At 53.4% G+C, this 70,622-nt stretch overlaps 1 protein-coding gene and 2 non-coding genes across 3 annotated transcripts; all 3 read right to left on the bottom strand.

Moving 5' to 3' along the window:
• Positions 1-6,694: 6,694 nt before the first annotated feature.
• TRNAF-GAA (transfer RNA phenylalanine (anticodon GAA)) lies at positions 6,695-6,772 on the bottom strand. Its single transcript has one exon. It is a non-coding gene; the product is annotated as a tRNA-Phe (tRNA).
• Positions 6,773-37,396: 30,624 nt separating this feature from the next.
• Positions 37,397-69,864, bottom strand: IL34 (interleukin 34). Its single transcript, XM_074969060.1, has 7 exons — positions 69,792-69,864; positions 56,060-56,505; positions 55,251-55,354; positions 54,331-54,408; positions 53,223-53,396; positions 40,247-40,385; positions 37,397-39,577 (listed from the first exon to the last, which is right to left on the bottom strand). Exons 2-7 carry the CDS (start codon positions 56,085-56,087, stop codon positions 39,570-39,572), a joined length of 531 nt encoding a protein of 176 aa, XP_074825161.1. The 5' UTR covers positions 56,088-56,505; positions 69,792-69,864; the 3' UTR covers positions 37,397-39,569.
• Positions 47,386-47,456, bottom strand: TRNAG-GCC (transfer RNA glycine (anticodon GCC)). The gene has a single exon. It is a non-coding gene; the product is annotated as a tRNA-Gly (tRNA).
• Positions 69,865-70,622: the final 758 nt, after the last annotated feature.

The raw sequence follows: 70,622 nt of genomic DNA, 5'->3' as shown, positions 1-70,622 counted from the left end.
GGATCTGTCTGGAGACAAAGCAGCCCCTGAGATGTGAAAAGAAGAGGTTCAAATGTGTTAGGTATTAGTTTGGTATTTTCTTTAAATTTGCCAGACCAACCTATGCCCTTTGCAAGATGCAGACACTGGCTGTTTCTGACCTTTTACAAGGAGTTCATTGAGAAATATTTTCCTTAATTATGTTATGGAATATAGGGTGGGCTATGAAGACACCATTCTTCCTGCTTTCACCCTTCAAGACAATATGGCTACATGGCATGGGGCCTGTGATAAATGAAGGGGGGAGGGAGGAAGGTCCCTTTTATGGACACCCAGCCAGTCAATTAGCTACAAAATCCCTGTTAGTAGCTGTTCTCTACTTGCTTTACCTGTAAAGGGTTAAAAAAGCCCACAGGTAAAAGGAAGGGAGTGGGCACCGGACCAAAAGATCCAATGGGAAGGCTAGAACTTTTAAAATTGGGGGGAAAGTTTCCCTTTGTCTGTCTGTTGTTGTTCTCTGGAGAGAGGGGACAGGGCTGGAGCTATGCTGTAAAAAGCTTTAAACCAGGTATGAAAAATCATCAAATTATACCTAGAACTACTCGTTGAACCCCAGATATGTAAGTAGATCAGGAATGTCTAGGAAAAACGCGATTAGGTTTATTTATTTATGGCTTGTGGACTCCTCTGTGCTAACCCCAGATGCCTTTTACTTGTAACCATTAAGCTGGACCTCAAGAGAGCTATTCTTGATGCTTAATTCTTCTTTTTTTTTAATCTAGCAAAAAGTCTAAGTTCCAATTGTATTTTCTTCCTTGTTGTTTTTAATCAAATTTATTTTTTAGGAACAGGATTGGATTTTTGTGTCCTAAGAGGTTTGTGCACATGTGTTTAATTAGCTGGTGGCAACAGCGGATTTCCTTTGCTTTCTTTCTCAGCTCTTCCCCGGGGGGAGGGGGGTGGTGAAAGGGCTTGAGGGTACCCCACAGGGAGGAATTCCCAAGTGCCCCTTCCTGGGTCTAAAGGGGTTTTTTGCATTTGGGTGGTGGCAGCATCTACCCATCCAAGGTCAGAGAGAAGCTGTAACCTTGGGAGTTTAATACAAGCCTGGAGTGGCCAGTATTAATTTTTAGAATCCTTGCGGGCCCCCACCTTCCGCACTCGAAGTGCCAGAGTGGGGAATCAGCCTTGACAGGGCCTATGCGCACCTTCCAGTCAACTGCTGGAGAGTACAGCAGCCGCACCGCCGCGGATGGCAGCAGGACAGACTGGAACTCCAGCAAGATGATGGTACCAGATCTCACCAGCGGGGAGGTGGCCACCACAGCATGCCCAAGGCTGAGCCATCAAGTGTGGTGTGTGCTGCAGCGTGCCCCTACTCACTTCTGCAACTGTGTTGCCCTGTGGACACTCATATGTCTGGGTAGTATCAGATCCCTGGATTGGCTCACAGAGCAGCTCAGCTCAGCTCACTTAGCAGAGATTTGACAGAGCCCCAGGAAGGGGAGGGCATGCACTCAGGCCCTGTAATGGGGTTCACTCACCAGGATGGCGCCTCCTGCTGTTTGTCTCAGGGATTAGGTGGCTCAGCCAGTATGCCCTCTCCTGGTGGCGCCTCGTCCATCTTCATCACCGCTTGCAGACCCACCTCAGTTCAAGTACTGCAGCATCCTCTTTATGACTCGCCATCCGGCTGTGCCATGATCTATGCTCCTCCCTTCCAGGGCAACGGAAAGTGTGTGGGGGGAAGTATCCCCCAATCAGGGAGGTGGGGGAAGAGAAGAGCTGAGCCCAGGCTGGAAAAGGTGTCTGGCCTGTGAAAGAAATGCCTAAAACATTTAGGGTGACCACTTGTAATCAGTTTTTTTAATGTATTGAGCTTAATTTGCGTGTTTGTTTTATTTGCTCAGTAATCTGCTGCAATCAGTTTGTTAACCCTTATAATCACTTAAAAACCTATCCTTTGTAGTTAATAATCTTGTTTTGTTTATTAAAATCCAGTTTGTGGAATTCGTAACGGGGGAGCGGGCGCAAAAAGCTGTGTATATCTTCCTCCATATTGAAGGAGGGGGAAATTTTCATGAGCTTATGCTGTACAGATTTCTGTGCAGTGCAATACAATACAATTTTGGGTTTGCTCCCAAGAGGTGGTGTACACTTGAGTGCGGGTCAATCCGCAATCTGATTCTTCTCATGCAGGGCTGATATCAGTGTCTGTGTTTTTCTGCCACTGGGTGTGTTCCTACCTCTGTGTGTGTGTGTGCACGCACTGGAGGAGGCTTGAGGACCCGGCACAGCAGAACAGGGTGAGGGGCCCCAGGATGTTGGAACAAGCAGGCTCAGTAGGACCCCAGTACATCAGGTGGCACCCCAGAGCGGGGGGTAACCCGTCACAGGTGTTAACTCCTTGCGGCCCTGTAGGAACTCAATCCTCTCCCTGCAGACCCTTTTCTGCCCTGCAGCTCCCTTTTATATGATCCTGCTGGGCTATAATTGGCTGCTCCCTATGCAGCCTCCCTTGGCTGCTTTTAACCCCTTCTTTGCCAGTGTGGAGTGAACACCCCATCACAGGCCCTGTTCCTGGACAGTTCAGATATTATTGGTCTGTTGCCCTTGTAAAGTTAACTTAACAAACAGGACTTGTTTCGAGGTCAAATCCTTCCCACATGTTCCCAGCAACAAAGTTGACCATGTTTACAAGTCATGATCTGCCCCTAAAGTCAAAGGGCTGGTTCTTTTATCTTCTGAAGTGTGAGAGAGAGAGAACTAGAGAGCAAGGTGACCTGAGGTGTTTTTGCCCCTCTCTTTTATAGTCCCGTCACCCTTTGAAGTGGATTCATCTAATGATTACACCTCAAAGCAGCATTTATTCAAAGAGTAAAGAAGGTGACATGGAGCCTTGTGGTGAAGGAGGTTCCATGCAGTGCTTGCTAAAATGTAAATCGATCTGCACCTGCTTCCCTTCCTGGCCAAAAATGGTCACTTGACAGGTCATTGCCAGTCAACTTTGATGACACCTGGCTGAAGGCATCAGCTTGTGCTTTGTGTTTGGGAAAGCCCTTTTCCCCCTCCCCAAACTTGTCTGGTAAACGCATACTCCTTTGTTCAGGATAGGCCTGTTTAATCATTTATGCCTAGGCAGGGCTTGCGTGATTTTGAACACGTGCTAATAACATCACAGAGGGGGATTTCATAACTATATATAATGTTGATACATACATGTCACCATGATATTATTGACCAGAGAGCTATGGTTTTTAAATGATACTTCACAAGGCACATTGTGTACAAAGATTATTACAATAGTGTGTAGGGTGTGAATAGAGGGGTGTTTCGGTCACCATTATATGGCTGTGTTGGAGTGTATGCAGACTCCATCCCCTTTTGGGGGTGGATCGGGGTTGTGAGGGCACTGCGGTTGCAGTCTACCAGACTGTCCTTAAACTCAAGATTTAGGCACACTAAATCCAGAGTCAACCTGGCTGTCCTTGCGTTCAGGACTGCGTGGCCTAATGGCCCGAGTCATTATGGCCACCCTTTGGTTCAGGGCTGCAAGGCCTAATGGCCAGATCCAGGGGCCACTTCCAAAGGGGGGGTAGCGGCCGGAGTAAGGGGACCTGGGCCCACCTGACTCCACTCCTGTCCCAGCCCAAGGCCCTCTCAGGTTGAGTGCGTTCGCCACCCAGCCAGCTGGTATCCGACTGCAACATGCTGACCTTACACGGGTATGAGATATTGCTCACTCCGCCTGCCTGGGCCACTTCCCACGTTGTTTCCTGAAGCTGTAGCCCATATATCGTTGGGGTCGCCGAGTTCCCTGGCACTGGCAGCGCCATGGAACTTTGACTCCCACCAATTGACTGTAGGTAGCAGGTTTCCAGTCTGGTCCCTGGGATCTGTGGTTCCTACAGTCAGGGGCTGTAGCAGCTCCTGGCCTGGAGCCTCCACCAAGCATGCTTCTTCCTCAGTGGTCAGCCCAGACTGAGCCAAGCTGTTCTCCTTTATACTTACACAGCAGTTGGAGCGTGCCCAGCAGGGTCTGAGGGGTGGGATTGCCTGCAGCCACAGCGTGGAATTAACCCTTTCTCACCTAGTACTCGATATGCACACCCCACCATGGACTGTAATATTTGATGTTATTATTATACCCCTCCCATGCATCAGCTGAAGTATAGGCAGCACAGAGGCTTCTTCTGGGTCTCCTTTCTCCTGGCACTGAGCCTTTTATGGATCTTACGGTGGGCAAGAAGTAGGACTTTCTGCAAGGGTAATTAACAGCCAGAAGGGCCTGGCTTCGTAGGGTACTCGTCACACCAGCGCCTAAGGGTTACCTGATGAGTCTCTCAGGGAAACCTCTCCTGTTTTTCCTGATTCTACCACAGGCTTCCTTTCCTCCTTGGGAAAGGAATATGAATGAAGGGATGCTGGTAAAATACCGGTTGACACAGACAGGGTAGCCAGATCCATGAAGGATCCCAACAAGCTCCCACATAATGTAACCAGATGCCCCAAAGTCACTGGGTAAGGAACCACTGGATGTTTCTTCTCCCAAAATGTAACTGTTCTGCCAGGTGGAGCCAGCAGCTATAAGGGCCGGGTTCAGTCTCTAGAGGTTCCTTTTCAACAATACAACACAAAACCAGCTTAAGCCCCCACCCAGTGACCTGGGACAAGTACACACCACGCCCAGGACTCCTCTAAGAGGCAATACTTCCCCTCTCGCAAGCACAGAGTCTGAGTGTAGCAAAAACTTTTAATAAAAGGAGGGAATTAACTCAGCAATAATTTGGGAAAACACCTCAACTAGGGTTCATAAACACAACCCATGAGCAAAAGACCCACCCCCAAGTAAGCTGGGCAGTGTCCTTTTCCCATCAGGGCCTTAAATCCAGCAACCCAAAAGTTCCTTTAATGTGCCCGTCCCTTCTCTTTACTCCACTCACAGTTCCTGTCCTTGGCCAGTGCAGCCCCACAGTTCAGAGGTTCATCCAGAGTTTACCTCCCACCCTGTGTGGAAGGCGGGGGGTGGGGGTAAGGAGGCACCTTACACACTGGGCACTCGCTCATTACACCAACAGCCGATGGCCATGCCTCTGCAGGGCTCTGCTGGCCACTTTGCCATGCCTCTCCAGGGCAGCCACCCTGCTAGCCGCTGGTCCCACTTCTCCACCAGCCACCCACTCACCAAGATGTCTTCAGGGCCCCCACCCTTAACACAGCACTGAATAATTTCAGCTGTTAGTGGGGGGAGCCTCATGGCTGGTGCACACAGAGCAGTCTCTTGCAATAGAGACACTGTCCCAAAGTAGAGCTAATACTTAGACCTAGGTACTAGTGATTTCAGCTTTCCATTGAGTCTAAACTAGCTCTTTTATTATAGCATGGAGGGCCCCACACCCCCTCTCCCCCGCCAACTCACTGGGCTTTGGAACCCATGTCCCCTGCCTAGCGAGGGCCATTCAGTTGAGGTTTAGTCCCTCCATTGGGGTATGCCAGGTACAGTTCTGCTGCCCTCGGTTCACACAAGGATAACTTTTATTACTCCTGCCCCAATAACAAGGAATCCAACACCAGCCACAAGTGATCATTTGGGCAAGCAATCCCACCATGCTGAGCACCTAGGCAGGGTGGGTCTGTCCATCGGAAGTCTTTTTCCAGAGCTCACCACTAGGTGTCAGGGGAGAGCTCATTCAGACTCCGCTCACACTGGTAAGACACAGGCAGGGCATAGAATCAGAGACTCTCAGGGTTGGAAGGGACCTCAGGACGTCATCTCATCCCACCCCCTGCTCAAAGCAGGGCCAATCCCCAATTTTTGCCCCAGATCCCTAAATGGCCCTCTCAAGGATTAAACTCACAACCCTGGGTTTAGCAGGCCAATGCTCAAACCACTGAGCTATCCCTCCCCCCTTAAGAAATCTGGTGCTCCAGATGAGGTAGTCATGAAGGGGCCCAACCACCTCCCACATAATGTTGCCAGATGCCCAAAGTCACTGGGTAAGGAACCGCTGGATGTTTCTTCTCTCTTCCCTCATACCTTGGCAAATCATGCAAAATTCCAAGGGCAGAGGAGGCCAAGGCACAAGCCCCTAAGCGGTGACTGGCCTAATGCCTCTAGGTTGCCCAGGCCGATGCAAAAGTGCATTCTGTCACCACCCTCTGTCATGCCGGAGGGGGAGGAGGAGAGGGCAGAGGGAAGCCTAGGCATAGGTCAGTGGTAGAAGGAAAACTGCCTTCCAGGACAGCAAGGGGAACTGCAAAAAATGAGACACTGTTTCTGCCCAGTTTCGATGGTGGCCCTTTTGCGTGCCAGGCAAATGAGGTAACCACTAAAACACAGAAATTCTACTGGGCTCTTCTGCCGCTCCCCTGAAATTCCATCCCCTGGGGTGGCTCTTGCCCTGACACGCACGGATGGGCTAACCTGGACAGAGTGGTGGCCGCAGCAGCCAACAGCTGCCCTTTGATAGCTCAGCTGGTAGAGCGGAGGACTGTAGTGGCAGGCGCTCAGCAAGATATCCTTAGGAGGCCGGTTTGACTGTGGCTCGAAGGTGAGCTTCTTTTTCTGCCCCTTCCTGAGGAAGAGCAAGCGAAGAGAGGATGGGCATCTTGGCACAGCAGAGAGTCAGGCAACATCCTTTCATGGAGCAACTCCCACCAGCTCAGAAGACATGGGGCACAGCTTTAACCCCAAGAAAAACCCGCAGTGACAAAGGGCCCTACTGAAGCCCAGGATTGAACCAGGGCCCTTGAGATCTTCAGTCTAATGCTCTCCCAACTGAGCTACTTTGGCAGCTGCTGAATGCCCGCTGGGCCGGCCGCATCTCTCTCGGGGATGTTTTTGACAGCCGTAGCATGCAAGAAGGAAGCTATTGCAAGCGGCCCAGCAAGACAAGATTAGTTTTGCCTGATTCCCTCAGCTTGACTTGCTTCTTTGCCCCATTCCTGCCTTAGTACCCGGGTTGACCTGGTGGCCAAATGGGACTGTGGCCCATTGGTGGCAGGGAAGAAGGTGGGTGGCAAGACCCTGGCAGCAAGAGGGTCTGGCACAATCCTTGCAGAGGTGACTGGCCTAACACCTCCAGCTTGCCCAGGCTCCTGGCAAGGCCATTCTGTCACCACCCCCTGTCGTGCGGGCGGCGGAGGGAATCCCAAGCATGGCCAGTGGCAGAAGGAGAAATGCCCTCCAGGACAGCGTGGGGAGCCGCAAAATCCGAGATGCTGTGTTTGTGCCTGGTGTCAGTCGGGGGCTGTTCTGCGTGCGAGGCAAACGTGGTAACCACAATGACACAGAAACTCTACTGGGCTCTTCTGCAGGGCCGGCCTTTGGGGTGGGCCGTACGTGCCCCTGCCCAGGTCAGCCCGTCGAAGGGGGCGCTGTGCATTGGATTCCCACCAGACCTGCTGCCCAGAGCCAGCTGGGCTGACGGAGACAGCGCACTCGCTAAGGCACACACACACACACTCTCCTCAACACAACACACACTGTCACACACTCCAGTCAACACACACACACTCACACACACACCTTCACACAGTTCCCCCAATATACACACCAGGGCTCCCTGCATCCAGGTCACTTCCCCACCTGGGCTGGGCTGAGACATCAGGAACTGCTGCTCTCCTGCCCTCCCCTTACGCAGCCTGCAGGGAAAGTGACCTGGATGCAGGGAGCCCTGACAGCTCCTTGCTCCCCCCTCACAGGCTCAGTCCCCTAGGGCTGCGGGGGGCGGAGGAGCAGCAGTCCAGTGGGGGAGCGAGCAGCAGTGCCAGCTGCTTTGTGCATCCAGGTCAGTTTTCCCATGTGGGTGCAGGAGGGAGGTGCAGGGGTTAGGGGCAAAGGGGGCACAGGGCAGGGGTTAGGGGCTCAGGAGGGAGGGACAGGGAGTAGGAGTGAATGGGTGCAGGGATTGGGGCACAGGAGGGGGCAGGTGTTGGGGCTCAAGAGGGAGGGGCAGGGGTTGGGGCGAAGGGGGCACAGTGCAGGGGTTAGGGGCTCAGGAGGGAGGTGCAGGGGGCGAAGGGGTGCAGGGAGCGGGGCACAGGAGAGGAGACCATCAAACACTCCAACCTGTCAGCTTTCTAGGAGCACACCCAGCACCGATAATTTGTAATGAAAGCAAAACACGTTTAACAAAAGAGCTTGGATTCACTGATACCAAATGTAACCTTCTGCCAGCAGCAAGGGCCAGGTTCAAAAGCCAGGGGCTCCCCTTAATACAAAACAGGACTGGCTTGAGCCCCCACCCGGTAATCTGGGAAAAGTAAACACCCCCCGGGTGACAATAAGAGACAACATGTCCCCACTCGCAAGCCCCGAGTCTGTGTCTGTGTATAGAGCAGAAAACTTGTAATGAAAAGGAACCCGACGCGTCCTTTTCCTCCGTTTCTCACCTTCCGCTGTGAAAACCCAGCAAACCAATGTTCCTTTAACCACTCCCTCTCCCTCCACGGCATCCCGCGCACAGGCACGGTCCTTGCTCAGAAGTGCCTTCATGGGAGTTCACCTCCCACCCGAGGGCAGGGCAGGGGGAGGCGTCCAGCAATGCCTCCGCTGCGGCCGTTCACTCTGCGGCCAGGCCTTTGCTCCTCGGCCACTGCTAGTTCTCTCCCAGGGCTGGCCGTACCATGAGCAAAGAAACCCAGGTGCCAGACTGGGGGGGCACAAGAACCCAGAGTGTAGAAAACGGTGTCTGCTGCTGGTGCATCTGTATCCTCTCTGCTCTGGATGTACAGAGATGGGGGAGTGCTGGGCTGGAGGGAGGAAGGCACAAGAGACAGAACAGGCAGGCAGGAGAAAAGGGGAGCGGGAATAACAGAAAGCAGCAGGAGCTGCAGGGAGAGAGAGGAGGAGGAGCCTCTTATGTACCTCTCTAGCCCCCCAGGAGCCTGGACTGTTAACCCCAGCTTCTCAGGGAGCTTCCTGTGTCCTGCTACTTCCCTGAACCCACTTGAGGAGAACAGGCCCTCAACTGGAGTAGTAGGAGCCAGTTAGGCCCTAAGATGCTGATATCTTCCCTCACTCAGGCCCTGCTACCAGCCTGCTTATTTCTCCCCTTCAGTTGAGTGTTGAGAGCCACTCTAGCTGGCACAGAACAGCAGCCATGAGTGAAAGAAGAAAACGCCCCTCTGGGGCAGCATTCAGAAAAAGAAAGAAAGCAAAGGAAGCTTTTCTACCTAAGCAGGAAGGAGCTCTCCTGAGATACATTGACACAAATGTTCACGGTGAGCCTTCCGGCCCCAGTGAGGATGTGAGTGGTGAGGAGATGCCTGATCTTCCAGTCAGTCAGAGGGCAGGTGACCTGGCAGCTCCTGCAGCATCCATATCTCCATCTCAAGTAGATGTAACCATGCACAGTCCTGAAGAAAAGTGTAGATCAGAGAAGAGTGTGGTGGAGGCGCAAGAAACAGCTGCTGCTGTCCTTGAGTCTAGAGGATCCAGGACTGTGGACCCACTTGAGCAGTAGCCTGAGGGACTTCCTTGTACTGCAAGGGCCACAGCAAGTGAAAAACTTCATGTTCCCCAAAGACAATGAAAATAGAAGTTTCCATCCAACACATTACTGGCGTGAAATCCCCAATGGTGACAAAGTGGAGAGGCCATGGCTTATGTACTCAGAAACCCAGAATGCTGCATACTGGTTTTGTTGCAAACTCTGCCAGTCTAATGTTCCAGCCACATTGGGTTCCACAGGAACAAAGGACTGGACAAATCTGGCTAGAAATCTGGCATGCCATGAGAAGGCAGCAAATCACCAGAGAGCATTCCACAGGTGGAAAGAGCTGGAGATGAGACTACGGTTAAAGGCCACCATGGATGATCAGCATCAAGAGAAGATTGCGTCAGTCTCTTTACTGGCAAAATGTTCTGAAAAGGCTCATTGCCATTGTGACAATGCTTGCAGCCCAAAACCTAGCCCTGCGTGGCCCTGCAGATCAGCTGTATGTGCCAAACCATGGAAAATTCCTTAAAATTGTGGAGCTGGTGGCGGAGTTTGATGCTGTACTCCAGGAGCATCTAAGAAGAGTCACCACCCAAGAAGATAGATGATGCCATAATTGCCGTTATGGAGGATAATGCTATGACAGAAACTGTTCATGGGAGAACAGTGGCAGAGGGAAATGGAATCGCCAGAAACATACATCACTTCACATTTCTGCGTGGCTTAGTGCTGTGGCGTGACAGACTGTTTGAAATAAATGTTGTAAGCAAGAGACTCCAAGGTGTTGACCTTGATCTATCTGGAGCAATGGAACAACTGGACAAAGCAAAGTCAGACCTACCGTCTTACCGGTCAGATGGGGGATTTCAAAACGCTCTGAAGAGTGCCCAGAAGTTGGCAGAGGAACTTCGCACTGAAGCTATTTTCCCACCCATTCAAGAATACAAGAGTCACCGAAGAAGAAGACATTTTGATTACGAGGCACGGGATAATCCCAGAAGAGACCCCAAACAACTATTCAAAGTTGAATTCTTTAACCAGGTGCTAGATTGTGCAATACAGTCAGCTGAAGACCGTTTCATGCAGCTCAAGGAACACAGCAGTGTATTTGGGATGTTGTAGGATATTCCAAAACCCCTCACTATACCTGAAGAAGACCTACAGCAGCAATGCAGGGCACTAGAGACACATGATGACATGCGTGATATTGATGCGAGTGATTTAGGTGATGAACTGAAAGCCCTTTCAAGATACATTTCAGCAGGATCAACTCCAAAGGCTGTTCTGGAATATATGCGCACAAATAAGATGACCACCCTCTTTCCAAATCCTTTTGTTGCTCTGCGCGTACTTCTAACACTTCCTGTAACAGTTGCCAGTAGAGAACACAACTTCTCCAAGCTGAAGTTAATAAAAACACATCTACGCTCCACAATGACACAGGAGAGGCTGGTTGGCCTTGCAACAATCTCAATAGAGCATGAGCTGGCCCAGACTGTGGACCTTCAGCAGGAAGCAGTTCAAATCTTTGCAACCAAGAAGGCAGGGAAAGCACCACTTTGATTATCCAAACAGATACAAATGCCAGTGTTTACTGTGCAGACAAGAAACGTGACATTTGCTGTTTAGGCGTTTGAAAGTGAAGAGTTTTGAACAAGGCATTTTAAGTTGTTAGTTCTGCTTTATTGGGATAGGTAGCAGAGCCATACCATGAGAGGAGTAGAACGGGAAGAAGGCAGAATGGCGACTTCAAAGTTTTGGCTCAAGCGAGGGGGCATGGGGGGCGTCATTTGAACTCCCTGCCTCAGGTGCCAAAATGTTGTGGGCCAGCCCTGCTGCTTGCTACTCCCACAACATCATGTTCTGAGGCTCTGCCACTTAACGCAACTCCTAGTGATTTTAGCAGATAGTGGGGAACCTCACAGCCAATGCAGCCTCTGTGTTATCTTTCACTGTCCCCACACAAGACCTGACTCTTGGTGCCTAGACCGGCTCAGCAGTGATGCCATAGCTAGGAATCACCAACCAGAAACAAGGACTCTCATAGAATCATAGAATATCAGGGTTGGAAGGGACCTCAGGAGGTCATCTAGTCCAACCCCCTGCTCAAAGCAGGACCGATCCCCGACTAAATCATCCCAGCCAGGGCTTTGTCAAGCCTGACCTTAAAAACTTCTAGGGAAGGAGATTCCACCACCTCCCTAGGTAACGCATTCCAGTGTTTCACCACCCTCCTAGTGAAAAAGTTTTTCCTAATATCCAACCTAAACCTCCCCCACTGCAACCTGAGACCATTACTCCTTGTTCTGTCATCTGCTACCACTGAGAACAGTCTAGATCCATCTGCTTTGGAACCCCCTTTCAGGTAGTTGAAAGCAGCTATCAAATCCCCCCTCATTCTTCTCTTCCGCAGACTAAACAATCCCAGTTCCCTCAGCCTCTCCTCATAAGTCATGTGTTCCAGTCCCCTAATCATTTTTGTTGCCCTCCGCTGGACGTTTTCTCATTTTTCCACATCCTCTTTGTCGTGTGGGGCCCAAAACTGGACACAGTACTCCAGATGTGGCCTCACCAATGTAGAATAGAGGGGAATGATCACGTCCCTGGATGTGCTGGCAATGCCCCTACTTATACATCCCAAAATGCCATTGGCCTTCTTGGCAACAAGGACACACTGTTGACTCATATCCAGCTTCTCATCCACTGTAACCCCTAGGTCCTTTTCTGCAGAACTGCTGCTGAGCCATTCGGTCCCTAGTCTGTAGCAGTGCATGGGATTCTTCCGTCCTAAGTGCAGGACTCTGCACTTGTCCTTGTTGAACCTCATCAGATTTCTTTTGGCCCAATCCTCTAATTTGTCTAGGGCCCTCTGTATCCTATCCCTACCCTCCAATTGAATCTACTCTCAATTGAATCTAATCAGCTCTGTGATTAAATGCTAGAGAGGAGACGGTCAAAGGATGTTTAGGACTCTTGGGGAGCATCCACACCCCCACGTAGGGACACCTGTCCCCACGCACTCTCATCTTCCCCGGGGGAGCCAGAGGCACCCAGTCCAGAACAAGGCAGAACCCAGTTGTTTGGACAGTTTCCTGGTCCTGCTGATGGCTTAAGGAGGGCCAGCAGGCCAATCAGCTGCTCTTGGACTCTGACAGTAGGACTCCAGGGTGGAGTCTCAAACTGGGGCTGGGCTTCATGTGTCCCAGGTAAGCAAACATCAGCTGGTTGCCAGAGGAAGGACTGGAGCCTAGCTATTTCTATTAACCATACGGATCCAGGTTTGAGACCCATGGGTTATTGTGACATCCCCACATCCACCTGGGCTGTGGAATTACTGTGTCCCCTTAACTCTCCAGCCAAGGCTGTCTCCTTCACTGCTACGCTAGTGACAAGTAGCCCCTCCAGGCTTTGTTCTCGCACAGCCATCAGCATGTAGAGGCATACCCAGCTAAGTTGCATGAACGCTCTCCCAAGCCACTCATGAACTGTATATAGGGAGACACCAGCAATTGCCCCCAACCTTGAACCCCAGAATGTGCATCGTACACTGCTCAAGACCCCCTGATCAGAGTAAGCTCATTAATTACTTCATCATACCACCAAAGGGTACAAATATGCAGCAGCCTTTTAAACCTGAGTAGATTCGCCAAACTTCAATCAAAAACACACCGGCTTCGCTGAAACATTAAAATGAGTTTATTACCTATCAAAGCTCGATTTTAAGTGATTTATACATGGTGTTGGCACAGGAGTTCAGAATTGGTTACAGAAAGAAATAAAAGATGGAATCACAGTCTAATTCCTAAATGTTATCAAGCTAGGTCAAATTGGAAGTAATAAGGTTTCTCTTACCCAGCAACCTACAGCAGTCTGTGCTTACTGGAAAGCTTTTCCAGTTCAGACCACTTCCCCCAGTTCAAAGGTTTCTTTGTCTTTCAAACAACCTTGTTGCCTTCAGCGCAGGTGTAGGAGGAGAGGTGAGGTAGTGATGTCATTGCCCCTTATTTTATCCTCTCCTCCAGGTGCTGGAAGGATCCTTGCTGCGTCATGGGGCTTGGCAGCCTCATGGTGTACATGCTCGAGCGACTGTCTTTTGTGTGAATTGTAAGCCTCTTGTTTACAACTCCCCTGCTGGTGAACGGCTGGTGATGGTGGCATAACCCCTGGCTGGATGTTGGTCACCCCTTTGTTGTCACTACAGAGCTAGTCTGTGGGCATTTCTCAGACTCACAACACGGTTCAGTAACAAAATAAGAGCAAAACTTCATGTGCAATGATGTTACGAACATTTTAGCAGGACAGTGATGCTCAACAGACTGCCTTTCCCAGTGATACCTCACAAGGCACACTTTGTACAGAACAGATCATAATCCTATACCAGTGGTGAATATGGGGCTGCTATGTTGAGATACAGTGGGTCACAGATATGACATCATTCCCTCCCCTATGGGTGCACCCTGCTTTCATAGATGACATAGATTCTGCTTTCTGAGATGCTCCTGTGGAAGCCCTGAATGAGCATGGAAGCATAAATATTTTCCTTTGGCTCCCAAGTGCATTCCTTTGGGCCACAACCTTCCCAATTGATCAGGTACCATAAATTGCCCCCTTTGATCTTAGAGTCGAGGATTTCATGTACAATGTATTCCTCTTGACCCTGTACCAGTGGGGGTGGTGACTGGACTCTAAGGGGAAATGCATTGTCAGTAGAGCTGTCGATTAATCTCAGTTAACTCACGAGATTCACTCAAAAAATTAATTGCGATTAAAAAAATTAATTGTGATTAATCACACTGTTAAACAATAGAATACCAATTGAAATTTATTAAATATTTTGGATGTTTTTCTACATTTTCATATATATCTTGTATTCTGTTTTGTAATTGAAATCAAACTGTATATTTTGATTACAAATATTTGCACTGTAAAAATGATAAACAGAAGAAATAATATTTTTCAATTCACCTCATACAAGTACTGTAGTGCGATCTTTGCCCTGAAAGTGCAACTTACAAATGTAGATTTTTTTTTTTTTTGGTTACATAACTACAGTCAGAAACAAAACAATGTAAAACTTCAGAGGCTACAAGTCCACTCAGTCCTGCTTCTTGTGCAGCCATTCGCTCAGACAAACAAGTTTGTTTACGTTTACAGGAGATAATGCTGCCCTCTTCTCATTTACAGTGTCCCCCGAAAGTGAGAACAGGCATTTGCTTGGCATTTTTGTAGCCAGCATTGCCAAGGTATTTACATGCCAGACATGCTAAACATTTGTATGCCCCTTCATGCTTCGGCCACCATTCCAGAGGACATGCTTCCATGCTGATGACACTCATTGAAAAAATAATGCATTAATTAAATTTGTGACTGAACTCCTTGGGGGAGAATGGTATGTCCCCTGCTCTGTTTTACTCACATTCTGCCATATATTTCGTGTTCTAGCAGTCTTGGATGATGACCCAGCACATGTTCATTTTAAGAACACTTTCTCTGCAAATTTCACAAAACGCAAAGAAGGTACCAACGTGAAATTTCTAAAGATCACTACAGCACTCGACCCAAGGTTTAAGAATCTGAAGTGCCTTCCAAAATCTGAGATAGGGACGAGATAGGGAGCACGCTTTCAGAAGTCTTAAAAGAGCAACACTCTGATGCGGAAACTACAGAACCCGAGCCACCAAAAAAGAAAATCAACCTTCTGATGGTGGCATCTGATTCAGATAATGAAAATAAATATGCGTCAGTCCTCACTGCTTTGGATGGTTTTTGAGCAAAACCTGTCATCAACATTGGACGCGTGTCCCCTGGAATGGTGATTGAAGCATGCGCATCTGGCACGTAAATATCTTGCGATGCCAGCTACAACAATGCCATGAGAACACCTGTTCTCACTTTCAGGTGACATTGTAAATAAGAAGCGGGCAAGTCCAGGGCTTGTGTGTTCCATCACAGAGTCCAAAGAAATGGCTTCCCATGGCTGATACGAGTGTGACAGGTTGGACCCCCGTTTTGGGATGCCACCTGATGTACTGGGGTTTCACTGAGCCCCCCCATGCTCCATCAGCCTGGATTCCCTCTCCCTGATTTGCTGAATTAGGCTCTCCGGCCTCTTGCAGTCCACACACACAGGTAGGGCCACGACCAGCTGCAGACACAGACTGAAGTCAGCTCTGTGTGAGAGGATTCACCCAGCACTCACGTGCCCACCCCCTTTGGGGAATAAACCCAAAACAATACTGTCTTTTGCAGTATAGAAAGATCTACACAGCGCAAGCTCATAAAAATTTGCCCATTCCCTCAATGTGAAGAGAGATATGAACAACTTCTTGTCCCCACCCCCAGTTAGAAATTGCACAAACTGGGTTTAGTAATAAACCAAACAAATTTATTAACTATAAAAGGCAGATTTTAAGTGATTATAAGGGATAACAAACAAAATAAAGCAGATTACTGAGCAAATAAAACAAAACACGCATATTAAGCTTAAGATCTTAAAGAGACTAGTTTCAAGAAGTAATTTCTCCCCCTAAATGTTATTTTAGGCAAGTTGTAGAGTTTCTGTGGCTTAGAGTTCCAGTTATTTCTTCTTACAGAGTGGACCCCTGTCTCAGTCTGGACTCACCCCTGCCTTTCCCCTCAGGTTAGTTCCTTTGTCCCTTCAGGTACTTTCACCAGTCCTTCTTCTTGGGTAGGCAATGGAGGAGAGTCCAGATCAATCCCCTCCCCAGCCTTAAAAAGGATTTACCTAAGGCAGGAAACCTTTGTTTGATCCCCATCCCACTAAAGAGGAAATGTACCAGTAGTGTCCAAGGTAGTATATTCCATCAGTGACATTACCACCTGACCTTGTAGTGTCGCAGCTATGTCCCAGGACACCTCTCAGGAAGGAGAGAGATTAGTATCTTCACAGTCTTGTTGTTTCTTCCTAATGGCCCATCAAGGCTGTGATGGCTGCTTGTCTGGTGGGTGTCTCCCAAATACACACACACTTGTAATTGTTACATAGTCAATATTCCTAATGTTAGATACAGAAATGATACATGCATACAAATTGGATAATCACATTCAGTAAATCATAACCTTTCCAATGATATCTTATATGAGCCAACTTGCATAAAGTATATCTTAGTTATGCCAAATTCATAACATAACCATATTTCTATGAAGAATATGAAGTGTAACGTCACAATAAGGTGTCCAGAGGTTGGAGGAGACAGTAGGGTTTCTGGTGAGGGATCTTGGTGTAGGAACACACCTGGTAGGAAGGTCTTTATCATGGAGCACAGTCAGGGCCACCAAAATAAATGGGATGTTCATTGTTGGGTTTTATATCACCCTGTGTGTCCTGCCAAGGTGGTCTCATGCGCAGTCAGAGAACCACCACACTTGCAAGTCCAGAGGGGACCATAGAGGTGATCCTTCACAAACGTGATTCTTCCTCCCCCCCCCACCCCCCACCCCCCGGTATCGTGAAGTTCTTGGTTGACAATGGCCAACTTGTCAGATGGAATTCTGGAGACAGAGGCACAGCAGATGAGTTTGAGCAGGCCGTGGCGGTGAGTTGCATTAAGGAAGTTATGTGATTTGAGAATGTCCCTTCAGGTTCCAGACTGGGGCCTCATGGATCAGGGCCATAGCTTTGGGACAAGGCATCAGCCTTGCCAAGGGCACCATTTAGGGAGGGTAGGGGAAGCAGGAACCCCACCCTGAGTTTCATACAGGAAGTATGCAAACTCCTAGCTGGAGCTCTTAACTACAGCACAGCATTAGTGTAAAATGTCAGTTCTGCAGAGGGGAGGTGCCCCGGGGGCAGGGAGTCAGGATTTTGTTTACAAACTGAAGCAGGGTGATTAAATTAAGAAAGGGCTGGTGATTAAATTAAGGATCTGGAAGTCTAGCCTGTAAAACAGGAATTCCCCGGGGAAGGGGTGGGGCAGGAAGGGTTGTTTTAGAGGGAACACAGGGGACTCAGAAAAATACAGTCACGTCCTCTGAGTCAAGGACACAAACGAAAAAGGGGGAGAGTTGGAGGCATAAGTGAAAAGAAGAGGCCAAAGCCCCGGGAAGGGCAAGAAGGGGTATGGAGAGATTCCCACTCTGCCTGTGGCACTTATGTGGCCCCATCTCCACAGTATCTGAGCACCTCACAGTGTCTAACCAACTTCTCTTCTCAGCCCCTTGGTGAGGTAGAGCAGGGCTGTTATCCCCATTGTACAGGTGGGGCACTGAGCCACAGAGAGACTAAAGGGCCAGATTTTCAAAGGTGTTTAGGCACCTAGTGGGTTTTTCAAAAGCGCCTAGCAGGTTAGGTGCTTTGTAAACCCCACTAGATACCTAGCTGCATCTTTGGGTGCCTAAAAGGCTTTGAAACACTGTCTTTAAGGCACTGGCCTGAAGTCATACAGGAAGTCTGGGGGGGGGAGGGTAGAACGCAGGTCTCTCAGGGCCAGCTCCTTATCCAGGGGACCAGCCTCTCTCTCTGCTGCATGCTGGGAAAAAAAAATGGTACAGAAGGCGGCCAGTTCTCGGAGACTCCAGCAAACGGTCCCAGGAGGCTGGGATGGCTGTCACGATCGACGGCATGAAAAGCAGCACAGAGGTTGGGAAGGCTGGAGAATGAGAGGCAGATTAGAGGACATCACTTAACTCCCCGGGGGGGCGGGTTCTGCCCCAAGCTGGGTCATAGAGCAATGGCTGTTGGGCAATTTTACATTTTAACGGAAAACTATTTTGTTTTGTCATTTTTTGTTCTGTGTTTGAGAAAAGGAAGGAATGAGACAGTGTCATATAAGTATCCGATGTGTTTGTGACTCAGATTGTTAGGGTTTCAGCTGTGCCCAGGCCAATTCCAGAACAAAGAACAGACATTGCATCCAGATTCCATAAAGCCGACGATTATTGTCATGATTGGTGTTGATTTGTATTATTCACTGGGCACCATCTGTGTGCGCAGCACTGTTCAGAATATCTCAGAAACTGGAGTCCCTGAGCTAATGTGTATAAAACGTGTAGCCCTGGCTAAGACAGTTCTGATAGTTAAGCGTGAAGTTCAGCACATGTTCATATCTGTGAGCGGAGGTGCTGATGGCAATACAAGTTTTACTGAATTCAGGACTAGAAGACCAGCCAACTTTCTTTCAAGAGGAAGAGTTGCCCAGAGCTCCTGGGCCTGGTCGTTTTCCTTTCCTGCCTGCAGTGGCCCAGAGAGACCTCGGATGTCTCAATTTTTAACTCAACTTTCAGATGAGGAAGTTTCTTGGTGTTTGGTTTTAAATAGTCTCCTGTGAGAACTGCAACTCAATCACTGTCGTGTTGTGTTTTAAGAGCCTTCTGGAAAGTAACTAGCCCTTAAACAGAAGTAAAAGCAGTGTCGCCAACTCTCATGATTTTGTCATGAGTCTCATGATAATTATTGTTTTCCTTAAAGCCCCAGCTCCTGGAGTCAAGTGGAGATGTGACGATTTCAGCCTTCCTTCTTAAAGAAAAATGAAGTTTCTAGCTCTCGTGGCTGTGGAGAAAGCTTCCAAATGTGACCCCAGTGCACCCTAAAGGCCCAAAAAGCAGAAGGCAAATAAAAAGAACCCCCCCCATCTATTATTTTTACATAACCTCGTGATTTTTGGTGAGCCTGATTCATGATTTTTGAACATTTGCGGTTGGCAACCCTGTGAAAGTGACTTGAAAGTGTCAGTTTCACTCATGTCTAAGGCCAGTTTCTCCTCTATTATTTGTAGGGAAGAAACGCTCCTAGAGTCCCAGGCAGGTGCTGTATAAACTCATGGGGCATTGCCCTAGTAGGATGTTTCCAAAGTTAAATGGTCTATTCCAACCGTGGTGAACTGCAAAAAAGTTATAGAAAGTCATCTAGATTTTTCTACAATTGTTTCAATTGTTGTATTCAAGAGTTAGTAACAAAGTAAAAATATAAATTAAAATTTTAAACCTAACCAGTGTCCCTTAAGTGACTTGACACAAGATGTGAAAACATGTTAGTATTAGAGCTGAGTGGGTCTACTACTTATTTAATTCTCTTTTTTTTTTGTATAGGAATTAGATACAGTGCTCCTATCTGCTAATTTCTAAGTTATTATCTGCAAAGAAACCCTAGAGTTTTCAGGTGCCTAAGTAGCCCCTGGAATCATGGTTAAAGTTGACCCCTCCTCCCCCCCAAATCTGAAATGGTGCCCCTGGGCCTTGCCTTTCCTGGTTCCAGGGCTGTAGGTCAGGGTAAAGTAGAAGCAGGAGAAGAACAGGGCCCATTGGAGCCGTCATTATTTCAGGGCCTTAGCCTCGCCAGGTACTCCACGTTCTTGTGATCTGTAAACACTTGGACCAAATGACAGGCTCTTTCAAGTAGTGTTACTATTCTTCAAAGGCCATCTTAACTGCCAGGTGCTCCTTGTCCAGGATCTCAGAGTTTCACTCAGCAGGTGTGAGCTTCTTTGAGTAGTAGGCAATGGGATGCAGTATTCGCTTGGATCCATGCCTCTGGGAGAGGACTGCACCACTCACTGTACTAGAGGCATCAGCTTCCACAACGAAAGCTTGTGCCATGTCAGGGTGGGCCAATACTGGATCAGCGGTGAAGGCAAGTTTCAATTGCTCAAATATGTGCTGGGCCTCAGGCAACCAATGGAACCTGGCATTTTTTCAGAGTAGGGCAATGAGGGGCAGGCAAATTGCGGGGGGATACCCAGACACTGACAGCCTGGACCTTGTGCAGATCCATCTTGATGCCTTCTATGGACAGGATGAAACCCAGGAATTCTGTTGAGGTATAATCAAATGCTCACTTCTCTAGTTTAGTGTACAGACCGTGTTCTCGTAGTCTCTCCAGGACTGTGCTGCCATAAGTGGTGTGTTGGTCCAGGTCATCCAAGAACATCAATATGTCAGCTAAGTACACTACCGCAAACTGGTCCAGTAGTTCTCATAACACATCATTAATGAAATGCTGGAATGCTGCTGGAGCATTAGTCAGTCCTAATGGCATAACTAAATATTTGAAGTGGCTGTAGTGGGTCTGCAAGGTGGTCTTCCATTTGTCACCTTCTCAGGTACAGATGAGATTGTAAACTCCATGAAAATCTAGTTTTGGGCAAATGCAGGCAGCACCCATGTGGTTCAACAACTCAAGGATCAGGGGTAGCAGGTAGTGGTTCTGGATTGTGATCTGATTTAGGGTGTTCGATAATTGACACAGAGGTGGAGGCTTCCATCCTTTTTTTTTTTTTAATGGAAAGCACCCAGGTGCTGACTGGTGAAGTCAATTTGCGGATGAACCCCCAGACCAGTCTCTCTCGGAGATATTCTCACAATGCTGCCAATTTGGGCATGACATTTGTATTTGTCCAAATTGTATCTTTGCCCCTGGCTGAAGTTCTCTGGGACAGTCATAGTCCCGATGTGGGGGGTGGTTTTCTGCTTCGTTCTTCTCAAAGATGTCAGTGTAGTCACAGTGCTTGGGGGAAGTTCCGTAATTCCCCCAGTAGGTGTTTCAATGCAGGCAACTACCCCTACTCCAGCCTTTTTGTCTCTGAGTGAAATGTTCATTGGTCCCTGGCCATGCTGTTGGCAGAATTCTGATGGGAAGGTGAATTTCTGTTCTCTCCAGTGAATGAGGGTGTCATAAAGGATCAGCCAGGAGATGCCAAGAATGAGGGGAGCATGCGGGGAATGGATCACACCGAATTGGGCCATTTCTCTGTGTCCCTGAATAACGGCCTTCCAGGGGATAGTCTCCTTCACAACTGGACCTGAGGACAGTGGGGACCCCTCAATAGTTTTGACTGTGTCAGGCATGGCCTTGCGTAGCAGGGCTATCTGTAGGATCTGAGCTGCAGCTGCATCCATGAAATTCTCCACTGCTTCAGAATCAATAAGGGCCTGTTGGAGGGGAATCTGTCAGGAGTCCCCCAGGCTGTACAGCTGGATAGGCACCTGCAAATGAGAAGCTTGTGATGGGGTTCAGGGTGCAGCTCAATGAGAAGTAGGGTACAGCAAAGTTTCCTTCTCTCAAGTTCCAGTCATATTCCCCCACTGGACCTGGGTCATCTTGTTTCCCCATGCTCTTCAGAGTGGGCAGGTGAAAGATAGCATGGCCAGTTTCATCACCGTAGAAGAACAGATAGTGCTTTTCTTCAGATGTGAGTTGCTGGCGAGCCAGACTGGCCTGCATGGGTTTGGCAGGTGGTACTGAAGCTGGAGTTCTGGTACGTGGCCAGGGAGCCTGCAGGCCATCCCCTTTATTCTCCCTTCATTCTAGCCTCGTCGAACGCATCTCCTATCAGCAGGCTGATTACCAGGGCCACCTTGACCTGGTCAGAGGACACATCAGAACACATAGATTGGAGGACACATCAGAAATAGAAGATGGCATTGGTTCATAGACCCCCAGAACTGCCAGCATTTCCTGTCAAACCACTGGAGCAATGGTATTGCAGGTCCCTGCTTGGGGTAAGGCACTGCATGCTTGGTTCACAGCAGAGGATTCTCAACGTTAAACCACCTCACTTGCTCCTGCAGTCATTGGTTGTCTGAGGTCAGCTGCACAACTTGGGCCTGCAGTGCTTAATTAGCCACCTGAAAGAGGAGGGCCCATCTGGGTGAGTCTGGTGCTTCTAAGTTACCAAACTGTTAAATATTGACCCTTTATAAGGGCAATGGGCCTGTAATATCTGAACTGTCCAGGAGAGGGCTGGACAGTGCAGAACACAAGTTTTGGGGAAAATTTGGGACTGGGAGTGTGTTGAGGTCACCCTGCAATTAGTAACCCAGGCTGGTGGAAGCCAGAGAGTGACTGGAGTGTTGCTAGCAGGCTGCAGCTCTACACAGACACTCAGGGTGTTACCTGCATGCTTGTAGGTGGTTTATAAGCAGCTCAGGTTAGAAGCTACAACAGCAAACCATTATGAGGCACTCAAGGTTGCACAGCCCCTCGGTGGTCTGGATTGCACCCCAGAATGCGATAATAATGCAACCACAAGAACCCTGGCATGGCACAAGAAATTGCACTTCCATGTAATGCAGCAGACTGTGCACAATTCTTACGTTATCTTCCACCAGACATTAGGAGACTTTCACTGCACCTTTGTAAATTTCCAGTTCTCACTTGTATCCAGCCTGCTAGTAGTTCAAGCTGCGGTAGGTGGAAGCATGGTTCCCTTTGACTGACTCATCAATTCATCCAAAAATTACTGCAGTCCCAAGGCAAGTGGAGGCCACAGAAGAGATGCAGAACCAGCAGCAGGCAAGGGAAAAGGTGAGATACACATTACCACTGCCCAAATATGCAGGAAAGCCAGGTCTTTGCTTGGGTGCTTGTTTTCAACGTTACCAAACTTCTACTGGTCATTCTCTGTAAATAAACCCTTCTCGTGTACATCTAGCCCCTGTGATTCTTACAAGGGGACGAAGGTGCACTGTGGGAATTGATCCACCCCTCTCTGTTTGACCTGGGTGCACCCTGCTTAGCTTGGAGGGGTGCCACAGGTCGGTGGTGGGAAGGATGAGCCCAAAGACCTAGGTAAGTGCTCCCAAGTGCCAGGGATGCCTCAGGTGGTTTTGGAGGTCGGGGTCTCCTTTGGAGGAAATTGGTCGGGGGGGGTCAACACCTGCTCCCCTGCTCTAATTCCCTCTCAGGCTTGGCTAGGCATGGGTGGCTACTGGTAGCTTTGAAGTGGCTCTCTGTACCTCTGGTGGGGAAGATGGAGTCCCAGGGGTACCAGACCTTTCCCCTCAAGTGCCATGGATACCTCAAGTTGATTCTGTTTCAGGTGATCCAGAGAACAAATGCTACCTTATGCAGGCACTCCCTTCCTCCTTCATTCTGGCCAGTCTGGCTGGGACCTCTGACCTCACCCTGCCTGTGGAGCCAGGGGCTCAGGATGGAAGTTGAGTTATCCAGGGGTCCAGGCCTGCTTCCCCAGGTGGATCCCTGTGCTCCTGGTCATATTGGTGAGACACAGGTGTCAGCTGTGGTGGGCCGAGGGGAGACGGGGGGAAAGCAAAAAGAACAAATTGCAACAGGAAGAAAGAATTATAAAGAAACTCTGCCTATATCTCCTGGGATTCCCAGATGTTCTCCCAACCAAGTACTAGTCAGGCCCACAAGAGTTCAGCTTCCAACATCAGACAAGACTGGGCGCATTCAGCCCGTAGGAACCTGCCTCCCTGCCTTCTTGCCAGCTTCCCTGTACTGACACACAAGCCTGCAAAAACCAAAACCAAACCAAACCCCACACGCCCTGCCAGGCTGGGAGGGTGGGATTGGTGCCCCCTTCAGTTGTTCGAATTGGCTTCTCTCATTCTCCCCAGGAAGCCAGGTGCGGCGGCTGTGGGAGAAAATACAGACTTCCAGGGGCCCGATCCTGGCTGAGAAAGAGGCTCCCCGTTGCTACTGCTGGGGAGGGAGAGCCCGAGACAGCTTTTTGGGTGGCAGGCAGCCTGTCCCAGTGGGCTTGACCTTTTTTCCCCTTTGAGTTCTGGGGCTCCCTTGGCTGGTTCATCAGTTTGGACTGGAGCCTCCCCACACTGTCAGGCCAAGTCCCACCAGCCAACAGGTCAACTGCAGAAAAAGTAGAAAACATTTTCTAAGTTTAACTGGCCATCAGGTCAACCCCATTCTAGTCAACTGGTTGCTGTAATGGCTGGTAATATCACAGCTGTCCACAGGAGGCCACTCAAATTCTGTTTGTCACCTATTCAAACCGCACAGGCAGCTTCGTCCCCCTGCACAGCTCCGCTGACGGGGCCAGGTACCTTCCCATTAACTCCTGTGCAAAAAATCCATGGAGACTTTGTTCACAGGGTTTTCAGCACCTGGTGAGAACAGAGCTGAGCCCAGGGGCTCAATCCCAGTGTTGTTCCTGACCTATATGAGGGCAAGGCAGATATTTAAAGGTGGGAACCAGCCCTCCGGTGCTCCTTCCAGTCAGTGCCGTTTTCCCCGGTGACCCTGCAGCCATCCCAGTGGCCCAGACTTGAGATCAGACAGTGGGTGGCCTTCCCTGGGAGGGCCCTCCGTGCGCTGGTGCTGCTCCCAGGGTGCCAGTGCATGGGTGGGATGGGGTCCTCTTCCTTTTCTCCTGCCAGACCCCAGGACAACTATACTGTCCTCGGGGAATGGGCATGGGTGCCCCTCGGGGAATGGATTTGGGTGCATGCCTTGGCTCCTACCCCTCTCTCCATCTGACCATTCACTGGAGTGACAGGGAGGGCCCTTCATGGGCCAGCATCTCTCCCAGGGTGCCAGTGCCGAAGCAGATCAGGACCACTGGTCTCTCTAAGCTGTGCGTGTGCACGCACACAGATCCTAAACCCCACGCACACAGCAAAACACCGCACACAACCATTTGCACAGAAGCACAACAATTTGCACAGAAGAATTTTTTTGCACACACGGCCGTCAAAAAATTAGAGGAAACACTGATTGGGACCCTCCTCCCTTTTGTGTATCACACCCAGGGACACTCGAGGGTCTCCTTAGGGAAGAGGGTCTGGGTACATGCCCTCCCCTTCCGGGGGCTGGCTGATCTCTGCCAAGTGAGGCTGAGCTGCTCTGTGAGCCCATCCGGGGATCAGTTACGTCCCAGAGATGTGTGTGTCGGCAGGGCAAAGCAGTTGCAAAAGTGAGTAGGGGGCACGTGGTGGAGCCCACCACACACGATGGCTCACCCTTGTGCATGCTGGGGTGGCTCCTCCCCCTTGGTGGGACCCTCAGAGCCCCCTCTTGCAGGAGCTCCAGTCTGCCCTGCTGCCAGCCCAGTCTCTGTTGCTGCTGTCTTCTCTAGCAGTTGCCTCGAAGGCATGCATGGGCCCCATGCCAGCTAGCCATGTTGTCTCAAAAAGCCCTTGGGAAACAGGGAGAAGGGGGTCTCCATACTCCATCCTATATTCCACTGTCCTTTGCTGGTGTGACCCAGGGAGCTGGGGGAAATGGGGAGAAGGGGGTCTTGATGGCTGTCCCTCTCTTCTGTCATCCTACCCTGCTGTGACCCAGACCAATCATGGGGGAAATGCCATCCCTGTCAGGCCACGTGTTGCTCTGCAGACCCTTTTCCTTCCTTCTGGGGAAGCCTGGTGGGGCCTGCCAGGGGTGCCCCCTGTCCTTAAGGCGGGGCCTGTACTCTCCTTCCTAAGCATTGCTACCTGGTTGTTCCTGTCAATAGCATATGGTTGGCTCAAAGATTAAGCCCGGTATGTCTAAGTACACACGGCCAGTACCCTGAAACTGTGAATGGCTCATTAAATCAGTTACGGTTCCTTCGGTCACTGTACCCATTACCTGGAGAACAGTGGTAATTCCAGACATGCCAATGAGATCTGACCTCAGGAGATGTGTGCATTTATCAGACCAAAACCAACCCACTCATCTGCTTTCGTGATTCTAGATAACCTTGGGCTACGCACACGACCCTGTGCTGAGATGGTGCAACAATGTCTGTCCTATCAACTTTTGATGGTATTTTGTGTAGCTAAGATGGTGACCACGGGTAACAGGAAATCAGGGTTCAATTCCAGAGACAGAGCCTGGGAAACAGCTACCGCATCTGAGGAAGGCAGCAGGCATCCACATTACCCACTCTCAAGCTGGGGAGGTAGTTATTGAAAAATAGCAGTACGGGACTCTTTTGAGGCCCTGCGATTGGAATGAGTGCGCTTTAAATCCTTTAACGAGACTCCACTGGAGCGTAAGTCTGGTGCCAGCAGCTGTGGTAATTCCAGCTCAAACAGGGTACATTGAAATTGCTGCAATTAAAAAGCTTGTCATTGGATATTGGCATAGGCATCAAGTTCCTCTCTACCCGGGGGTGCTCAAACCCCCCCCCCAAAGCCTGCCCCCACTTCACTCCTTCTTCCAAGCTCCCACCCCGCCTGCCTCTTCCTGCCGCCCCTCTGCCCCAGATACCACCCTCACTCCACCTCTACCCCCACGGCCCCACCTCTTCCCAGCCCTGCTCTGCCCCCTCCCTGCCTCTTCCCTCCCCCGAGAGCACCCCATTCCAGCTCCTCCCCCTCCCTCCCAGAGCCTCCTGCATGCCGCTGAACAGCTGTTCCACAGCATGGAGGAGCTGGGAGGGAGGGGGAGGAGTTGATCAGCAGGGCCGCTAGCGGGCGGATGGACGGCACTGGCAGGGGGAAGCTTGGCTGCTCGTGGGTGCTAAGCCCTGGAGCACCCACAGAGTCAGCCTGTATGGATCTTGGGATCAACCTTGCAGTCTGCAGTGAGGTGAGCTTCTGCCAGCCCCTGCCTCTCAGTGCTCCCTCGATACTCTTACCTGAGTGTCCTGGAGGTCTGAGGCATTTACTTTGAAAAAATTACAGTGTTCAGAGCAAGCCAGTAGCCAGAATACTCCAGCTAGGGATAACGGAGCAGGACTTCAGTTCTATTGTGCTAGGTTTTGGACGGGGGCCATAATTAAGGGAGATGGCCAGGGGCAATCATCTTGTGTCAATGGAGGTGAAATGCTTGGACCAGCACAACGCAAACCAAAGAGAAAACATTTGCCAAGAATATTTTAATTAATCAAGAACAAAAGTCGGAGGACAAAGATGTTAAAATACCACTGTAGTTCCACCTATAAATGGTTCTGACTGGCAATCCGGTGGCATTATTCCAATGACCTACCGGGCAGCTTATGGGAAGCCAGAGTCTTTGGGTTCTGGGGAAAGGATGGTTGCAAAGCTAAAACCTAAAGTAAATGATCAAAGGGCACCACCAGGAGTGCAGCCTACAGCCTAATTTGACTCATCACAGGAAACCTCCCCGAATCCAGAGCTGGAAAGGATTGTCAGATTAATAGCTCTTTCTTGTTCCAGCAGGTGCTGGTGGATGGCTGTTCTTAGTTGGTGGAGTGACTTGTCTGGTTAATTCGGATAATGAACGAGACTCTGGCATGCTAACTAGTTCTGCGATCTCTGAGCAGCCAGTTTCCAACTTCTGAGTGGGACAAGTGGGGTTCAGCCACCCAAGGCTGAGCAATATCAGGTCTGGGATACCCTTAGCTGTCCCAGGTTGCATGCGCACTACAGAGGCTAGCCTAGGCTGTGTCTACCCTAGGCTGAAAGGTGTAGGTAACTTACTGAACTCCGTTCATGATGGGGATTGGGGATTGCAATTATTCCCCATGAATGAGGCATTCCTGGTAGGTGCAGATCATAAGCTAGCGTTACGTCCCTGCTCGTTGTACACACCACTCGTCACTACTACTGACTGAAAGGTTTAGTAAGGTCCTTGGATCGGCCCTGCTGGGCTTGGTCAATGGCCCTGGCGGAGCGCTGAGAAGACGGTCGAACTTGACTATCTAGAGGAAGTAAAAGTCATTAAAATGTCTCCATAGGTGAAGCTGCAGCAGGATGATTCATGGGGCTGCATGTGCTAGCTCAGCCCCCGCCCCCGCCAGCCCCACAGCAGTGATGGAGCTACACTGAAAGCCTTGGATGCCTCTCCATGTGGACCGTGGGGTGCCAGGCACGAGGATGTTCAGGCAGCCCCCTCCATGGTTGTCCTGTCCCCCCCATCCCCATGCCTGGGGGGGAAGAGTGAGGCTATTCAAGGGGGTTTCTTCCATCAGTGTTGGTCCACCACAGGGTCACCTTAATGCCTTCCTCCATGCATGTATCTGAGCTGCCCCCCGAGTGACACTGTGCTTCTGTCTGTTCCTGTTGCCTGGACCATCCTCCCCAACTGCATGATGCTTCGGCAAGCGTGAGTGCTTGGACCAGGATGAGAGGGGGTTGGCAGGCCTCTGACCATGGGTCAGGAACACTCAATGCAGGTAGAAGCCATAATGGTGCATAGGAGTTGGTTGTGAGGTGGCCCTGTCCCATGTCTGCCTCCCAGGCAAGCCGGGAAAAAAGGGAAACCCTGGATCTCTTGGAGATGGTGAGGCTATGGCAGTGGTTCATGAGAGCACCTTCTGGGATGATGCCCCCCCCAAGGCACACGTAGACAGCTCACAGGTGCTGTTATCCACTCCATGTTCCATCCATCATACCTACCTCACTGAAGGCGGACCATGATGGATGGTGGTGAGGGACACCCCAGAGGGATGAGAACTGTTTCCCTCACCCAGATCCCTCTTGCTGTCCATGAGTGTGATGGCCCAGAGAGGTGGTGGTTCAAAGACTTGCATTGTCTGAGGCAGCCTGGGGACACCCATGGGGGATGCCAAGCAGGGACTACCAGAGCCTGCCACATTTAAATTTAGAGTCCAAGATCTCATGAATTACCTATTCCTGATGCCCTGTACCTGTACCAGTGAAGGAGGTGGCTGGGTCCTGTGCAGGAAAGGATTTTCTGGGTAGAGTTTAAAAAGTGAGATGCAAAACACTGGCTGAATCTTCAGAGGGCAGAGTAGATGGAATTCAAAAGCAACAGGATTAACCTGTTACAGGATCTTAAAAGGACCAAGGAACCAGAAGTCCAGCTTGTGAGAGGGTCTGTCTGTGTGGAGATGATCCATGGAGAACCATACTTTTGCTCCACTGCGTAGGTGGGGCGTTGCTGTTGATGCTGGTCTGCATACTGCTTATAGTCTACTCTTGCCTTTTCCAGGTGCTCCTTCACTTCTTCTTGAGCCCAATAAATCTACTGTACTAGGTCTGAGGTGGCCGGGTGTCACAGAGTCCCTGGGCGATCCTCTGGAACTGCTCCCCATGAAGCCAGTCAGGAATCTGGGGAAGTCTCCTTTCTGTGAGCAGACTGTCTTCAGGACACAAAGTTCACACAGCTTCCACCTTCCTGGGTCTGACCTCAGAGCATTCAGCATCCTCTGCCCCTCCGTGCGCTTCCCCCAGCGAGTCCGCCCATGTGGGGTCTTGGGGAAGCCAGAGGGTCCTGCACCCCAACTTCGCAGTCAGACGTGACTCTCAGCCAGCCAGTAAAACAGAAGGTTTATTAGACGACAGGAACGTGGTCTAAAACAGAGCTTGCAGGTGCAGAGAACAGGACCCCTCAGCTGGGTCCATTTTGGGGGGCAGTGAACCAGACAACCCCGTCTGCACTTCACTCCATGTCTCCAGCCAGCTCCAAACTGAAACTCCCTCCAGCCCCTCCTCCTCTGGGCTTTGTCCCTGTCCCAGGCCAGGAGGTCACCTGATTCGTTTGTTCTCCAACCCTTTAGCTCCCACCTTGCAGGGGGGGGAAGGGCCCAGGCCATCAGTTGCCAGGAAACAGGGTGTCGGCCATTCTCTGTGTCCAGACCCCTGCACACACCTGCCCTCTAGGGCTCTGCAAGATCATACACCCTTACCCCACCACCTAGATACTTAAGAACTGCATAGGGGAAACTGAGGCACCCCCACATTATTCAGAGGAAACATTTAGAACAGTCCCACTTCGTCACATCTCTCCCACCTTTGAGATCAAACTGAGCAGGGTCACTTTAGCCAGTGACCTGGGGAAGTTGGAAGCCACCAACGTTCCCATGGATGCCCCAGCATCTCTCCCATTCCTTGGTAGGAGTTACACCAGGCCCTTCCAGTTTCATGCCCTCCCTTAGGTTGGGGGTGGTCGATAGCACTCGCAGGCCGCATGTGGGAAGGTTTATGCGGCCCGTGCCCTTTGGCCACCCCCAAAACCCCAGGGGGTCAAACTGGGATTGGGTCTTCTCCCCAACAAGCTGGCAAAACACAGCCACTTGGTTATAGGACTGTTTAACTTTCTTAACAGCTTTCACTTCATCTGAGACCTTCTCAAAGCTATCCACACTGGATCTTTCAACAGGAAAGTCAGTATGACCATTCACAACAGAAAATTTCTGGCTGTTAGGAACTGAAACTTTCTTGATTAAATCACTTTCACACCCTTCAGTTGCAGTAAACTGCTTGCAAAGAGTCCATGAGGATTCCTTTCCCTAGGGCTTTTCTATGCAACAATTCACCCCTCACAGAAATTCTGCTCTTACCCTCTTCACCTAGGGCTTGCTCTAGAGGAACTTTCCTGAGCAACAACAGACTCTTTCTGGGTCTCCCTTACATCCAGAATTACCTCTGGCCCATCAGGCGGATTCCTACACAATCCCCTTTCAGGCAAACTTACAGACTTCCTAGATAAAAGTTTGGAAGCATTCTCCTTCCCTTTGCCACACACAAGTTCAGGAATCTTTTCCTTCTTGCCAGATTTCCACACCCTCAGTAGGTAACACAATCACATCACCTTCATGCTCTCCTTGTGCCCTGGCTAGGATCTCACCCTGATTAGACAGAGTTGCGACACCCTTTCCCAACAACACACTAGCAACAGGCAAAATACAAGCACCAGAATTGTCTGGACACTAACTGGATGCGACCTAGTTACAGGGCCATTCTCCTGAGCAGACACAAACTTAGGACCCTGCCCTTCCTGGGCTTTAGCTAAATCCAGAACAAACTCTGAGACAACTGCCCTACCCTCAACTGTCACAGGCTGAAAGGCCCCTTCTGTCTGCTCCACAGACAAAGAAGAGCCGGACACACTTTCTCCTTTACCAGGCACCCAGCTTGGGATCTCATTCCCCTTGTCCCAGCGCACAAGGCTGGTCACAGACAACTGCTTGGAGATCAGGGTAGCTCCCTCCATAGGCAAGTCAATACCCCTGACAGACACAGGCACGTTTCCTTCCCTGTCACACTTCTCCACCCAGCTAACAGGTAAGGTCCAGGGACACTCATCTTCCACTCTCCTCGCTTCCCACACTGCTGACTAGACAAAGCCATCAGCTCACAAGGCTGCCTAGGCTCATCCAGACTTTCCTTACCAAGCACCTTGCCACTCCCAACAGATCCCCTGCCCTGCCTGTGTCTCCCCCCACTCAGCTGGGGTCTCAGCTCCCACTGTGCTCAGCGCTGCCCTTGCTGTCCCAGTGGGGTTAGGCAGTGAGCTCGCTGCTTTCCTCACTGCATCAGAGCCAGTGTGAACCCCCTCTCCGGTGTGCAAGGGGTGGCGGGGAGCCCCAGGGGTCTGGTTACAGGCAGGCAGGTAGCCTGAACCTAGCAGCTCCTCCCCCCTGCCAGCCAGGTCATCTGCATTTTCACTGACCATTTCCCTCTCCACCGATTGGTTCCCTGGATTCAAATTCAAACCCTCGGCAGTTACAGGAGCAGGGCCTGGATCCTGTCCCAAAGAGACACAGTCACCCCACAACAGGGTCTCGCAGCTGATATCCTGGAGCACCCCAACGGCCAGCCAGCCCGACCCCTCCTGTGTCTGCACAAGGATCTGGGCCATAGGCAGGGCAAGGGGCTTCATCCCTGGGACCCTCACCCAGCTCACACAGCCCCTCAGCATCTGAGGCTGCACCACCCAGGGCCTGACAACAGTTCTCTCTGTCCCAGGATCTCGCCACCCCAGGAACGTCTCCCCATTGACCATCACCTTCCGCTCCCACTGGGGTCCGAGGGGCCTGGCCCCAGGAAACTCCACACAGACATATAGGTTGGGGTCAGGAGTGGGAGCCCGTCCACCTCCCCACCATCTGGTGGATGGAGTCTATGGCCTTGGGACCCAGCAAGGGAGCTAGACACCGGGGCTTTTCCGCAGGATCCCCCGGTTCAAATCGCCAGCCTGCTCAAAGGCAGTGAGGTGGCATCCACATCCCCCCCCCTCCTTAACCAGGGGCAGCAATTTAGTCTCGAGGTTCCCTGCGGAACTGGCCCCCCGGGGTCTGTCCCCACTCACCCCGGGGAGGTCCCCTAGGCCTCTCCGCTCCCCCACCGCCAGTTCATGCTGCTGCTGCTGCTTCTGCAGCTCTTTCTCGGGCTCTCGCTGTCTCTCACAGTCCTCTCGCTCTCTCGGACTCAGCTCCAATCCCATCCATCTCCGATCCCCCGATGGGGAACCCGATCGTGAAGACCCTCGTCTGGTCGGGGACAGGAGTCTTGGGGATGCCTGGCTACTACTCCAGCTGCTCCCAGATCCTGTGATAGCCCCATTTGGGGTCAGGAATCTGTTCCTTAGAGCGGTCATCCTCCTCCAGCTGCACGATTAACTGTGCTTTGGTGAACTTTCCAATGCTCGACCCTCTCTTTCTGCACAGGGTTACAATGTCCTTCTTAAGGAGACAGTGACAGGCCATCACTCCGCTCTTCCCAAGTTGTTGTGGACTCACAGCCCTGTGTGCTCTTAGCTCCCCACGGTTTCCAGGGAGAACCCCTAGTGTGCCAGCCCTTCTCGAGGTCACCACCTCTTTGCCAGGGTCGAGCTGCAGACTCCTCCACCCCTGGGACCGCTCGCTGCAATCCCCCGGGGGACCCTGTTACTGCAAAGGTCCTTCTCTCTCCCAGGGCCAAGCCACAGGCTCCTCTGCCCCTGAGACTGCTCACCGCAGTCCCCAGGGGGACCCCATTACTGTACAGTCCTTCTCGCTGGTCACACACTCCCAGGGGTTAACCGCCCCCTGAAACAGTCTCTTTTTGAATCTTCAGCATGCCTGGTCCCCGTCAATCCCCCTTCGTTTTACTGCTGCCCAGTCACTTACTGCAGGAAGTGCCATCAACGGGGTGCAGTAGATCCCACCGCTGTCACCAGTTGTCACGGAGTCCCTGGGCGATGCTCTGGAACTGCTCCCCATGAAGCCAGTCAGGACTCTGGGGAAGTCTCCTTTCTGTGAGCAACCTGTCTCCAGGGCACACAGCTCACACAGCTTCCACCTTCCTGGGTCTGACCTCGGAGCATTCAGCATCCTCTGCCCCTCCGTGTGCTTCCCCCAGCGAGTCCGCCCAGGCAGGGTCCTGGGGAAGCCAGAAGGTCCTGCCCCCCAACTTCACAGTCAGACGTGACTCTCAGCCAGCCAGTAAAACAGAAGGTTTATTAGACGACAGGAACATGGTCTAAAACAGAGCTTGCAGGTGCAGAGAACAGGACCCCTCAGCTGGGTCCATTTTGGGGGGCAGTGAGCCAGACAACCACGTCTGCACTTCACTCCATGTCCCCAGCCAGCCCCAAACTGAAACTCTCTCCAGCCCCTCCTCCTCTGGGCTTTGTCCCTTTCCCGGGCCAGGAGGTCACCTGATTCCTTTGTTCTCCAACCCTTTAGCTCTCACCTTGCAGGGGGGAAGGGCCCAGGCCATCAGTTGCCAGGAAACAGGGTGTCGGCCATTCTCTGTGTCCAGACCCCTACACACACCTGCCCTCTAGGGCTCTGCAGTGATCATACACCCTTATCTCACCACCTAGATACTTAAGAACTGCATAGGGGAAACTGGTTTCAGAGTAACAGCCATGTTAGTCTGTATTCGCAAAAAGAAAAGAAGTACTTGTGGCACCTTAGAGACTAACCAATTTATTTGAGCATAAGCTTTCGTGAGCTACAGCTCACTTCATCGGATGCATTCAGTGGAAACTGCAGAAGACATTATATACACAGAGATCATGAAACAATACCTCCTCCCACCCCACTCTCCTGCTGGTAATAGCTTATCTAAAGTGATCATCAAGTTGGGCCATTTCCAGCACAAATCCAGGTTCTCACCCCCCCCCACCCCCCTCCAAAAACCACACACACAAACTCAGTCTCCTGCTGGTAATAGCTTATCCAAAGTGACCACTCTCCTACTGAGGCACCCCCCACTATTCAGAGGAAACATTAAGAACAGACCCACTTCGTCACACCGGGTTGGGAGACAATGCAGATAGTTGAAGGTGGAATCTGGGGTGGTCCCCATAATTGGAAAAAAGGGACTTTGACCCATAGATGTATGGTCTGCATTGTTGCAGGCAAATTCTGCATAAAGGAAAAGTGAGGAATCCCAGCAGCACAGGGCCTCCCGCGAACACCAGGCATGAGCTGAGACCCCCAATCAGAGATTATGTGCTCCAGAAGGCCACGGAGGCAGACTACATGGCTGGGACATCTCTTTAGTGGAGCCTTTTACCCAGGGGTGAAAGTAACTTAAAGGACTTACCAGTACTCTGGAGTCCTGAGCAGGAAGTGTGGCCTCAACCAGAAGAGGCAGGGCCTTTAAATACCCAGGCCCTTTAAATCAAGATTTAAAGGCCCCAGGGCTCCGGCTGTGGCTGGGAGCCCCAGGGCCTTTAAATCACCCCCGGTGCAACCAGCTGCAGAGACAGCTGGGAGCCCCGGGGCAATTTAAAGGGCCCCAGGCTCCGGCTGCCACTACCGCAGTGGAGCTCCGGGCCCTTTAAATCACCACCGGAGCCCTGCCACCGCTACCCCGGGGCTCCAGCAGCGGGGCTCGGGGGGCTGCGGCTGCAGCGGGGAGCCCCGGGGGCTGCGGCCGCTGTGGGGAGCCCCAGGGGCACTTAAAGCCCCACCCCCACCCCCAATCCCCGCTGCCGGAACCCCAGGGTAGCGGTGGCAGGGCTCCAGCCAAGCTTTAAAGGGCCCAGGGCTCCCCGCAGTGGTCGGGGAAGCCGGTCCGGTCTGGCACAGCGTACTGGCTCTTGCCGGTATGCCGTACTGGACTGAACCGGCTTACTTTCACCTCTGCTTTTACCTACAGTTAAATGATTCCCAGTTAACTTGAAGCCAGTTAATTGTGTCAAGGCCAGTCTGGATGCTGCCCAAACATTTGTTCCAAGCTACAAACATGTAGCTTGCTCATAGGCGCCAACTCCATGGGTGCTCCGGGGCTGGAGCACCCAGGGGAAAAATTGGTGGGTGCTCTGCTCCCTTCCCCCCGTCACTGCTCACCTCTGCCTCCGCCTCTTCCCCTGAGTGCACTGCGTGCCCGCTTTTTCCCCCTACCTCCCAGCGCTTGCACCGCGAAACACCTGTTTTGCGCGGCAAGCGCTGGGAGGGAGGGGAGAGGAGGGGGAATGTGGCGCACTCGGGGAAGAGGTGGGGCTGGGGCGCAGATTTGGGGAAGGGGTCCAATAGGGGCAGGGAGGGGGCAGAGCTGGGGTAGGGACTTTGGGGAAGGGGTTGGAATGGGGGTGGGGCAGGGACGGGGAAAGGGTGGAGTCAGGGCAGGGCCAGGGTGGCGCGAGCTCCCACCAGCGCGGGGGAAAGTTGGCACCTATGCTTGTGCTGGATGGATCCCCACAGTGAACAACAAACATTCCTTAGCTGGAAGAAATATCTGGGGTGTGTGCACAGACTTGCCTTCACCAAGGTGCAAACTGCTTTGAGTTAATTGGGAATCAATTAAATCTGTTAAAATCTCAAGCGTCCATAAGGACATCCCAGCCCTGCTTTCACGTAGGGCATGTCTACACTACAAACTTATGTCGGTCCACGTGCAGAGGACTAATAGTCCGCACGGAGCTCCCCCCCAGGGGCTGGGCTGCTGCCCCCCATGGAGCTTGGCTCCCTGCTCCTCACGGGGCTCCCAAATCCCTGCTGTGAGTCCGGCTGCTGCCCGCTTGGAGCGTGGAGCCTGGGGGCAGCCAGGCTCCTAGCAGGGAGTGGGGAGCCCGGGTGGCAGCCTAGCTTGGAGCCAGGAGCCTGGGGGCAGCAGGGCTCCCAGCAGAGAGCCTGGGCAACAGCCCAGCTCAGAGCAGGGATCCCTGGCTGGGAGAAGGGAGCCAGAAACCCAGGGGACAGCTGATTTCTGTCTGGAACGCCCGCCCCAGGGTGACAGCCTAAGTTGTGAGTGCAGCGCAGGGTTCACAGCAGGGAGCCAACCAGCCTTTCTTGTCAAGTGACAAGAATGACAGCCAACAGCGGATGTAAGTGACGGCAGTGTCTGCTCGGACACTGCGTCACCCTAACTATGCCGACGTAAGTCCACGCCTCTCCTGGAGAAGCAGTTATCATGTTGGTGTAGCAGGGAACTTGGATGGGTGGGAGCAAGGCTGGAATGTGGACACAGACATAATTAGGTCGATGTAAGCTGCCTTACGTCGACCGAACTTTGTAACGTAGACCAGACTTTAGCCCCGCTTTGTTCCCCTCCTCCCCACCTGCTCTTCCATGTGTAACTTACATCCACTACACACCTGGCTTCTGAACTTGGCCCGGAGCTCTATATAAGAGCGGACTCGGGAATTATTTGCCATGTAACCTATTAGTCCTCTGTTTGTGCGTCTCAACCTCCACCAGCTGGGACCTGCCTCCCCGTTTGCATTACGGAATAACAGGGAGGTTGTGACCCCATGACGCCTGTGTGAGACTCCGCTGGGGGGCACAACCCAGGGAGAGATCACCTGGGTAATAAACACTGGCCACTGAATCATGCCAAATGGTCATTCCAGGGTGGCCCAGTGGTCTGGGTGGCAGCTTATCATGTAAGAGACATGAGTGGAATTCCCTGCTTTGCCACAGACTCCTGGTGTGACCTTGGGTCAGTGCTTTAGTCTCCCTGTGCTGTAGTTCCCCGTTGCCCTGCCCGGTGCGGGGAGGGGCGGATACATTACAGATTGACAGGTTTCAGAGGAGCAGCCGCGTTAGTCTGTATCCGCAAAAAGAACAGGAGGACTTGTGGCACCTTAGAGACGAACCAATTTATTTGAGCATAAGCCTTTGTGAGCTACAGCTCACTTCATCGGCTGCATACTGATTGGCAGGTGCTCTGATTCTCCAGCCGTGGAGGCTGTCTCGCACTTCAGCTAGATTCAGACAAGGCCATTTCAGCTCCAGCCACGCTCCCGAACCATTTATTGCTATGTAATTCTTTGGCAACGGGCTGCATCTTACTCTTTATGTTCAATAACAACTTGAGTCATTCCCCCGCCCAGCCCCATCCCTTGTTGAATCTGTTTGCTTCTCCATGAGCAACGTGAGTGCCAGCATGGCGCCATGGTGAGCCTGGAGCTGTGGGAAACAAGTCCCTGGATTTGGGAGAGAGACGAGACATCAAGGCGTCAAGTTTCACTCCTGACTAGTGTGGGGTGACCCACGCTTTGGGGGCCCGATGGAGATACCTTAAAGAGATCAGGGTGTGGTCAGCCCTTTCTGAACATCTGGCCCTTCAAAGGGGCTTCAATTGGGCACCTAAAAGTTGAGGTGTCTTGTTAACATGCAGGCCCTGGCCTCTCCATATGAGCCATAGCACCTGCTACCAGTCCGTACCACGGCTCTCATCTCACTTCCCTGCCACCACACCTGGACAGACGGCCCCTCTACACTAGAGCCAACGACCATATGTAGGGAGGCAGCTGCAACATCGGTTCAAACCCAATTCCTGTTTGTGCGGGTCAAATGCTCCCTCCAGGTCTGTGAGACATGCTCAACCCTCAGGCCATCTGAGGAGTCAGCGCTTTCCAGGGAACCAGTTACAGGGCAGCCAACAGCACGGAACGGTAGTCATGGTTCAGCAGTGGTGATCTGCCATTTGCCACCTTCACGAGCCAGGCTAACCCCGGGGACCAATGTTTCCATCAGACACAAAGCTTCTGTGGCCAACTCCCTGTATGCTGCTCCCTCTTGTCATGCATCAGTGTTGCAAACCCTCTCTCTTTCCTCTCTGGCTTGACTTAGCAGGCAAACTTTGACATCATTCTCCACCAGTGGTGCCTGCGACGAAAGCCGCAGTATAGAGAGGTCTTGGGCATTTCTATCACGGTGTCCTCTAGCCATGCTCAAGGTGGAGATAGACAGCACAGAGCGCAAAGCGCCCCTGCGCCATCTACACGGCAGCTTCCACTGTTGCTCCAGTTGGTGGAGAATTACAGCTACAAAGTTGGCTGGAGCAGACACAGCCCAGTCCTCCCGCATCTACAGATTTCCCTTTGAAAAGCACTTCAGCTTCTGGATGCAAAACAGCTCTGGGTGATGGGGGAGGATCAGGGCAGCCCTTGCTGCTTAGCCTGCCCGGAAATCATTCAGCCCCAGCACATGGCCTGGGCAGCATGAGAGACGTGGCCAACGAGTCTCCCAGCAGGCGGGAGGGAGGACACATGACATCCAAGGGGTTCCCTGATCCCAGGAATCATGAGACTTTAAATTCGACACATTTAGAGTTGGGTTCGCTTGCTCTTTATTGCATTTATCGGCATTGGAGCCTGTAGGGGACACATTTACAAGCTCAGCTGCGACCAGGAGAGCTAGAGACCAGCTTTTTTGGTTAATGCAAGCTGACAAGGTGCATTTATATGGTGATTCCAGGGCTCGGGGCTTTAAAGAAAACATGTCGTAAGATATGTGACCAAACCACACGAGTTGGCAGCACTGAAAACAGGAGCAGAGAACGTCTTCTAAAAGGGCAGGGAGACGTGGGTCAAAGGGAGATACATGTCTCCAGGTGCCCTAGCCCTAGGCTGGACCCAGCAAAAGAACAGACAAGGCAGCCCAAGGGCCTGGTCATGAGCTCTAAGGTGCTGGGTGACAATGGTGGCAGGCATTTTAGAACTAGGGTTAGATCAATGGGCAATGGCTCATAGACACATATTGCAGGTGCACGGCTCCATCATCCATCGGCTCGCTCAGGAGAGGAACCGCAACACAACCAGCTCTAGGAAGAGTCTGAGGGCAGATTGCTGTTGGCACTCTCAGCTCCTCTGGCTCCGCAGGCCTGGCCCTGCATTTGCATGCACCAGCGCTGGGGTGGGATGGAAAGTGTCCCTGTAGGTGGCTCCCTCGTACACGGGGTCCAAAGCTGCCAGCCCAGTCACAGCAGTCTCCAGGGAGCACCCTCCAGCGGCTCTTCTCTGCAGGGGCTGCGGTGTACCAGCTGTGCGTCCTGACTCAGGCATGCGTTGAGGCCAAGGCGCCCCAGGCCAGGTTACATCCCGCTCTCTCTCTCTGACAACCCTTGTGAGAAAATCCCTTGCTGAGGCCAGCGTGAATGTGCCGAAGTCTCCATTGCTGCTGCAGAGCTGGCCCTCGGGTCTCTCTTCTGGTGGGGAGCACGGGGAGCAACACACAGCCGCACCCTCAGGGCGACACAAATGCAGCCTGTTCATGGCAGGAGAAGCCACCACCGTCCCCGGATTCCCCGTGCCAGAAAGATTTCCTGAGCTTGTCCCCCGGCTCTGGTAGAGAAAATCCACTCCTCTGCACTCTCCTTCCTCTGCCTTTGCTCTCATTCTTCCCTGGGAGAGCAAGGCAAAGTTCCCACTCCCGGGCACCTTGGAAGATGCTTCGTAGGGTGCTGGCTTCCTCTGGGCCCTGGGGAGATGGCAGGCACAACGCAACACAGAAGCTGGGATTGTGGGGCACAAGCAGACAGGCAGCGTGACAACAGAGACCACATGCCGAGGCAGCGCAGAGGGCACGGAGAGAGGGAGGAAATGGCCACGGTCCCTTCCTGATCATAGGCAGAATCCTATTTACCTGAGGCAGGAGAGAGCCGAGGCGTCCGTCACTAACGCAGCCAACAGGTCGGCTGAGTGGCCCTCCATGCAGCCACCCAGAATGCCTGGGCTAAACCCATTTTCCACACATCTGTGTGCCCAGCTCACGGGACAGGGAACATGCTGGATGGGCAGCTGTCACAGCATGCAAAGGGCCCTCTGTACCCTGCAGATCTGCTCTCCCAGTGCGTTCACAGCCTCTCTGCTGATCTGCACTGCCCATGGCCAGGGGTGCCAGAACAGGGGCGCCAGGGGCCATGGCCCCCCGTCTTTTACTAGCCGTAGGGGCGAGCAATGAGGGGAGGGGTGGAGATGAGCGAGAAGGGGGTGTGGATTCCAGGAGAAGGGGTGGTGCAAGGGCGGGGCCTCCGGGAGAAAGGGTGGTGCAGGGCGGTGCTTTGGGGGCAGCATGGCATTGGGGGTGGGGCCACGGTTCAGGCACCTGTGGCCCCCCACTTTTAGGACGTTTCCACTGACCTTGCCCATCGCCTGGGAGCAACGCCAGAGTGATCCGCAGGCTGGGATTTTCCTACCGGAGCATGGACTGCTCACCTCCCCCAGACAGCCCCCTTCGTGAGCTGGGAGCTGCCTTGGCTCTGGCTAAGCTTATTCCTCCCTCCATGCTTCCCTGGAAAGGATCTCTACTCACATGATTCGCTGTACAGCAGCCACATGACCTTGACGCAGTTATCCAGCAGGGCTTTGGGGGGCACGGCCTTCTGGCTGCTCCCTGCGTCGCCAGCGAGAACCTGCTCTACCACGTCCTGAACATTTGCGTCCACATTCCCCTGCAGAAACAACACACGTGCAGGGGAGTGACTGGCTTGCTCCCACACACCCCCTCCCTTGCGGGCCTGAACTGCACAGCTCCCAGACCTAGAGCAGGATTTAAAGGTGGGATGTTGGACGGAGTCACCCAGCTCCATCTTGTTAGTACCTCCCCCAGCTCTAGGCAAGGCAGGGCGATGGCACTTTACCATGCGCTAAACCGAGCTGAAGCCTAGACTCGAGTGTACGGTGTTAACCCGAGTCCGCACTGGTGCTAAGTGGGGTCTCCAAACCACTCAGGACGCGGCTACATGTGAAAGTTTTTTCCGGAATGAGGCAGGGTGATTGCTCCTGCGGGGCGACTTCATGTGCAGGCAGGCCCGTAGGCTGGCTCGACCGAGCTAACGCCGCTGAGAACAGCGCTGGCGGGCTAGATCCCACCCCCGGGACGACTCCATCCACTCCCTTCCACACCATGACGGCATCAGGCCCCGTGCCGTTCTGCTCTGTCGAATGGCGTCCTCCAAATGGCGTGACCTCACAAGCCCTGTGTGGGCGAGGTCACGCCGTGTGGAGACCCCATTTCGTTTCCGTACGTTGCCTACGGAGGTGCCACCCAGCTACGCACGTGACTGCAAAGGTCAGACCGTCCGAGCCGGGCAGCTGTCTACACACAAGTTGTACTGTCACAGGCAACACAGTACAACCCCCGCTGCGGCTGCAGCTGTAGGTACACCGGTGTCTACACCAGATAGATTATTCCTGTTTGGAGAGGGGGGCCAGACTGGGACAAGGTAACTACCCCATGGGTTACACTGGTATACCGACACCAGTCAGACATCGCCCCCCTGGCCACACACACAACCGGCACAGTTATACTGAGACAAACGCTGTGTAGACCAGGCCCTAATCTAGTCCCAGCCTGAAAGAGCAACAGAGAACCACCAATGCTCCAGCCGTGAACCGACGCTTCCAGACAGACTTTGGGGTCTTGACTACACAAACCAGCAGCATTGCTTCAGCTCTCCACCCAGGCTCCTTGTCCTTCCAAAGTAACCTCACGCTCAGTCGGACATCCGCAGAGACATTTAGAAACCACCCAAACAACAGGCCTGGAGCTTTCATCACAATCCTCAGCTGCTAAAACAAACACCCACACAGACAGACTGGCCAGAATAGCAGAACTTCAGATCAGGCTGACCAAATTTTTCCACCACATTTGAAGTTGGAGGGAGGGGAAAGTGATTCTTAGCTTGTTTCAACTCCTTGTTTTCAGCTTCTTTTTGTTCACATCTACATGTTTGCTAGCTTTGCTCAGGTGTAGAGCATTTTTCTACCACTTTAGAAGTGACTGGATACATGATTCCTGAATTACAATTCTGAGTGTTCCCTCACTTCCCATCTGCTTCCCACACACAGATGTAAGGACAATAATACCCCTTCAGTTTAGGGCTAAGAGCTGCCATGCCAGTTCTCATCCAAGGCCTCCTACAGAACCAGAAAACACCAGATATGAGATTCATGATACTAAGACAAGAAAACCCTCTCAGGAACCCAAGTACCCTCTTGATCCTTCTCTATAGACACATAATAAAGGGAACATGTCAGCTGATAGGTCTCGCCTTAGAAGTCATCTTGAAAGTGATGCTAACCTCAGTGACTGTGGAGCCCCTGGGCCTGTCGGAGTTTTCTAGTTTAGGCATTTGGGTGAGCTCACATCCTAGTTTACCCTGGCCTAACTTCGGTCTCTGTTCCTAACCTAGACAATCCTGAAGAGAGGGAACCATGAATCCACCACTGGATGGTAGAGTCTGAAACAGACCAGGACTGTGTAGTAGGAAAACAGCAGCTAAATGGTGCCCAGCAAGAGGGTGCGGGGGAGAATTCTCCCCTGCCACGCAGGAAACGCAAGAGGAAAGCCCGGGGCAGCTGAAGGCACTCACCCACACTGCAATTTAGCCAGGTTCCTTGCTTCTGAAATGGGCTGTGGGATCTTTAATCAGCACCTCCACTTCCCCTCTCCCAATGGCCAGCACCTGGCCCCTGAGCATAGGCTATGGCACTGGTTCAAGACTGACTTAAAGGGGAGGCTGCCAGCTGGCTGGTCCCAAAAGGGGATCTGACAGGAGGACAGCTCAGGGGCGGTGACACCGATCACTGGTGCTAGTAGGACTTGTGGGTGAAGCACTGTTTCTCTTTGAAAGTCAGTTATGGTGGAGGGTCAGTGACAGCAAAGGCAGGCCCCTGAACAACAGGCATTACCCGAATGCAAAGACAATGCTTGTATCTTCGTCAGTCAGGTCCACCAGGGTCCTGCAGCAGGATTGTACAGAGACAGGACACTAAAAAAATGTCATTTTCAGCAGCTGAGAATCAAACTGAGCCTCCGATGTCGCAGGGGACAGTATTGCCACAGAAGAACCAATGCTGCAGCCGTGAAGAGTTTCTTTCACTTGCGGTTTGATGTTTTGCTCACATGAGTCACCGCCATCTATAAATGTCAAAGATGACCTGCCAAAACCCCCAAACAAGACGGGCTTTGTGCCCTTCTTTGGTTCTGGCTGATGGATAAAGGAGCGCTGGCAATGAACATTTTCCTTTTAAAAAGTGGTTTTTTTCCTTTCTTCTTTACATTAAAAATTCAGTGGCGCTCACTGAAAACCGGAGCACAGTTTGGGCAGAAATTTTCATGACAATTACATGAATTGTTTGTTTGTTTTTTAATTGGGTCAAAATTTCAATGAACATGTGTCAGAATTTTATCATCTCTTTAGCTGGTCAGACAACAGGGCAAAATATTCACTATAACTTTCACCAGGAAGGTCACCCTTTTATGTCCATGTTTGAAACGTCGATGAAAAATGTCACTGAAATTGCATATTTTAAATGATTTTGACCAGCTGCATGTGACCCCCAAGGTCATGCCAAGGCCCCCACAACTCACATGAATGCTGACAGATACCTAACTGGGCTCAGTCTGGCTCACCTGCGTGTTAGTATTGTTAAAAGAGGTATTAAAATGTGCTTAGTGTTTAGACTTTATTGAATGCTTGTGAATTGATGTCTGCATTAATCTCCCGTATAGCGTCTGTAGCCCATATTATAAGGTAATATCTGAGCAGTTGCATTGTGAGCCTCTGTGACTGCGTAAATCACCAGACAGGAGAGAGACATTAACTAGCGTGAAAACATGTCCTGTTGGAGACCGCGTATGTCCTGCACCACATGGAAGGTCCATCCCAAACTATAGTGGAACATCAAAGAGGACAAAAAGACTTTGTTGATTGCTCTCCCCTCTCAACGCAACGAAGAGGAGACTTGCAAGTGAATTCCTCCTAACCTTTGAGTTTGCAATTTCAACGGGGGCAAAAGAGGGCAAGGCAAACAAGGAGGAACTGGGGACAAGGATTACTAAGCAGAAGCAAAAGATCCCCAGTGCTTGGCTTGGGTTAGCCCTGAAGGACAGATACAGCTTGCTTATCATATAGACCTTTTATTACTTTTTGAAACTTAAGTTTGGAACTCATTTGTGTGCATATAGGTTTACCTGCTTTAACCTGTAAATAATTTATTTCTTTTTTCCTGTATAATAAATCTCTAGATAGTTTATTATAGGATTGGCTACAAGCATCGTCTTTGGTGTGAGATCTAAAGAGCAATTGACCTGGCAAAGTAACCTGAATATTGCTGTGATCTTTGGTGTAAGGGACCATCTATCACAAAGATAAATTTACCTGGGTGGCAAGACAGATCGGTGTACCCAAGGGGACGGTCTGTGACTCTAGGGGTATGGTGTTAGAATGCCTGAGGAGTTTACACTAGCTCACTCAAGCAGTGGGGCAAACAGCCAGCCCCGTGAATCATTCAGCGCCCAACCCCCTCAGAGTAGGGCTGGAAGAGCTGCCCGTTCTTATTGGAGGCCTTCACAGGACACCCCAGCTGACATTTCTAGCACTCCCATGGTAAGAACACAAGAAATGAACAAACCATAGTGACCGACCCACCCCTGGCATTCCTGGAGAGAGCGGCGAGGGAGAGCATGAGACACCCTGTCTGCACTTACAGATCACCTCTAAGGGGATGGCCCAGGCCTGCTTTTCTGGCCATCAATGGCACTGGGCTTCAGGCACTAGTTGTAGTGTTTGCAGGTCCCCTCTCCCATCTCGGTGAGGCGCCCTCCACCCATCACGGGGTGACAGAACCAGGCCAGGTGGGGAAGTCAGCAGAGACACAACCCAGAGGGTGCGTTGGTGGGCCAGTGGCTAAATTTGTACCTCCCATACCCGAGACACGCGTTTGATTTGCCCTCCATTTGTCCCTGGAGTTGCCCCTGGCCACTCCGGACTGGGAGCGTCCTCCTGTCTGCTCGGTGGGGGCTGATGGCGGGGTGTCCCCCCCGGTGTACCGATTGCCCCTAAGCTGGGGTGACGGGACGGGGGAATGTGTGTGCGCTGCTGCCTCTCTGGGGCTGGAGCTGCTGGCGGCTGCTTGTGTCTGAACAAGCCAAGTTCAGGCTCCCGACCCTGAGTGCTTTCTTAAAGAGACAGCGCACTCACTCACTCGGGCACACACACACTCCCCCCCAACACACACGCACGCACACACACACCAGGGCTCCCTGCATCCAGGTCACTTCCCCACCTGGGCTGGGCTGGGCTGAGACATCAGGAGCTGCTGCTCTCCTGCCCTCCCCTTACGCAGCCAGCCAGCAGGGAAAGTGACCTGGATGCAGGGAGCCCTGACAGCTCCTTGCTCCCCCCTCACAGGCTCAGCCCCCTAAGGCTGCCGGGGGCGGAGGAGCAGCAGTCCAGTGGGGGAGCGAGAGCAGTGCCAGCTGCTTTGTGCATCCAGGTCAGTTTCCCCATGTGGGTGCAGGAGGGAGGTGCAGGGGTTGCGGTGAAGGGGGCACAGGGCAGGGGTTAGGGGCTCAGGAGGGAGGTGCTGGATTTGGGGTGAAGCGGGCACAGTGCAGGGGTTAGGGGCACAACGGGGGCAGGTGTTGGGGTGCAGGAGGGGGGCAGAGGTTGAGAGTGAAGGGGGGCATTGGAGCAAAGGGGACACACGGGGGTCAGGGGCATCAAAATGCAAGTTCGCCCAGGGTGCCATTTTCCCTAAGGCCAGCCCCGTTCCTGACCAATGCAGAAATTAGCCCCGGGTCGCACACAGAGCCCTGCAGGATGGGAATGTCGATTAAAACCTCAACCTCTCCCATAAAAGCCATTTAAAAAAAAAAGAAAAAAAAAGATAAGCTAAGCTGCAAAGTTTGTCTAGGTACTAGGAGAGAATTTTTCTACCACAGTAGAAGTGAATTGGGTACAGCATTCCTGAATGATGATATCCTGATTAGAGAGGCATCCTCCACACTTCTCATCTGTATAGACACAGACCCAAAGGAGTTAAGGACAATAACAGACTTGTCTAAATCAGGGTGCACAGCTCCCAACAGCTGAGGGTTTCTACTAAAATGATCAGCAGTGAGATTAGCACTGTCTCGATTGTCATCACTGGGCTTCAGAGTTAACGCTGCATTGTGATGACTAGGCACAGTTCACACCGCTGAGAAGTGTAGGAGGGCCTGTCACTATGCCACGACTGATGCCCCCAACTGATTAACTGCCACGCAGGAGGATCTCAAAGTTACAAACCACTTCACCCAGCACTAATACGCAGCCACCTCTGGAGTGGACTGCAGCTGCTAGCTAACAGCAGCAGTGGCAATGCCACAAGGAAAACAGTACCTAAACCCACGGACTCTGCAGGAGGAATTCCTGGGCTGCAAGAGGCACTCACCCACACTGGAATTTAGCCACGACACTGAGGTCCCCACAGCTATGCTAGTGAAACAGGCTGTGGGATCTTTAATGAGCACAATTGGTCAGCACCCCCATTTCCTCTCTCCCAACACCTGCCCCCGAGCATTAGGCTGTGGCACTGGCTCAAGGCTAACTCAAAGGGAGGCTGCCAGATGGTCCTGCCTCGCCCTGGCCGGTCCTCGGTACAGACCAGCTCCAGTCCTCCCCATACTGTCCATCTGAGAGGATCACAGCTCACGGGGCTACAGCTGCCAGGTGGCGACCCCAAGGTGCTAACAGGACAAATGGGTGAGGCACCGTTTCTCTTTGCAAGTCAGCTCTTCTGGACTCCGGTCAGTGACAACCAAGGCGGGTCCCTGAACAAAGGGCGTTTCTCAAATGCAAAGACAATGCTTGAGTCTTTGTCAGTCAGCTCCATTGTGGTCCTGCAGCGGGGTTGTACAGAGAGACAGGACGTTAATAAAAAGCCACTTTTATCAGCTGTGAATTAAACCCAGGCCTGCCAAGTATCAGATCAAGAATTCTACTGCTGAGCCACCATCTTGGACCTCACCTGGCGCTCACTGACATGAGTGAGGAGTATATTCTTCTCTTGCCTGTGGGAGAACCAGCATCTCCCACACTGGAGACAGGGCTCACTCCCCAGCCAACGAAGAGAAATCGGATTTCTGTACAGCTTGGAAGCTCTTTGCGGCAGGGACTGTTTTTTATTTTCAGTTTATCCAGTGCCCAGTCCTGATCTGGGCCACTCTTTCCATATAAATAATAGCAACGGCACCATGTTTGGATCTAGACCAGGGACAGCAACTGGGGGGCATTTTTGCAAGGGGATTTGGCCAGGAATAATTCCCTGGGATTTTTAATGACAAATGCTCAGGGTTTTCATTTAGCTGAAGGCCACAGAGCCAGAGCAGCATGCTGCCGTATTAATACGACGGGGTACCTACTCAGCCCGCCATGCCAGTGATCACAGAACCTGGGTTCCCTTCGGGGCTAAAATAGCCCAAAGCTCTGAGCAAGCCTAGGCTCACAGCCCATGATGGAACAGATCCGAGTTACAGGATAACCACATGTGAGGTCAACAGCCCTTAAAACTCCTGTAAGATTTCTACAAGGGAACAACAGGGGGTGAGAAAAATTGCAGCTCCCTTCCCCTGGCTGCAATTCAACAGGGCTTCGGAAGAGAAAAGAAAGAAAAAGACACAGCTGCATTGGCCGGGAATCGAACCCGGGCCTCCCGCGTGGCAGGCGAGAATTCTACCACTGAACCACCAATGCCCAGGCTGTCTGAAGCCTCTTCACAGCTGGCTGAACCCTCAAGAAAGTTGTGCTGGAAACCCCACCAGCAGCCCCTGTCTCTTCCCACAGTTTCCTCTCCCTGTGCAGTCCGTGCATTGCCACATTGGCAAACAGGGGCCAGCTGTGCGGCGAGACAGCATTGAGCCAGAGTGAACCACCTTCAGGACACCAACAACTGGTCCAGAGAGAGCAACAGCAGCTCACGGCCCAGGACAGCACTGGAGAGGCTGCAATCTGCCCCTTGGGCAATGCACTCACCCACCCTCCCCCTTGGGATGACTGCTGGCTTCGCCCTGAGCCACCCCACAAGGAGCCGAGGGGAATGCACCTGGCTGTACTGGGATCCAGCTCGCTGCTCCCCTGAGCACCTCTCCCTGGCAGGGAACTCGGAGGTGCCTCCTGCAGTGGGGAAATCACCCTCCACAGGCAGCAACCCCACTATCAGGCCAGGCCCCTGTGGAGGGCGTTGGCCCCTCTCAGCTTCTGCTTGACAAGGCTGCACTTCCGCAGCATCTGCCCTGCAGCCCAGGACCCGGATCGGGCTCCTTCCAGACTGTACGGCCGCGAGAGGGCGCTCCAGGTCACTGCACCCCCTCCCACGGGCAGGCTGCAGGGCCGGCCCACAACATTTTGGCACCTGAGGCAGGGAGTTCAAATGACGCCCCCCATGCCTCCTCGCTTGGGCCAAAACTTTGAAGTCGCCATTCTGCCTTCTTCCCATTCTACTCCTCCTTTACTGGGGGAGGTGGCAGAGCCGTACCATGAGAGAACTCACAACTTAAATTGCCTTGTTGAAAACACTTCACTTTCAAACACCTGAACAGCAGATGTCACGTTTCCTGTCTGCACAGTAAACACTGGCATTTGTATCTGTTTGGATAATCAAAGTGGGGCTTTCCCTGCCTTCCTGGCTGCAAAGATTTGAACTGCTTCCTGCTGAAGGTCCACAGTCTGGGCCAGCTCATGGTCTACTGAGATGGTTGCAAGGCCGACCAGCCTCTCGCAGGACCGGCTCTAGGCACGAGCAAAGCAGGCATGTGCTCGGGGCGGCACATTCCCAGGGGTGGCGTTCCGGCCACCCTTTTTTTGGGGGGGGGGGGGGGAGCTGCGCTCTCGGAGCTGCACCGCTTAGACGGGGCGAGGGCGCCGCACCCCCGGCCGCAGCGGGAAGGGGAAGCCCCAGCCCCGGGATGCTGAGCTGCCAGGGCCCAGCCACTACCTGAGGAGGAGAGAAAGAGTCCTGCCGGGGAGCTGGGGCTGCACCGCCTTGTGCCACCCCTTATCTCGGGGCTTCTCTGCGCGGCCGGGCGGGTGGGGGGAAAGCCCCTGCAGGCGCTGGGAGAAGGTGACATCACTCCCTCCACTTCCAGCGCCGCCTGCGAGCCCCAGCCCCACCTGAGCTCGGGGCGGCAAAAAACTTACAGCCAGCCCTGGCCTCTCCTGTGTCATTGTGGAGCGCAGATGTGTTTTTATTAACTTCAGCTTGGAGAAGCTGCGTTCTCCACAGGCAACTGTTACAGGAAGTGTTAGAAGTACGCGCAGAGCAACAAAAGCATTTGGAAAGAGGGTGGTCATCTTATTTGTGCACATTGTGACGATGTGACACAGCAGGGAGGGGGGAGTGTTGACCTGGGAATGTGCCCTGGGGATGGGAGACCTGAGAGCCTGTCACCTGAGCCAGGAGGGGGAGGGGAAGGTGACACCTCTGCCCAGGAATGCGAACAAAGGCTGCAGAAGGGAACCTGCTGGGGGGGTTTAGTTTCAGTTTGGTGCTGGGTGGAGGAACGCAGGGAACCCCAGGGCTGGGATCTAAGCTCCCTGCTCCCCCAGAAGGACTTGACTGAGGGGTCCTGGTTGTACCCACAAGCTCTGTTTTGGACTGTGTTCCTGTTGTCCAATAAACCTTCTGTTTTACTGGCTGGCTGAGAGTCTCAGTGAATCCCAGGAAGAGGGGTGCAGGGCCTGGACTCCCCCACACTCCGTGACACACATATATTCCAGAACAGCCTTTGGAGTTGATCCTGCTGAAATGTATCTTGAAAGGGCTTTCAGTTCATCACCTAAATCACTCGCATCAATATCGCGAATATCATCATGTGTCTCTAGTGCCCTGCATTGCTGGTGTAGGACTTCTTCAGGTATAGTGAGGGGTTTTGGAATATCCTACAACATCCCAAATACACTGCTGTGTTCCTTGAACTGCATGAAACGGTCTTCAGCTGACTGTATTGCACAATCTAGCACCTGGTTAAAGAATTCAACTTTGAATAGTTGTTTGGGGTCTCTTCTGGGATTATCCCGTGCCTCGTCATCAAAATGTCGTGTCTTCTTCGATGACTCTTGTATTCTTGAATGGGTGGGAAAATCGCTTCAGTGTGGAGTTCCTCTGCCAACTTCTGCGCACTCTTCAGAGCGTTTTGAAATCCCCCATCTGACCGGTACGACGGTAGGTCTGACTTTGCTTTGTCCAGTTGTTCCATTGCTCCAGATAGATCAAGGTCAACACCTTGGAGTCTCTTGCTTACAACATTTATTTCAAACAGTCTGTCATGCCACAGCACTAAGCCACACAGAAATGTGAAGTGATGTATGTTTCTGGTGATTCCATTTCCCTCTGCCACTGTTCTCCCACGAACAGTTCCTGTCATAGCACTGTCCTCCATCATGGCAATTATGGCAAGATTCCCAATCTGGTGTTTGATAGGCTTTGTCGCCTCCACTAGACTTTCCCATCGTGTGGCACTCGGTGGTTTCAGTGTCAGAGAGGATGTTCCCAGATGTTGCTTCAAAATTTGCCATCGATGAGTTGATGCAGAGAAAAATACATAGATGTTTTGAATTACATTAAAAAATTCAGCAGCCTCTCTAGAAGCTGATGCTGCATCACTGACCACCAAGTTCAATGAATGAGAACTGCATGGGTCAAAAAAAGCTTGAGGGTTTAACTCTCGGATCCGTGTCTGCACTCCTCTGTTCTTTCCTCTCATGTTGGCACCGTTATCGTAGCCCTGACCTCCCATGTCAGCTATCCCAATTCCCGTATCTTCCAGCTTTTTAAGAAGCACATTTGTCATACCCGCTCCTGTATATCATCAATGTCGATAAATTCTAGGAAATGCTCTGACAGTCACCACTGCAGGGACATTTTCACTAGGTTCTGTTGTTGTTACAAAACGCACCATTAAAGACATTTGTTCCGTATGGCTGATGTCAGGTGGGCCGTCCAGAATAACAGAGTAATATCGTGCTGACTTCAGATCTGCCACAATCTTCTGTTTGACTTTTGTTGCCAGTAACTGCATGATCTCATTTTGAATTGTTTTTCCAAGGTAGTGGTGTGTGTACCATGACTTGGGTGGTGACTCTTCTTAGATGCTCCTGGAGAACAGCATCAACCTCAGCCATCAGCTCCACAATTTTAAGGAAGTTTCCATGGTTTGGCACATACAGCTGATCTGCAGTGCCACGCAGGGCTAGGTTTTGGGTCGCAAGCATTGTCACAATGGCAATGAGCCTTTTCAGAACATTTTGCCAGTAAAGAGACTCTGACGCAATCTTCTCTTGATGCTGATCATCTGTGGTGGCCTTTAACCGTAGTCTCATCTCCAGCTCTTTCCACCTGTGGAATGCTCTCTGGTGATCTGCTGCCTTCTCATGGCACGCCAGATTTCTAGCCAGATTTGTCCAGTCCTTTGTTCCTGTAGAACCCAATGTGACTAGAACATTAGACTGGCAGAGTTTGCAACAAAACCAATATGCAGCAATCTGGGTTTCTGAGTACATAAGCCATGGCCTCTCCACTTTGTCACCATTGGGGATTTCATGCCAGTAATGTGTTGGATGGAAACTTCTATTTTCATTGTCTTTGGGGAACATGTTTTTCACTTGCTGTGGCCCATGCAGTACAAGGAAGTCCCTCAGGCTACTGCTCAAGTGGGTCCACAGTCCTGGATCCTCTAGACTTAAGAAACTAAACTCAGCAGCAGCTGTTTCTTGCGCCTCCACCACACTCTTCTCTGATCTACACTTTTCTTCAGGAATGTGCATGGCTACATCCACCTGAGATGGAGATATGGATGCTGCAGTAGCTGCCAGGTCACCTGCCCTCTGACTGACTGGAAGATCAGGCATCTCCTCACCACTCACATCCTCACTGGGGCCGGAAGGCTCACCGTGAACATTTGTGTCAATGTATCTCAGGAGAGCTCCTTCCTGCTTAAATAGAAAAGCTTCCTTTTCTTTCTTTCTTTTTCTGAATGCTGCCCCAGAGGGGTGTTTTCTTCTTTCACTCATGGCTGCTGTTCTGTGCCAGCTAGAGTGGCTCTCAACACTCAGCTGAAGGGGAGAAATAAGCAGGCTGGTAGCAGGGCCTGAGTGAGGGAAGAGATCAGCGTCTTAGGGCCTAACTGGCTCCTACTACTCCAGTTGACGGCCTGTTCTCCTCAAGTGGGTTCAGGGAAGCAGCAGGACACAGGAAGCTCCCTGAGAAGCTGGGGCTAATCAGTCCAGGCTCCTGGGGGGGCTAGAGCGGGACATAAGAGGCTCCTCTTCTCTCTCCCTGCGGCCACCTCAGTTTGCTCATGGTAAGGCCAGCCCTGGGCCGTAACTCTACCGCTGGGCTTAGGGCTAGGGCGACCAGAGAGCAACTGTGAAGAAATGGGAGGGGGTGGGGTGGGGGGGTAATTGGTGTCAATATAAAAAAAGTCCCCCAAAAAAGGGACTATCCCTATAAAAACGGGACATCTGGTCACCCTAGTTAGGACACAAGGGATGGGTAAACCCCAGCAATGAGCAGCATGTGGCTACAGGGTCCCTTCTCCCTCTGGTTCCCCTCCTCAGGCCTGGCTCTCTCCCATGCGGCTCTTGCTTTATCACTGATTTCAAGGCTTCCCCCTCCGCAACAGCACTGCTCCCTCCCCGCCAGCTGCCCTGCACCCGTTTTCTGGGGAGGCCACCAGCCCCCTGAGATGTTCCTGCTGTGTGTGTGTGTTGTTATTAATGGTGAGATCAGGGCCCTGTCACGCTAGGCGCTGTACAAACGAGCAATAGAAAACCCCTGCCCTGAAGAGCGGAGAAACACACGGAGGGGGAGGGAGGTGCTCATGTGGGCCAGCTGCCATATCCACAGCACAGTGTGCCGTGCAGAGCGTATCATGCGTGGGGTGCAGGGAGCCAGGTGCACACTCAGCACGTGTAGCTGGTGTGGTGTGCAGGACACGGGGACACAGTGGGCCGGACGCGGGGCGTGGGGCAATGCAGCAGGGTGCGCAGCGCCATGGGCAGCTGCAGCCCAGCATGCAGGACATGCACACGCAGCAACCCATGGGTCTCTGCATCTCTCACGTGTGCAGGTACAGAGCCCCGCCCTGCGGCTGGCACGGGGGCCGCAGGAGCATGGGCGTACAGCCTCTGTGTGTGCCAAGTGCACAGGGTATGCCTGGCCCCTAAACAGCATCTCAGCTCCCCCATTGCCCACGGCAGCCCCAACCCGCCAGCCAAGCCAGGAGGACACAGCCACACGTGGGCTGGGGCAGGCCAGCCCCTTTCCATGCTGCCCTGTTACAGCAAGAGTCACCCCAGGGCAGCTCGTCCACACTGGCGCTGGCCACCGGGGTCTGCCCTGGCTCCCCCCTTCACTTCGCCCTCCCGTTTGGCCCTCGGACGGTCACTTGCTGAGCACTGTGCAAGACACAGGAATCGAACCCAAAAGGGGGCGGGGGGCGGCGGTCCCAGGAGGTTCCCCACCTGGTTGTAGTTCTCGTACTCCTCAGCCAGCTGCTCAAAGAGGTGGCAGAGATCTTGGGTGTACTCCCAGGACGGGTGCCTCTCCAGCAGCACAGCCCAGATCTTCAGCAGCACCTGGGAGTTCACACTGAGCCAGAGGTAGCGCAGGGACAGCTCGCTGACGTTCTGATCCCGCTGGGGAGCACGAGGGGACAAGGGTCACGCACGGCTGCCCTCTGGGGGAGCCTCCTAAGGGGCTGCTGCCCTGGGCCCCAGCAGGTCCTCTGGAGAGGACCTCACAGCCCACACCCAGCCCCTGCCCACGGCCGCTTTGCCTTTTCCACTGCAGCCTCCAAGAGCTTCTGCTCAGCAAGCACCTGTGGCTGGAGCGTGCCTTGATCTCTGCACTACTTGGATTCAGTGGCCCTGCTTGCCAGCTCGTTCCTGGGATCAGATCATCCCTAAGCCCTGGGGAAAGCTAGACCCAGACTTGGCAGCTGCCCCCAGATCCTGACCCCCCTGGGTGTGAGCAAAATTCAGATCCCAACACCCTCAGCCTCTGTAAAGTTTGATTCCTCCTCAAAGCATCCCTCCCACTCTGGTATTTAGTAGGAACCTACCAATCCAGCATTTAACCTTCACAGCTGCTCCCTAGCTGGAAACTGGGGAGAAACAAGCACCCCCCTAGAAGTTCACGCTGCTACAGGACTGTTCGATTCCTGCTTGGGGAACCAGGTATGAGAACCAGGTATAGCCACGGCTTCAGTGCACAGTAAGGGATGATTGCTGAAGTGTCCTGGATGAAAAGCCCCAATGCCCAGGGCAGGTGTCAGATGCCATCCACTCCTGGCACTTGCTGGGATGTCAAAGATTTTCCTGACACTTGCGGTACCACCTCCAGCCCAGAGGCAGTGAGGGATTTTGAACAAGCCATGGGCCAGTATGGTTGGTCTAGAACGATGGCCCTTGAGGCAGAGAACTGGGGTCTCGGCCAGCTGAGCTAAGGGAGCAGCTGTTCAGGGCGCCTGTAGAAAGACCATGGAGCTTACAGCAGCGCTGTTCCCAGATGAGCTGGGACACCGGGATGGCAAACAGCGTGAGGATGGAAAGTGAGCACCGGACACCTTACCAGCCTGGTAATGTTGGCCGCCTTGAGAACCTCTTCGAACTGGACAGTCACGGTATAGTTGATGGGGAAATAGTGTTTCTGCAAAGGCAAGAAAAATAAAATCCTAGTGGTGAACTAAAAGCTTCTCTCTTCCCCGGATCCTCCTGGGCTGTGCCCCCATCAGCAACCGCTCCTGTCCCCTCCCCCTGAGTTGATGGGGAAGCGTGTACCCTGCCAGGCACCTTGGGCATGTTTCCTTGTGGATAAACAAATGCTGAAAACTAATTTGGGTTGTAACCCCTGGAACAGGTGTGCAGCCGCCTAATGCCGTGACACTGTCACTGTACACCACGGGGACCTTCCTGCTCCAAAAGCACAAGTGCCAACCACTTGAGCGAAAGGAGAATCGTCAGGAGTCACCTGTAGTCTAGGGTCTGTGACACACAGCTGGGCAGAAGACTCTGCCCGTTAGAAGGCAGAGTTGCACGTATGCACCAGTTTGCCCTCTCCGGGGGCTGCAGCCCCTCTGTGATGTTTGAAAATGAGCCAAATAGTTTGCACTTGGGTACCTGGTCTGCACCTAAATCAGGGCTTGGAAATTAACCCACCAGCAGCCCGAGGAGGGACCTTGCTAGGCAGGGCAAATGTCAACAGGAACTGCTGGGGGCTCAGCACTTTAGAAAACCAGGGCTCCTTGCTGGCGTCCAAAATGGGCAGTTAGCTGGTTAGCGTCGGGCTGCTAGTTTGGAAAATCTTGGCCCCGGAGAAGCCAAAAGGGGATGAAACAAGAGATGGTTCTGATTCCACGGCCCCCAGCACTCAGTGCGCTATGGGCAGAAAGGCAGAGGCTGCCCTAATGCCAGAGATGCATGTCTGGGCCTTTGGAAAGGGAGACACAAATCAACCGGTAACGTAGCCTGAGCCTAGAGGGAAAGAATTACCATGTACTGGAGCCGTTGCTGATACGTCAGCTTGTTCTGGAGAGCCTCAATAATCCTGCATTCCTTCTGCATTGCAGCCTCCAGCCCCAGGACAGCCACGAAATCTGCAAATCACCGTTCCGTCCCCCCCACCCGAGGGTGAACGAGAAGCGTAAGGCCCTGCCCCAACTGGCTCCCATCACACGCTGGGGGCCAGGAGGAACAGGCTTATGCTGCAGAGCAGGGCTCGGGAGAGGAAGGGAAGGAGAAGGGGGAAATCTGTCAGTGTTTTGAAGCAGCAGTATGGGGAGGGGAGGGCAAGAGACCTGGCCACCACGGCTCAGGGTCATTTGAACGAAGGGGAGAGTGGAGAACATTCCCCCCAGTCCAGTGCTAAGGGCCTGGCTGGGTTCCTGAACAGAGCGTTGGGTCCCACCCACTGAGTGCATGGACCAGCGCTGGGACTTGGACCCTGGGCAGCTGTTATCCAGATCCGCCCCAACAAGGAGCTTGTGAGCTGGGCTTGGCAACAGCTCTGCTGCCTCCCTTGCATCCCTGCGTGGGCCCTCTGGCCATCCCCGCCCTGGCTTCCCAGATAGAGCCCTCTCTGAGGCAGCCCAGGGTCCACAGCAGGTCAGAGCGTGCCAGCCCATGGGAGGCACAGGAATGGGCTGGCACAGCCAGGGGCTGCCTGGGGAAAGGGTCTTGGCCCCGTGCTGTTGTGAGGGTATTGGTCCGGTGCTCTCCGAACCAGAACAGGGCCATGGGCGTGTCCGACCCCTTCCCCTGCCCTGCATGTGACAGGAGAGCGAGCGCCCCGTCGTACTCACAGAGGAAGGGTGCGTAGCCCCGCTGCATGCTGATGGCGTGTGTCTGGGCAGTGAGCAGATGGACAATCCGGCCTACATGACAATGGCTGTGTCAGCGGGAACAGCCTCCCGCGTGCCGGGAGCAGCGACTCATGGGAGAGAGACCAGAGGGTGCCCCAGTACACTGCTGCCGAGGAAGGACCTGCAGGCTCCCTGCAGCCCAGGGAGGCCGATTCCTTCCCTGGGTGAGGGGCTCTCCCCTCCTCTCTAGGGTGCCGTGCGTGTTTGCTGCAATTGGGCGAAAAGCTGCTGCCAACGTGTTCCCATCGCAAGGTGCCAGGAGGAATGAATGACCCAGCCCCACTGCACGTGGGGTCTAGGGTGAAGGGCTGGAGGCTGCAGATCCCCGAGGCTGTGGGGGGGGGGCAATGCTAGTGTTATCCTCCGTCTGCGTCTGAAGCTGGGCTCTGTAACAGGAGACGGGAGGTAAAACCAAATGGAACCAACGTTAGCCGAGAGGTCAGCGCACCGAGCTGGCGTACAGCACCTCAGCCGTTCGCTAATAAACAGAGCCCCAGCGAGCTCTGCTGTGGGCTCACCCTCCACCCACAGCTGGCTGCATTTCAGGGGCTTTGTACATCGCTGGGATCAATTTGTTTGATCTACTTCTACTGATCAAACCATTTTTGCTGGTCCCTCAGGTGGTGGCTTAGACAGGTCTCAGCGTCCTAAGACACAAACATGCTGTCTTGGACGGCTGGAAGCCAGCTCCTGCTGTTATGCTCTGCGCATGCCTCATCACCCCAGAACTTGTACCTGGTGCTTTGCCAGCTCTCCTAATGTCTGTGCCAAGGGCGAACTACCCCCCCTCTGATGCCCTACGGCAGAGATCCCCAAACGCTTGAAAGTCGTGCCCCTCCTTATCTCTGTCCGCGCCCTGCCAGAGCTGCAGCTGTGGGGGGCGGGGGGCATCAACAAGGGTAAGGGGGGGCAAGGCTGGGGCTGCAGGTGAGGATGGGTCTGGGGCCAGGAATGGAGCCGCAGCCAGCGCTGGGGGCAGAGGTCCGCCAGGAGCGTAGCCGCACGTAGGCTGGGGACAGGGACAGGTGCAGGGTTAGGTGCCAGGCACATGGCTGGGGGAAGGACCGGAGCAGAGCTGGGGGCAGGGAGGGGCTGGATGGCACTCCCTCCCCGACCACACCCAAGGATGTGGCTCTGTGCCCTTCTCGGGGACCATGCCCCACAGTTTGGGGACCTCTGCCCCACGGATTTCCAGTGCAACATCTGCACAGGTGCCATTTGGATCAGTCCTGCACCACGGGCAGAACCATCACCGATCGTGCAGCAGAGATCTGTGCTGCTGGTTCGAGCCAGGAGAGCCCTGCCCTCGGTGGGTCTGGGCACAAGCCTCGTTTGAATGCGTTACGTGGCCGTGTGCAGCTGGGCACGTCTTCTAGGCAGCGGCAAGGCAGTGTAAGAGCAAAAACGTACAAATACACAACTGATTCAGATGACCTAGAGTCGCTGATGCTGTGTGATCTGGCCTTGGCCCAGAACTAAGGGAGTGAGTTCCAGGGAACTTGGGATGGGGCCTTTTGACTGGTGAGAGAGGGTCCAAAGAGGAAATCCCAGAAACAGGCAATATGCGAAGTGGAATCTGCTACTACCCCAAGGACCCTGTTGGGGAGGAGACAGAACAAGCAGGGTGCACCCCTCAACACCAGACACACTGTGACTTGCTTTCTTCCCCTAGGCCACAGGACATCTGGACAGATAGATAGCGCGGGAGCCTGACTGGCCACTGGGGATCCCCCCCTACTGGTAACAACCTGTTTGAAAACAACCATGTTCTTTAATGGCCTTGCTGCTTCGGTCCATTGGTTACTAGAAAAAGCTGTAGTCATGACACCGAGTTCTCATAGCCTGTCGGACCAAGACCTGGCAAAGTCACATCCACCACCACTCGGAACCAGAGACATTTGCACGTGTCTAGATTGTCACGGGGACAACTTGGTCAATTTAAACTACTCAGACAGGGCCCCTGGGCTACAGAAACGTGCGTCGGGCTCAATGGCTTCAACCACGTAACGGGGCATTTTCTTGTGGGCAAACAACAAGTTTCACATCCAGCCCAACAGCAGCAAGGATTGATCCCAAGGGACTGATCAGAGTCCCTGAGCTGAGATGTTGAAACTTGTTCCATGTAATGTGAAAGCTGAGATAGTAGCTAGTTATTAGGTGGCTCAGTCCTGGGCAAAGAGGAGTCTGTGCCCTTTGTGCCAGATGAGAGATAAGGCAGCACAGCACAGAGAGTTCATCACTGCAGGGAGCTCAGACTAGCTGCCAGAAGAGAGAAAAGCAATGGCACGTGGTTAGTGAGGTACTGCAGCATGTAAGAACATACGAACGGCTGTACGGGGTCAGACCAAAGGTCCATCCAGCCCAGTATCCTGTCTACCAACAGTGGCCAATGCCAGATGCTCCAGAGGGAATGAACAGAACAGGTAATCATTAAGTGATCCATCCCCTGTGGTCCATTCCCAGCTTCTGGCAAACAGAGGCTAGGGACATTGACGGACCTGTCCTCCATGAACTTATCTAGTTCTTTTTTGAACCCTGTTATAGTCTTGGCCTTCACAACATCCTCTGGCAAGGGGTTCCACAGGTTGACTGTGCATTGTGTGAAGAAATACTTCCTTTTGTTGCTTTTAAAGCTGCTGCCTATTAATTTCATTGGGTGACCCCTGGCTCTTGTGTTATGAGAAGATGTAAATAACACTTCCCTATTCACTTTCTCCACACCAGTCATGATGTTATAGACCTCTATCATATCCTCCCTTAGTCATCTCTTTTCCAAGCTGAACAGTCCCAGTCTTATTAATCTCTCCTCATATGGCAGCCGTTCCTTACCCCCAATCATTGCTGCCCTTTTCTGAACCCCAATAGATCTTGTTTGAGATGGGACATCCAGATCTGCATGCAGTATTCAAGCTGTGGGCATACCATGGATTTATAGAGAGGCAATAGGATATTTTCTGTCTTAATGTCTCTCCCTTTCTTAATGATTCCTGACATTCTGTTCGCTTTGTTGACTGTGCTGCACATTGAGTGGATGTTTTCCTAGAACTAGCCACCATGACGCCAAGGTCTCTTTCCTGAGTGGGAACAGCTAATGCAGACCCCATCATTGTATACGCATAGTTGGGATGATGTTTTCCAATGTGCAACACTTTGCATTTATCAACATGGAATTTCATCTGCCATTTTGTTGCCCAAACACCCAGTTTTGTGAGATCCTTTTGTAGCTCTTCACAGTCTGCTTGGACCAGGGGTGGGCAAACCTTTTGGCCTGAGGGCCACATCGGGCTGCGAAACTGTATGGAGGGCCGGGTAGGGAAGGCTGTGCCTCCCAAAACAGCCTGGCCCTCGCCCCCTATCCACCCCCTCCCACTTCCTGCCCCCCTCAGAACCCCCAATCCATCCAACCCCCCCATTCCTTGTCCCCTGACCGCCCCCTCCAGGGACCCCCTGCCCCCTAACCGCCCGCCAGGACCCCACCCCCTATCCAACCCCCCCTGCTCTCTGTCCCCTGATTGCCCCGACCCCTATCCACACCCCCACCCCCTGACAGGCCTCCGGGACCCCACCCCATCCCCTTCTCCCTCTCCCCTGACTGCCCCCCAGGACGCCTGCCTCTTATCCAACCCCCCCCCCCGTTCCCCGCCCCCTTACCATGCCACTCAGAGCAGCAGGAGCTCCAGTGATTTAGGGTTGATCCATTCACTGACTTCACTGAGCTTTGGATCAAGCCCCTGCCCTGATCCTGCAAACTCTTAGCCACGAGCTGAACTTTAAACATGAGCAGCTCCATTGCCTTTGATGGGGCTGGTCATGGGAGTCAGCGCGTGTGGGTCAGCGCATGCAGGGGCCTCGGTCTGTGACTGTGGGGAGAATGGTGGGGGAGAGGGGGCGCTGGGAGGAAAAGGTCCATACATACACTGCCCAGGGTTATTCCTGCCTGGGGAACTGCAGAGGGAGCAGGAAAGCAGGTTTACTCTCAGCCAAAGCACAGCAGAGGCTTGGCTGGGTCTGACAAGCTTGGCTGGAGTCGGTGGCTTTTACCAACACCTGGGGAAAGAACGTTTCTAGCGGACGTTGGCTCCCTTTGGAAATCCCAGTCACGGACGTGGTGAGTTCAGAACATAGCCCGGCAGGATGGCCGAGCGGCCTAAGGGGCTGGCCCCCACGGCAGAGGGATCTGCCCTCGAGCAAACTCATCTCCGGTTAGCCAGGCTCTGGTGAGAGCAGCTCCCCCACGAAGTAACATGTTCCCTGCCCAGAGGGTATCAGCAGCACAGGGGAGCTGCGTCTCCACCGGCACCAGCAGCACTCAAGCGTCGACCCTCCTGCAACAGGCTGGCTTGCTCAAGTTTAAAGCACCCCTTAACTGGGCCTAGAGGCATTCGTGTGTGGACGTGAGTCAGGGCAGGAGCACCACTGAGTTACAGCTTGAGCTGACGCTGCAGCAAAGACCCTTACGTGCTGCCTGCAGGTCACTGTCCCCCTCTGCGGGGCAGGAGCCATCTCCTTGTTCTGTGTATAGACAGCACCTAGCACCATGGGGCCTGATCCCTGCCTGGCACTGGGGGCCTGATCCCAGAGCATCGTAACATAACAGAGGCACTCTCAATAACTCCCTGACAGTCAAACAAGCAGACTGACCAGCCACAGCTCTGGATTAAGGGTCGCTGCTTGGACACAAATTGTCTTCCCAGGCCAGTAAAGAGAAGTTGCCCCTTGGGGACAATCCCAGGATTCCTGGGTGTTGCTCTGGATGAATCAAAGGGTTATTTAGTCTGGTAAACTTTAAACACTCTCACGCACTGCAGCCAGGCTGGTGCCCGTCACAGATCTGGCTTCATTTTACTGCTCGTAACTTTCTTATAATTGTCTTTACATTGTATTCCCATTAATGAAGCTCGGAAACACAGCAAGAGCCTCGCAGCTACTGCTGGCTGGGCAGTCTGGCTTGGGGAGAGCAGCCTGCAATGGCTTGTTGCAGTTAGACCGCGACCTGATTTCAAACGGCGCAGATCGAGGGGAATCGATCAGACAGGTCTTTCCACTGAAATGAATCATAATCCCTAGCTCGTATCTAGTGCGTCTCATCCGCAGGGCTCAGAAGCACTATAGAAAGGAAGTCAGTGTCATTATCCCTACTGCACAGGTGGGGAAACTGAGTCATGGGGACATGACTCACCCAAGGTCACCCAGCGGGCCACTACAGAGGCAGGAATAGAAGGCAGGTCTCCTGGGTCACAGCACAGTCACAAGGCCACGCTGCCAGCCTGCACTAGTCAGGAAGAGATGAAGCCAACCTGGCCCATAGCACCTGTGCTGGCTCAGCAACTCAGGTTGTTCCCAGCTGCCCCCAAGGTTTCCAGGCCCTGCAGGTGTTGGAGCCGGCTCGGCATCACTGGGCGGTGGCCACAATCAGGGAGGAAGCTGGGGCTCAAAACAGACGGGGCTTGGCACCCGGGGGTACGGGAGGCTGCGTGAGTTTTTGGCACACAAAGGGCACGGGAGGCTTTTCCGCCTGGCGAGGGAGGGGCGCATCGCTGTTCTCCCCTCCGCTCCTTGGGCCGGGGCAAAAGAAGCTGCATTTTTGGGAGGGGACTTGATTTCACCACTCCCGCTCCCCAGCACCGATCTACCCCAATCCCCATCACTGCCTCCAGCAATGAGGGGTAGAGGAGACGGCCTCGCTGGGTGATGTGGGGCCGATGGACCCTCCGTTAAAGTTCTGATGAGACCGTGCTCAGTGGCTGTCCAGCCCCAGCCTCCCTGCAGGCGCCGCCCTGGAACTGCGCAGCCAAGACCCTCCCCTCCAGGACAGGCACTCGGTGTCACGGAGTCCCCGGGCGATGCTCTGGAACTGCTCCCCATGAAGCCAGGCAGGACTCTGGGGAAGTCTCCTCTCTGGGAGCAGCCTGTCTGCAGGACACACAGCTCACACAGCTTCCACCTTCCTGGGTCTGACCTCGGAGCATTCAGCATCCTCTCTGCCCCTCCGTGCGCTTCCCACAGCGAGTCCGCGCAGGCGGGGTACTGGGGAAGCCAGAGGGTCCTGCATCCCAACTCAGCAGTCAGACGTGACTCTCAGCCAGCCAGCAACACAGAAGGCTTATTAGATGTCAGGAACACGGTCTAACACAGAGCTTGTAGGTGCAGAGAACAGGACCCCTCAGCCGGGTCCATTTTGGGGGGGCAGTGAGCCAGACAACCACGTCTGCACTTCACTCCATGTCCCCAGCCAGCCCCAAACTGAAACTCTCTCCAGCCCCTCCTCCTCTGGGCTTTGTCCCTTTCCCGGGCCAGGAGGTCACCTGATTCCTTTGTTCTCCAACCCTTTAGCTCTCACCTTGCAGGGGGGAAGGGCCCAGGCCATCAGTTGCCAGGAAACAGGGTGTCGGCCATTCTCTGTGTCCAGACCCCTGCACACACCTGCCCTCTAGGGCTCTGCAATGATCACACACCCTTACCCCACCCCCTAGATACTTAAGAACTGCATAGGGGAAACTGAGGCACCCCCACACTATTCAGAGGAAACATTAAGAACAGTCCCACTTCGCCACACTTGGGCCTTGGCCCCACACCACCATGGCACCTGCTCGACTCAATCAGCTTCAAAGCCAAGGGGCTTGCGCTGCGAGGATGCTCTGGCCGGTGTGATTTGGCCCTTCGCTCCAGTTTGGGGAAGGGAGCTGCTCCCCAGCGCAGGCTGGGCTCAAACACCCTCTCCGCTAGCTCCGTCCAAGCTTGGGGGTAGATCAGGCCTGGGGAGGTGGAGAACAGTTCTTGGCACGGAGTGGATCCCACAGCACAACCCGCGACCACGGAATCACGAAGCACAAGGGCTCCCTGCTTTAAACCCATCCGCGATGGTCCGCGTCATTAATGCGCTACCGTGGAACCTCAAAGATAGGCGCATCAGACTGATCGTCAGCCAGACACCGTGTGGAACTGGAAGTAACCAGTCAGGCAGCAGCAGAGGTGGGAAAACAAAACAAAACAACCCCACACAAATCTTGTACTGCAGGGATCTCAATCTTTGTCTTTCCGAGGCCCCCCCACAACACACTATAAAAACTCCAGGGCCCAGCAGGTGGCCTGTGGGGCTCCGAACTTCAGCCCCGTGGGGGCTCGGGGCTTTAGCTATGTGGGCGGGGGGAAGCGTCAGCTTCAGGATCAACACTTCCCCTGTAGCTGAAGTCCTGAGCCCCAGTGCGCCCCCGCCCCCCAGGTGAAACCAGGACCAGAGCCATGGAGAGCCCCGAGCCTCCCACCTGAAGCCCTTATGTCCCAAGGGTCAGAAGCCCCGACCCACCCCCGCAGCCCCAAACCACCCATGGCTGAAGTCCACAGCGTCTTGTTCAGAGTTAGGAACAACCTCCATCCCTGAGGTGTCCGGAACTCGGAGGTTCTGCTGAACCTCGTACGAGCGGAGGAGCTGGGCCCTAATTTTAGATTCACTCGTGGCCACGGCCTCTTCCATAGATGTGGCCAGTCTTGGTGCTAGTCTGACTGGAGTCATGCCCGCGGGGCGGGGGTCAGCACAGCCGTGGTGTATATGGTGGCACGCGTGGCCAGGCAGAGCAACCGGCGTCTATTCAGTGTGCAGGGAGGGCAAGTGTAACTTGCACCCGCAGCAGGAAAAGCAGCTAGAGCCGGCGGGCGAGACAATGTAAAGAGGAGGCCGGCTTTATCCTGCCACTCGGGTGAGCTGCTTTGCCTGCTCAGTGCCAGCTGCCCGTCGCAGCGGTGGATCCCGTGCGCACCTTGGTGAGCTCTCACCCCTGGGAGCAGCTCCCCCTCCTGCAACGGCACCACGTGTGGCCGCGAGCGCTCACCCGCACGAGGGCCGCACTGCTGCTCCGAAAGCTGAGCGCCCCGGGAGGAGGCCCTCTCTTCTCCTCGCCCCCGCGCTCCGTGCCCCTGCGCCCGCTCTCCCTCGTTGTGACCCAACACAGACAAACTCCAACCTGCAAACCTGGCTTTCAACCGGGAGCAGGTCTTCTCTTGGGTGAGATAACACTGAACAATCAGCATCAAACCTCGGCCCCAGACTCTGCCTCCTGGGGACCGGCCCTGTCCATTCACACTGTCAAACAGATTGAGCTGGAAAGGCCTTTAAACGGCTTTTGCCCAGAACCCTGGTGCGGCGCGAACCTGGAAGCTTTTGTACGCAAGTCTGCGCTGAAGGATTCACTCCAGCCCTGCCCTGGAAGGAGCCGGATCCTCAGCTGGAGGCTCCATTCATTTCAGAGAGCTCTGGTGATGGATGCCAGCGGAGGATCTAGCCCTGCGCCTTCGGCTAGCTTCTGCAGGTTTCGCGCCAGGCTCAGTAATTGCCTTCAGGGCGGGGCACCCTTTGCCCTTGGGGCGTGGTGGCCGGAGCTGGGCTCTGGTTCCCCTGCAGAGCGGGGAGATGAATTCATTGGTATTTATTCTGTGCATGACAGCAGCACTCGGAGCCGCGCCACCTCCTCCAACCTCTGAAGACAAAAGTGACACCTGGCGGAGAGCGCCCGTGCCCTCCGGCTCTTCCCACACTGTCTGCCAAGCTGCCGTCGCATAGGGAACCTCGCTCCCAAATGAAACACCTTCCCAGACAGCCCCAAACTGGCGCCCCCCAATCCGCATGAGCGCAGCACAGGGAGATCCCCTGGGGCAGTCTGAAATAACCACAACGACCCCCAGCTTCCTGCCTCTGCGGTGTCAAGCAACAGAGGGGGAGAAGTGTCCTCCAGCAAACCACAGACTGGAAAAGAAAAGGACCAGGATTATGGGCTAGGATCAGGGAGCCTATTCCAGGCCTCAGTCTTTAATTTAGCTGTAAAGAGCTGGATTTGACTCTAGGAAAAATGCCGTGATAATCGGTAAGGTGACGGATGTTGCCCTTGCATCCAGTACTGACGGGTATCTCAGATGGTGGGACTGACATACCAGCAGGTAAAGCAACTCGCAGGCGTGTACAAGCAGGGTAAATTAAATGAAGAAACCTTCCCCCACCCCACTGTAATGCCTGTGTTCCTCTTCCCCTGCTGCATAACTCCCATCCCTGACACATTGCTCTGCACGGTTGATATTTAATCAAGGCTGGAGGCAGCTCCTGGCACCTAACGTGTTTGCGTCTCTAGGCTCTCTGTACTGCTAACTCACTGCCCTGCTGAGAGCGCGAATAGCCCAACATCGCCAAGGCTCAACAGGGAGCTGTGCCAGCCCTAGTCAAGTCTCAAAGCCCTGTCCTCTTCCTCGAACTCAGAGTGTAATCTCTTTGTTAACTAGCCTGCCAAGTTCCACATGGCCCTTTGGCCCTTAAGCATCGTAGCAATAAGGGTCACTGAATCAAGGAGCTAGATTAGCTTATTGATTGCCTGCGCCGGTACTGGGAAAGTAAAACAGCAATCCCAGCCATGAACAACAGCGGACTCCACGCCGTCACTGCACTCAGCGGACAGAAACTAGGAGGAGTCCTCCACAAGGACTCCTCGTTGTTTTTGCCAAAACAGACTAACATGGCTACCACTCTGAAACCTGCCCACTGACAGAGAAAGTCTTGGCACAAACACCATCAGGGGCGAGGAAGGGAAGTAATATGGGTAAAACATTTACCAGCATGAGGAAATTCCAGCTCCTGCTGCGGAAGTATGAGGCGGCTCCTTTGCGGGTAGGCACAGTGTGTGTCGGGGGTGATAAGGATTTACACAGCATCGGAGCGGGTTCATAGGGAGCATTAAAAAACAAAGCCTATGATAAAATCCTAACCAAGCTGCAATAAATTTAGCAAACAGCCTTGGCTGCATCTGCGCTGGTGAACTGAGGTGCTAAATTATGTCACTAGTAGCAGGTGTGCACGCGCACACACACACACCCTGCACACTTCCCAACAGCCCATGCTTTACAAGCCCGGTTTCCTGGCTCCTTCAAAGCACCTGTCAATGGGAATTAGGTCTCTAAAGACCTTGCAGGATCTGGGCATCAGCATCTCGGCTGCAGCATCGGGTGCGGAACCCTCCTGAAAACCTGGCCATGCCCCTTGAGCAGCCGGCCCGGAGCCATCTGTCCACCCTGCCGTGAGCCACTCTAAGCTGCCTTTGTCCTTACTTGTAATATACAGAGCTTGCGCAGAGGGGTAGCCCTGGCACATTGGCATGAAGCTCCCCACATCGCCCCTCAGTGCACAGGACCTGCGGGCTTTGGGATGCCCTGGTTCTCTCTCTCTACCCTGGGCACAGCAGTTGTGCCAGGCTCTCCCTCTCCGTGGTGCTCCGCTTGCCCTGGTTCCTGTGGTATCCGAGCACCTCTCCATCACCAGGCTGTTCAGCTCAGGCACCCCGGCGGGCAGGGCAATGATCCCATAGGTTACAGAGGGGATCTGCACCAGGCAGATGAAGTGGCCAGAGTACCCAGGGCTGTGCAGCACCTTACCATGAGGAAGCCTTGTCTGTGCCTGCCACGGGTTGGCTCCCGGGCTCTGCCAACCATGGGCAGCACAAGCCCTTCCCTCTCAGCCCACACTGGCTCCCCTGTCCCTCTGGAGGTTAGCGATAGGCAGGCCCAAACGCCACACCCTCTGAACATCCAGCCCCGGCTCCACTGGGCTGTCAGAATTACCAGGCTCGCAGTTCCGCAAAGAATAGTAACCCCAGCTGACTCACGACACCTGAGATCACAGCTTCGCCAAACACACACCCCTTAGATCAGGTAAGAGTGAAGACCAGAATAAGTTTATTTAACAGAGATTGGAGTACTAGGAAGTAGGTAGAAAGTATCAGAAACAACTGGTTACCTCTAATGCCAAATCGTAATACACCTTTTAGCAGCTAGACTTAACTCCCAACACGGTCCTGTCTCATAAAGGTTCTCTCACCCTAAGTCTTTCTCCCAGTGTTAACCAGACCAGCTGCAACCATCCATTCATATGCCAGCTGGCAGCTTGTCTCCTTGGTGAAGGATCCCGGGGGTCTCTCTGCATTCTCCTGACCCAGACTAATTATTTGATCTTAGCCCGAACTAGGCCACCTGCCTGTGGTGTGCTCCTTCCTGTAGATTTTGTGATCTCTTGTTGACTTTGCAATAAAGCTGCTGGCTCCCTATGCAACAAGCTTTACATTGTAAGCCACACATCATAATGGTCAGCAAGGGAGATAAGCGTCTCCTGCCCCCTACCTGAACAGAACCTGTCAATTACCTCCAGGCGACCTGTCTTAACTCACATACCTTAAGAGCATAGTTTTCAGAATAGATACTTAACTCCTTACAGATCATCCATACATCCCTCTTGCAACGATTAAGACAACAAGAGTGTACCTCATATGCCACTCTTCGGCGCATTGTCATGTAAACGTCAGACCCAGGAGATCCCTATACGCCCTATGCACCCCTTACGCCCTCTCCAGTTGGTCCCAAGGGATCTCTGGGCCAAGTCTGTAGCAGAATAGGTTATTGAATCCAAATCCCAGGCTAGCATCCCAGTCACTGGGCCATCCTACCATCCTGTGCAACTGGGAGGTAAGGTCCCAGGGGGTAAAGCGCGGCTCCACTCAAGCATGCTGCTGTGGGCGGATGCAGAGACACACACAAGCGGGCGAGGGCGTTGGTATGGATGAATGGGCCAGGTTTGCAAAGGCCAATGCTAATATTTAAATGACACGTGGTTGATACAACCACAGTTTGTGCACGGCTGATTTTTCACACGGCCCTGGCAGGTGCATAGCTGAGAGACACAGGAACATTTCTGATGAGAGGTACCCTTCGGGCGTGTGTCATGCGCACTGCTAATAATTCGTCCACGCTCATGTCTGCCACCAGCTGGGAGCTCCGACACATCTGCCACTAACCTCACCACAGCCACGCCGGCTAGGCAGTCAGCCGGGGGCAGGTGATTTCTCAATCAGTTTGCTAATTGAGGATCAGGGTGGGAATCAGACAGTGGGAAGCGGAAGGATGGAAAAGTTGTGGGGTAAAGGGCTGAAGGCAGGATACAGGACTCCAGTCGAGTTAGTCTCCAAACCCTCATCCCCACCACCATCTAATCTGCTCTGTGATGAAGAGTTCCTGGAAAAGGTTCCGTCTTAAATCTCTTTTTCATGCTATTTTTAAGCCTTCCCAGCAGAGCCCCCAGCCGACTCACCCAAATACAACTGGGCGGGGGGGGGGGGTTGTTTTTGCAAACGTTCTGCATTTGTCCACAAAAGCACCCACAGAGCCAGCCGCATCAGCTACCAGCTACCTGGCCTCTGAGGGGGAACATGACTCTCCGCCCGCCACAGCGAGTGAGGGGTAGAGGCCAAGGTGCAGTGGGATGGCATCTAAGCATCCAAATGCCGCAGTCCCTCTGTGCACACAGACCAAGCACTCACTTTGAGGCAGTTGTTTTCAAACTGTGGGTCACGACCCAGTAGTGGGTCAGGGAATGGAAGGCACTGGGTCACGGCGGCTCTGGTCAGCACCGCCAACCGGGCCCTTAGAAGTCCCAGCAGCGGTGCTCCCAGCTAAGGCAGGCTAGTCCTCACCTGTTCTAGAAGCGGCCAGCAGCAGGTCCAGTTCCTAGGCGGGGGGGACCAGAGGGCCCCGTGTGCTGCCCCTGCCCCAAGCACCGGCTCCGCACTCCCATTGGCAGTTCCCACGCAATGGGAGCTGGCATGGGGGTGCCTGCAGGCGAGAGCTGCGCAGAGCCACTTGCGTACCTCTGCCTAAGAGCTGGACCTGCTGCTGGCTGCTTCCGGGGCGCAGCGCAATCCACAGTGCCAGGACAGGCGGGAAGCCTGCCTCAGCACCCCCACTCCGCCGACCGAGAGCCACCCGAGGTAAGCCCGTTCCCCTGCCCCAGCCCTGAGCTCCCCCCAAACCCAGAGCCCTCTCCTGCACCCCAAACCCCTCATCCCCAGCCTCACCCCAGAGCCTGTACCCCCAGCCCAGAGCTGACCCCCTCCCACACTCCGACCACCGCCTCAGCCCAGAGCCCCCTCCCACACCCCAAACTCCTCATCCCTAGCCCCACCCCAGAGCGTACCCCCAGCCCAGAGCTGACCCCCTCCCACCCCCCAACCCCCTGCCTCGGCCCAGAGCCCCCTCCCACACCCCAAACTCCTCATCCCCAGCGCCTGTACCCCCAGCCCAGAGCTGACCCCCTCCCACACTCCGACCCCCTGCCTCAGCCCAGAGCCCCCTCCCACACCCCAAACTCCTCATCCCAGCTCCGTTGGGCCGGGGGCGTCAACAATTTTCTTCAGCTGGGTCGGCCAGAAGAAAAGTTGGGACCGCACTGCTCTGAGGCGCTTTCAAGCCGAGGGATTTTCCAGCGCGTGTCAGCACAGCCCCATGCCCGGGGCTCGTCCGCGATCCGACCTTCCTGGCGCCCCCCAGCTGAACCCACCCTGCTCTGGGAGCCCACTGGCCCGCCCGGGGGCAGGGGGCTGCCGGATGGGAGGGAGCGCAGCATCGGGGCCCTAAAGGATCCGGACAAGGCGGCGAGACGCCTGGGAGCAGCCCTCAGAGCTGGAGAAAGCACCGGGGTCTTGCACGTCAGCGGAGCGGAACCCCCCCCCCGCCGCCCCCCAGCTGGCCGGGCCCCCTGCCCAGCGCTTCCCTGCCTCCCCGGCACCCTGAGCCCCTTTCCCAGCTTGTTCAGGCTGCTAAAACCCGCCGGGTGCAATTGCCCCCCCCCCTTGCACCCGCCCCCGGTTACCTAGCGGCCGCCTGCGGGCCAGGCAGGGGGCGTCTCGCGGCGGCCGGGCAGCGCCTCGCGCACGGAGGGATCCCGGAGCGGTCTGCGGCCGCCAGCTCCCCTCCCGCCGCCGGGGGCTGGGCTCGAGCTCGCGCACCGGGGAGGCGGGGCAGGCCCGCGCCTGCAGCTGTGTGCCGGGAGCACGTGGATTCCCAGAAATCAGGGGCTTTCCCCTTGCTCGCGTGTGAACCCCAGGCACTCCCCCCGGGCCCTGGCCCTTGCTGCACGGGAGCCGCCCCCGGCTCCTGCGAAGCGCCCCCGGGCCGGGCGCCTTGCATCCAGCCGCGGGCGCGGTGCACGGCGCGGTTCTTGCGAAGGGCCCCCCGCGCTCCACGCTGCTCCCTGTGACCAGTCGGACAAGGGGCTGGACGCGCCTCTATTAACCCCGAGCAACTGAAAAGGCCCCCGCCCCGGGCATCCTTCTCCCCATCACAGCTGCCTGGGGGGCGATTCAGCCCCACACTCATGTGCCATGATTAAAACAGTCTGTCCCGCATCCAATTAACTCCAGAGGGGAGACGCCACTTGATTTGAGCCGGAACAGGAATTTTTGTCTGTTGAAAGTCTCTTGCCACCGGGAACAGTTGGGCCCCAATCCCGCCTAGCAGATCTCTGCAGGACACCGACCATACGGATCCCATAAGGGAGCTGGGGCCTGGCTTTGCTCAGCAAAGTCCACATGTAAAGTGCTACGGCCCCAAGCCAGAAAAGCTGAGCTCACAGCTGGCACTTGGGTTGCTGTGGGGTCTCTTGGTGGGAGCTGAATCACAGATCACAGCCTAGGGTCAGGGA

Source organism: Natator depressus, chromosome 12 (assembly GCF_965152275.1).
Source record: "Natator depressus isolate rNatDep1 chromosome 12, rNatDep2.hap1, whole genome shotgun sequence".
Lineage (NCBI taxonomy): Eukaryota > Metazoa > Chordata > Testudines > Cheloniidae > Natator > Natator depressus.
This window is presented reverse-complemented; position numbering and strand designations above follow the sequence as displayed.

Bases quoted from the DNA above. Each gene is read 5' to 3' on its own strand.
- IL34 (XM_074969060.1), bottom strand. From the start codon at position 56,087: ATGCAGCGGGGCTACGCACCCTTCCTCT. The intron at 55,355-56,059 runs GTGAGTACGACG...GGTGATTTGCAG, and splicing joins GGGCTACGCACCCTTCCTCT to ATTTCGTGGCTGTCCTGGGG. The intron at 53,397-54,330 runs GTAAGGTGTCCG...CGTGCTCCCCAG, and splicing joins CGGCCAACATTACCAGGCTG to CGGGATCAGAACGTCAGCGA.